Genomic DNA, 52,732 nt, shown 5'->3' with positions numbered 1-52,732 from the left:
CTCCCCCCCCCCGCCCCCACCCCTAGAAAAGTGAACAGAAAGGACCCTGTGAGGCAGCTTTGGATGCTTAAGAATTTTAGAAGCTGCAACTTGGAATTTGAGGCATTCACTTCCTTTTACTGCAAATTTGAGACCCTATAGGGTAATTTTATACTGCAGAGCTCCCACTGCTTAAAAACCTGATTGGAATTTGAGATAGTTGAAAGAGGACAAAATTCTTATTATCTGTGCTGAAAGACATTATAAAATAAAGGTAAGAGTGTGGACTTTGGAATTAGATTGGATTCAAACACCAATTTTTTAGCAACTTACTTTGAGTCCCTGGGTAAATTTTCCAGAATCCTGCCTCCTTGGCTTTCCAATCTTTAAAGTGGGATGGTGTAGCACTGAGTTCATCAAGAGATTGTGAGAACTGATGAGAGGACAGTGCAGAATCCCAGTGACTTTCACTATTATGCTCTTTGGCATCAATTGCATGCATTTTGTGATAATCTACCCTGCTTAAACCCAAATTGCTAACTGCAGTGCAACCTGGTAACCTTCAAACACTGACAAAGCTAGGTGGAAGAGCCCTTGTTTTTTAAATTTTCCAAGATGAAAGATGAACATATAAAGTACATGTAAGTTCATGATTTTCTTCCTGGAAATCATGTCTTGTAAAGGCCAATAAAAGGAAAAGAGGCCAAATAACTGTGAATATTCTCAGCCTAACGAAGCCCCACACACCTAAGCCCATTTTGGTCCTCACTCAGCGCAACACAGGAAGATGACGGACAAGGTTACCCTTTTTTCCCCACTCTGGGGACACTGCCTGGAACAAATACAAATTTGAGTTTTTACAGGAATAAAATCTCAAGACTTTGTCAGTATGATCACAGTACTGCAAGGTTATATCTTATCCAGAATTCAAACTGCATAATAATAATCCTGTCCACATAAAAACTGTTTTGTTGCTGTAACACATAACAACAATTGGGATTTTGTTGTGATGTTAAGTATTTCATGGTCTTAACATTCTTTTAGAAGTAAATATTCAGCCTATATATATACTTAATGGTTTGGGAGGCTGAGGTAGGAAATTCACAAGTTCAAAGTTAGCCTCAGCAATTTAGTGGAATTCTATCTCAAAATAATAATAATAAATAGTAATAAAAAAGGTTGGGCTGGAGATATGGAATGTGGTTCAGTGGTTAAGTGCCCCTGGGTTCAATCCCTGGTACCTACTCCCCCCCCAAAAAAAAAAGAAGAAGAAAAGAAACTATTCAAATTAATAATTTGAATGTTTATAGTTACCTGTATTTAACTTGTATTTTGTGTATTTAATTGGCATTTAAGTCCTGAAAAACTGGTTTGGTATAGCCATCTTAATTTATCTAGAATGGTTGACTAGTCAGACTATGTAATTATGTTTTGGGGTGTTCCTATCTATGCATTCAATTAATGTTCTTATTTTCCAGTAAGGTTATATGAAAATGGTTTGTTTCGGGGACAGACCCCAATGAATGTGCACATAAAGTTTTTGGTCACCTTGGACTGAAATTTCATAATGGAACAATTGAAAACCTGTTTGTTTTCCTGAATCCATGGCAACAAGAAACTTGTCCAAATCCCAGCAATGAATGCTGGTAACGGGGCACTCCACAGCCTGAAAGAATGCAGGCACGGTCTGAATTTTGAACACATATTTGTCAGTGGAGTACTTTTTTGGTAGAGAGGAACAGAAATTACTGGCTTCCTCACAGAACTGGGTGCAGGCAACCCCTCCTCCAAAGTAGTCAAAATACCACTCTGGAGAACCTTGACTTTATAAGGGAAGGCAGCTTCTGAATCACAGGCTTTTCCTGCTTCCTTCTCACTGGCTGCCTGGAATGAGGCTCTGCTAAAAATGGACCAGCAACTGTTGATTTAGGCATTTCTGATGTCTTTTCTAGTAACATAGTGTGGACATGTTGCAGGTTTCTTATACCTCACTCAACGCCTTTTACAGCCTTCTCGGAAAGCAGACGTGGAGGAGGATTTCTCAGAATTAGAAAAGTTTCTGTCCATCAGCATTCTGTGTGGGTTTAGTATTTTAGGTAACACATTATATTATTTAATTTTTTTTTCCCCAAGACTACATACAGATGGAAAGTGTGGCTGGGTAGAAGAGTCTTCTGAAAAAGGAGTATTTCAGAACTCATAGATGTTAAAGGTTTGGAAGGTTATTATCTACGTAGTATTAGAATTTTTTCTCCCATATTTAATAGAACTTTCATAAGTAGGAGTTAAAAAATAAAATCCTGAGTGGTGGGGATGAGGGACATTGGAACACATTGCTGTTTCCCTAGTTTTAACAGAGAGTTTTCTAATGCCTTCTTCACCTAGCTGCTTCTCTCATTAAAACAAACAAACAAACAACAACAAAAAAGACTTCAATATCAATATTCCAAAGAAAAACATTATTTGTAAGAAATGGATGAGTATGAATATTTCTACCTACTACTATGTCTTGGGGCTTCACTGGTCCTGAACTCCTGCTTGTAGGGCTGAGCAATCACTCTGCCTTTGGGGTCTATTTGAACAGCCTGTAAATCAGACGAAAAACATGACACATCCTGTATTGTGTAAAGGAGACTTTCTGAGCTTTAGTGTTCATTTTTGATTATCATTTAAAAGTATATTTTATTTTCTTAAAGCAGCTTTATGTTCCCAGTATCATGATGAGGTTTTGGCTGGTTTACTCCTGGTTTACTCCTTAAAATTTTCAGATCTCTGGGATGATGAGTTTATCAAGGCAAGAAGCCTTCCTTGACCACCTTACCACACTCTCAACTAGATCTATTTGCTTTATTTTTGCCTCAATTTTTTTGGTTGTTGTTGGTTTGTAAAAGTGTTTTTTTTTTTTTCTTGAGACAGGGTCTTGCCATGTTGCCCAGGCTGACCTTGAACTCCTAGGCTCAAAAGATTCTCCTGTTTCAGCCTTTGCTTTAGCCTTCTGAGTAACTGGGATCTCAGGCACACAACACCATGCCTGGCTTAGATAGTTTTATATAGTTGAATAGTACTCTATTTTTTCCTCATAGTACTTATCATAGCTTATAACAATATATTTATGTGTGATTATTTCTATTACATCTACCTTCCTCACTGGGCTAGGGCAGGGACTCTGATTATTCACCATTGTATGCCAGTGTCTATCACAGTGCCTCAGATAGAGTGCTGAAACCATCTAGACAGGTCTAATTCTAGCGTTTGGCTTAGTAAAGATTGTTTGCATGGATGTTGTAAATTATAAATTTTACGTTGGCTTTATGATGAATGAATAAACAAATGCCTCTAACTCTTCAAGGAAGGCACTTTTTTTGAAAAATATGCTGATGGTAGATCTCAGATATAACCGTAGTGATACCTGGAAAAAGAATGTGAATTTAGATGAGTTTTGAGAGACAGAACAATGTTCCCAAATGTTCAAGCATTCTACATATCCTTCTGTTCAATGTTAAAATTCAGGATATGGTGCTCTGGAAGAAGTTTTAGTTTATGTTCCTACTTCAAGGCACTTATCAATTGTTTCTTGGTTAAAAGGCAAAGTCATTGCCCAGTTCAAGGAGATTCATTTCTCTAATGTCTGCTTCCTATTCTACTCTCAGGATTGGAGATTAGGATTACTGGGATTTACAGTGTGTAAAAGATATACGCACATTCCTGGGGCTCATTGGAGCCAAACTCTCTGGCATGAGGCTGGTTGTCGTCCTCTTTGTAGGGTTCCCTTTGAATGCAGCAAATGTTAAGCCTCCTCCTGACCGCCATCTCTGCTTTCATCCAGTCTTGTTGGAACTCACATTCCTGCTCTTCAGGGAGGATACCCCATTAACTGTACCGGGACCATCCAAATAGGCCTAGTTCTAGCTGCACACAACTCAGCTTAGTTTTAAGGAATGAGAAGAAGAACATTATATCAGAATATTAAAATTACATTGAGATAGTACAGGAATTAGAGGGTTTGCATAGATGTAGAATTTCCCATTTGATATTTATATATCCCAAATCTGATAAAAAATGCTTGCATTCTGGCATTGGGATTCCACCACTCAAAGACAGACTTTGTCTTCTTTGGCCCAGCTCCATGAAAGGCATGTACTCTTAAGAGCTATCTTCCTGAAAAATGGAATTTGATTTCTAAGTACTGTTCAGTCACTTTGGGTTTGGGGAGGAAAGGGTTTTCCAGAGCACCTGAGCTGGAGAAGGCAGGCGTTTTGCTTTGTCTCACTTTTCCTAAAGTTGCAAATTCCAACTACTTAAATGGGTATCACACCTCCAAATGTGTACAGTAATAGATAGTACATTTATTTTCCATCCTCAAAGAGTTAATTTGATGAAATAAGTACAGCTAAACACACACATACACAAAAATAAATCCTATGCAGGATGTTTTGTAAAGAGTGTCAATGGCAAGGAGTCATCTGATGCCAGCTCAATCTTTGTCCATGTGGCTCTTTTAAATTGAAGTTAGGATTTGAGGGTTGAGAAGAGAAAACACTTTGTTATTAGAAATTGTCTCTTCTCCTTTGTAAAGAAAAATACATTACTCCATCTTAATAATCAGATTACCATGGATGAGAGGCAGTGAGCCCTAACACTAGGCCCTGTTTGCATGCAATGTAATGCCTGTTCCCTACTCCCCATATCCTTAAAGCCTTGTTAACGTGGGTCATTCTTTCTTAAGGATTGATGAACTTAGACTGAACTAACTTCAAGTGGTTTTCACTAATTTATAGACATTTGAATAACATCTATATTCATTTTTGCTACTAAACCAAATCCTTTTTCCAGAAAGTCACCTGGCAATCTACCTTTTGCCAGACCAAATATAAACAGGTACATATGCACACACATAATAAATATTTACCTATCTGTTTTGTATATTTACATAAATATATTCTTCTGGAGCTTTAAATTCTTAAAATTATAAAACTGGGATAAAATCAGACATTGAGATGACCTAGAGCCAAACTAAAGTGTTATTTCAGCTGGCTTGACTCTTTGTTAAAGAAATTAAGCTCTCAATTTAGGAAACCGATGTCAAATAGAAAAATGTTCGTGATATTTTTCTCAAAATAGATGTCCAAAGAGTTTGTACTTTAAACTGGATGTTATATGCATTAAAAGTGAGATTGAAGCTAAAACTCCACTCAATTAGTTTGAAAATTTATATAATGCAATTGCCATAGCATGTGATTTATAAAATTCTGGTGGTCCTCTGAAATAATGGATTCCTCTCTGGTAGTCAGAGAACTCAGTTAATATTTATCAAGTAATAAAAATATTTCTGTGAATTCCACCTGACTATTGACCTTGGCATAGCTCATTTAAGACGTTGGTAAAATAAATCTCTTTCCTCCTAATTAGGAAGCATTTTTGGGAACCTGACTAATGTTCTAACATGGGGTCAGAAAATATGTGGGCTGTGGCTCCTCTTTTAAATAATATTCTCTGCAATTGACAGGAGCAGGGAGAGGGGCAGCTTTCTGGGACAGACAGTTGAGGTTTTAGTAGTCAGTGGCCTAGAGCTCCATGTCTGGAGTTAGCTGTATTGAATTTGAATCCCAGATCAGCCACTTGCTAACTCTGTGACTTGGAGCAATTCGCTTCACTTTCCAAAATCACATCTTTAAAGTAGAAAAATAATATAGTTATCTTGAAAGTTTAATGAAATTGATACAGATTGTTTAGCGCAATGTCTAGCATGCTCCGTGCATTTAACTATGACTATAGGTTGCGCTTGTATCACATTAAACTACGAAGTCAAAGTAAAATTAGTGTGTTGTCACAGATTTTAAAAAAAAATTAAGCAAGAGCAAACAATGATACAGCCTCAATATTTTCTATCTCTTTGAATATTTGGGCATTTTAAGGTTTGTGAAGAAAAGATTGCTTAATTTAGATAAAGGCAGAAGATAAATCAGAGGTGGAGAGGACCCTTGTGACTCAGTCTCTGAATTTCAGTTGAAGTATTATTAGCCTCATGGAGAGAAGGAAAATAGCACTACTATTTTTAATTTTTTTTATATTTCTCCTTTTTAATTTTAATTTTCTTTCTTTTTTTTGCTTGTTTTAAATTAGATATGACAAAAATTTTCTCTTCCAGTGTTCTGAAAGATCAAGTATTTCAAGTAAAAAGAGAGAGAATACATGGTACGCGAAGAGCATAGAGAAAAAGAAAAACAGTCAGAAAACACATCTATGAAATTTGGACTCTACAAGATTGAGACCCTAACTCCTTTTTCTCTTAATTGTAAATCCCATGAGGGTAGGAATTTTTTTTTCAATTTTCTTCATTGTTGCAGCTCTAGGACATAAAACAGTACCTGCCACATAATGTGCTATCCATAGATATTCCTTTGTTTTGGTCCTGGGGATTGAACACAGGGGCCCTTAACCACTGGGGATGCATCCCCAACCCTTTTTATTTTTTCTTTTGAGAAAGGTTCTCACTAAGTTTCTTAGGACTTCTATAAGTTGCTGAGGCTGGCCTCAAACTTGTGATCTTCCTGACTCAGCTCCTGAGTCATTGGGATTACAGGTATGCACCTGCCATGCCTGGCTCAATAAACATTCTTGAATAAAAGCCAGTTGGAGGGCACTATACTATTAGGATAGGAAGAGCCTGGGTACTAGGGTAAGGCTTTGGCAGTTTGCAGCTTTGGAGGTGCATCCTTTAGATCTGCCTCCTCCCCTGAGGAGTGCTCCCTGTAGCATGGTATACCATTCTAATTCTATCGTGCTGTATTACAATACTATAATTTAATGATCTATAAGTCAATAAGCTTAATCTAGAATCAGTATTTGTGAATAAGTCTCATCTGGCTATTCTTCAGTTTGTTACCAAAATCTGAGTTCCTCCTCAGACTTGAGAACAGGGCCCGTGGCCCAGCCACTGAATCTTGTGTCCCTTCTAGATGAGGACTCTACCACAGATTATTACCCTTAATTTATATATAGAAATTATATAATGTATGTAATTATATATAAATAAATAATAGTATTATTATCACAAATTACGGAGTAAAAGTGGGAGGCAATATTTAATCTCAACAAGGGTGGATGGAGTCAAGATTGAAACAGTGGCTCATGTATAACAAGGGTCATGCAAAATGGAGGGAGAAAGTACATTGATCACATTTAATATACCTTAGAATGTACTGATCTAATTCAAGGTTTTTCAACCCTGAAATTCTATAATTCGATAATTAAAATTCACTCCCTCTTTAGTGATTTGAAAATGACTAACATATCTATAATGGATCCTGAACATAATAAGTAGCAATCTGTGCTATTACATTTTAAAAAGCATATCCTAAGTTTGAGACAGAATGCAATTTTAAATTAATTCTATTCCTCAATTAAACATTTCTATTCCTCATTAAAAAGCTATGGTAGAAGTGAAATGTTGAATAGAATTTCTCTTGAAAATGTTTGTATTAAAGAAAAAATGTAAATGTCCAGTGTTTGGGTTGAGACGAGGAATTGAATAATTCTTTCATTCATTAAAGATTATTTGCATTTCTTAGAGGCTAAAACCAAAACCAGTTTGTATGGGAGTTGCTTTGTATTTGAGATGCTTAATTCTAGTTAGGGGAATTTTTGCCTATGTCCGCCTACTTTGGACAATCAGAAAAGTAATACTCCTTAGGATCCCACTGGAGAAACTCGTTCTCTGCTCCTTTGCCATCTAATGAATTCATGCTTTTGTGGACTGAATTGTTTAAAAAAAAAAAAAAGCTAATCTCTTCACTCTTCATTTCAGATGAAGAATGAGAAACATAACTGCAAATACATTTGTTAGAACCTGAAAATTGGCTCATGCTTCTATCAAACTTGCCCTTACCTATAAGAAATTGCTAAAGAGAGAAAAGATTATGTTCTATTGAAACACAACCTCAAGAAGGAAGAAGTGTCACTCAGGCAGACCCATGCTGAGACTGGGGGTAGACGCTAGCAGGCTCAGTCATTTTGCACCAGAGCTCCTGCTCAACCTGCTATCAGGGGCCAGACGCAGGCTAGTGTGTCCAGCTACTGTGTTTGAGAGGGGACATTATTAAAACTGAGTCCCCTGTCCTACTAACTCATGCTAAATTATTCCAAATCTAGTGGTATTGTCTCCAAAATCTCTTTGCTACCTGAAGCTAGACACAACCTCTCCTTCTTTTTGCTTAGATTTTTACCTCTTCTGTGTTATCACTAGGAATTAGTTTTTAATCAAGAACTTGTTGTATATTTGGCACTATGTAGCATGTTTTCTATGAAGTACCTCCTTTAACTCTCATAATAAGCATATAAAGTTTATTCTGTCATCATTCATTTTAGAGATCAGGAAACTAAAAACTCAGAAAAGCAAAGTACAGATGATTCCTGACTTATATTGGTTTAACTTCAGGTTTTTCGACTTGACAGTGGTGTGAAAGCATACCCATGCAGCCAGTCTGTTTTTCCTTTTCAGCACCGAACTCAATGACTTACATGAGATATCAACACCTTATCATAAAACTGGCTTTGTTATAGATGACTTTTCTTAGCTGTAGGCTAATGTAAGTGCTCTGAGCCTGTTGAAGGTAGGCTAGACTAAGCAAGGATGTTTGGTAGGTTAGGTGTATTAAACAAACTTTTGATTTATGATATTTTCAACTTATGATAGGTTTACCAGGATATGACCCCATCATGAGTTGAGGGACATTTGATCCAAACCCTTATAACTGCCAGGCCTAGTGGTACATTCTTGTAACCCCAACAGTGTGGGAGGCTGAGGCAAGAGGATCATAAGTTCAAAGCCAGCCTCAGCACACACTAGGCACTAAGCAACTCAGTGAGACCCTTTCTCTAAATAAAATACATAATAGGGCTGGGGATGTGGCTCAGTGGCTAAGTGTCCCTGAGTTCAATCCTTGGTATCTTCCCCCCCAACCCCACAAATATCAAAAAACAACAACAAAAAAACCTCCTCATAACTAACATGGATAGAGCTAGATTTTATTTCAGAGCCCATGTTGTTAGCCTGTAGATTATGTTAGAGTCTGTAAACAAGTCAAAATAACACCTGGCATTTTGCCAGGGGAATGTTAAAGTTCGTAAACAAGTCTGGATGGTGCCTGGCAAAATGTCAGAGGGAGTGGTTTGAGAAGTAACAAAACCGAGCCATTAGGTGTAGAGATTCCTGATTGGTTGACTGATGTATCTAGTTTATGCTAATTAGATAAGCTGTGTGGAATGTATAAATACTGCTCCTGTCCTGCAATAAACGGCTCCCACTCCTGCTGTATCAACGTACACAAGTCGTTCGTCACCCCCCTGATTATTCTGCTGCAGCCGGACTGCGGCAGATTATACTCAACTGCCTTGTGTTCTAATGGATAGGACCCAAATCCTGTTCATTTCTGTATCCTAATATTCCTTTCCTCTTCTCACTGCAAAAATAACACTATCCTCAAAATGCAATAAACATTTTTGGAATTGGAGCCCAGAAATGGATTGGTTTTGAGTTTCACTTCTAGGCCAAGGCAGACCGGCAATAATTATGAAGTTGTTCCAGCCTTTTATTTCTTCTCTCCCACCCTCCTTTTATACCCTTCCCCCCCTCCCTCCTTTCCCCCCTGCCCCCCTCCTCCCTCCCTCCCTCCCTTCCTCCCTCCCTCCCTTCCTTCCTTCCTTCCTCCAGTGTTGGGGATAAAAACCAGGGCCTCATGCTTGCTAGGTAAATGCTCTACAATGGGCTACATCCCTAGTCCCAATTTTTATTTTTATTTTTTTAAGGTCTTTTCATATTGCCCAGGCTGACCTTGAATTTGTAATCCTTTTCAGACTACTATGTAGCTATCATTACAGAAATGCACCACCATGCCCGGCTCATTACTTTTTTTTTTTAATCATTTGTCTTTTTTTGGGCTGGGGTTGTGGCTCCGTGGCAGAGCACTTGCCTCGTACATGTGAGGCACTGGGTTCGATCCTCAGCACCACATAAAAATAAATAAATAAAATGAAGTTATCGAGCCTATCTACAACTAAAAGAATATTTTAAAAAGTTATTGGTCTTTTTAGATATACATGACAGCAGAGTGTATACTCCTTATACACACAAGGAGTACAACTTATTCTAACTAGGATCGCATTCTTGCGGTTGTACATGATGTGGAGTTTCACTGGTTGGGCAGCTCATTCTTTCTAACTGGAGGATACAGAAATGATATAACTCTGGGAATGATATAACAGGTCTGAAGATGGAAAACCTTGTTTCCATAGATGGTTTTCAGGCTATCCTAAAAATTCCTCTTGTTCTTCCTTGGTGTGTTTAAAATGCAAAGTCAATTTTCATTTGACCATGCCACTGCTTAAATCTAGAATGCATTCGTTACCATCCATAAAGTAACGAATGATCCTCAATGTAAGCGAGCTTTTGAATGTAGGAAGTATGGGTAAATGTGCCTCCTTCAGACAAAAGGTTAGTTCTAAGAGGATCCAGGCCCCTAATAATCTCCTGGAGCTGAGGTGTACATGCAATGTTTTCTGTCCTGCTCTACATGCACACGAGCAAGTCGTCCTTCTGTTCCTTCTGGAAAAAAATGGTAACCCAAAGGCAGAGATAAATGAAAAACAACAAATAAAAATCAGCATAAAATGGGCATTGATAAGGAAAAAGATTGTCATTTTATTTTATATTGGAAAACACTGTCCACTGGAAAATGAGAGAGAGAGAAAGAGAGAGAGAGAGAGAGAGAGAGTGAGAGAGAGAGAGAGAGAGAAAGCATAATTCAAATGATGGATTCCTTAGCCAGTTGTAATAGGTTACACTATGTGTGTGAGTGTTCAGAAGGCAGTGGCCCAGGGAGGGAGGTGAGAGCTTAGAGAAAACAAATTTTTTAAAAAGAGGGGGAGTAGTGAGTTTCCAAGCCCTGCAGCAGAGAGCTTTGCCAGCCTTGCCTCCTAGGAAGTGAGGCCTTGTGATTCATCACATACCAGATTCTTGCTGACTTTAAAGAGAGATGTTCACAAGGAAAAGATGCCAGCATTCAGGAGGGATGAGAGTCTGGCCAAATACCTGTCAGAAGCCCTTAAAATGTAGGATACTCATTGTGGCATAAGATTAGACTCTGGTGTAGGCCTCAAACCCTACTGAAGTATGGGGAAAAAGAAAACAAGACTTTCATACTGAGGCTAGTCTTCCCCCCACCACCCACCCACATACTTTAATTGTGATGATGATGATGTTTTTCTTGACATGTCTATACATCCTGAGAGAGGGGGAAATGACAGTATAAACTGTTTGGATACTTCTATAACAAATTAGGACAAAATTAAAACTCAATTCACCCAGAAAAGGTACACAGTACTTGGTCATATAATTTGATGATTGCCTAGTTGGTCCTGATTCTGCAGTCCAAAGCCTGATGGACCCACAGAGCCACTGTAAAGGTCATTTCAAAGTGACCATTTTCAAAGCAACCTTTCAAAGGCCACTTCAAAGTGTCTGTGACCCCCTACCACTCGTCCTATATGTATAAGGCATCTGTCATGGCTGTGGGTAGGCCCTGGCCATGTGCAACGAGGACATAGTACCCCGTCAAGGAGCTTCCACGCTGAGACTGACAGACACAGAAGAGACAAAGTTCAGTGTCAAAGGCTGTGGGTTCTGAAAGTGACCAGATCACCCCAAAGTCTGCAGTGGACTTGTTTCCTCTGGAAATTTAATTTTAGTTATTTACTTAGTATTTTGCTCAATGCTACTGATTTCCTGCTCTTTTGGACCAGATGGCCATGAAGGAGTTCAGTTTTAGACACAGTAAGAACTTTGAGGTGATGAGTGGAAAGTGAGCAGAGATTTAACAGAACACATTTGAAATATAAAACACAGAAGTCAGAGCACCAGGTTCCCAGTGGAAAGTCACCTGGGAAGAGGAACACTTCAGAGCACCTTTGAAGAAGAAGGGGATCTAGGGACTGAGGAGAGCGCTTCAATAAGCAGAAGGTCAGGGGCATCTCCAGTGAAAAACAGGGAAGCACAGGCCAGGGGAGGATAAGAACAGAGTGCAATGTCTGCTACACCAAAGAGAAGAGTTTTGAGAGGAAAGAGAGGACTGTGGTAATTACTTGAATGTGTCATCCCTACAAAGATGTAAGGACCTTGTAGCTGGGGACCATTCTTATCCTGCCTAATGCAGTTCCCCAGGGCCTCACACAGCCATCTATACACAATAGGTATTCAAAAATGGTTGTATACTTAGGTAAGGTGCAGGGATCCATACTTAAGCTCAAAGCATCTATTCAAAGAAAGGGGAAAATGTGTCTTTCTCTTGAGCAACTTGCATTTTGATGAAAAATGTCTTGCATGTCAGATGAAGTCAAGTAGTTATAAAGCATTGGTATGTGAGAGTGGAAGAGTCTAATGCCAAGTGAATCTGGATTTATCTGAAGTGTGTATTTAAAAACAGAGAATTAATTTGACAGATTCCATAAAAATCACTCTCCTTAAATTGCCAAGGAAGCTCTAAGTTTGGAAAGATCTCAAGCAGGTACAGTGAGTCAGGGGACGCTGCAAGTCTTCTGTTTTACCTTATAGGAAAAGTGGGATTTGGTTGGGGCTGTCAAAGTGGAGGAAGAGTGTCCTTCCAGAGAGGATGACAGGTTGGGGACAGGACTTCAGGATGCCAACTGCAAGGAAATCAACCTAAGCAGAAAATAGACCATTAAAGAGGAAGTAGGATTAGTTGACAGAGCCTCTAGACCTGTGTCCCAACCCTAGTTCTAGCACTTACTAGCTGTGTGTACATTACTTTAACTCACCAAACCTCAGTTTCTTAACCTGAAAAATGAGGATAATATTAGATTGTAAGAAAAGGTGAGATTATGCATGCACAAAGCACTTTTCTAGTGTAGTTAAACTCTTAATCATTATTATTCATGTTGTTGTGGGGAAGATGAGGCTGGATGTCAAGGAATTAGTAGGAAGCAGGTTTATTGTCTGCAGCCAGGTTCAGAAGGGGGACTTTCACCACAGTCCATCAATCCCTCTGAACCTGAGTTCAGAAAGTTTTAGAACTTTATACCTAGTGTGTAGGGGGAGGGGCTCAGAGGCTCACAATCTGCAGAAGTTCATATAACAGGTTTTTTTTTTTTTTCTCCTACTGTTCTGGGCAACCAATTCAGGTCAAGGACATCACATCATCTGTGAAAATCAGTGCCTGGGAAAGGGAGAGTTCTCCTCCCTCTTTCTTGCCAGCTAGCTTCCCTGCCAATGCAAATGCCTCCATGAAGGCCTTGGGTTAATCTTTCTTATGGACTCTGCTTCTGCAAGCATACCCCCGCATAAAATTCTTTTGCAGAAGTTTTACTGAGAGTATAAGAACAATTATGGTGAGGGTCTCTGAAAAAGCTTAATTAATATTTTCTGTAGAGGAGGGGGTGCCACTGCAATGTATTAACTACTGGATTGAGAGAGGGATGGTTAGTTGTGAAGGAATTAGGCATTGCTTTGTCCTTTACTGTTCAGGTTCATGGTCTTTAGCTGTATTTGCCACAAGAAAAGTTGATGGTAAAGTCTATTTTGAGTGAGGACTAGACTAAATTTCCAAGGAAAGAAAGGCAAAATGAAGACACCAGATCCTAGGACATGGAGAGTGGCCAAGGTTAAGATAGGACAGATGCTTTTTCCAGTTCAATTCAATAACCTCTTTGTTTGGCAGCAAAGAGCAGGAGGTGGGCATGATGTCCAAAGAAGAGAGAGCTTTGGGGAAGGTGGGAAAGATGAGATGGGGACAAGGGTGGAAAAAATGTTAGGTAAGGTATTGTGGCTCCTTCTAGAAAGTGTCCCAGTCTCTGATACTGTGATACTGTGTGTTTTGGTCTGGACTCAGTGAATGCAAAGGTTTCAGACTGCAACAAGAGTAAAATTTTCTAATGCACAAAAAATGGCAGGAAATATGCTATTGTGCAAAGAGCACAGGCCTTATTCATACAAAACTTGGTATTTCACTTGGAGCATAAACTTGATCAAACTTACTGTTTGTATGAATCAAAAAAGCTGTTCTTTCCTTATAAATGGGAGTATGAGAATTAAATGAGATGATGTAAGTTTGGCAAGCTGTAACTGCTCAAATAACTTGTATGTATTAGTTTAAGTTGAAGGAAATACATTATTAAATGCAAGAAACAACTGTCTTGATTCAAATTCCAGCCCTGTCAAATACTGGATGACTAGTGCAGGATCCTTAACCCTGGGGCCTTTGTTATTTCACCTACATAGTGGGCATCATAAGAAGCTACTCACAGGATTTTATAAGCATGAAATGCAATCATATTTACAAAATCCTTAGAATGGTACCTGGTTCCTGTTAGGTGTTCTTAGTGTGCTAGGTAATAAAAGATTTAAAGCAGCATGTGAATTACTTAATAGCTTTTAACATGCAACAAATTTTTAAATGAGAGAGCCCACTGAGCTTAATTTTTTTTTTTTTTAAGAAGAGGGAAAAGTAAGACATAAAAGGCAGAGCATGTGACACAGAACTGTATGATACATGTCTCCACGACAGAAATAAAAAAGGCAGAGATTCACTGACGGGGTAATTCATGGACTTTTATGGTCACATTATTCTGATTGGTTGATGGAAGCAGCAGGCTTCTAGCCAGTTTTCTTTCTGTTCACGGAAATAAATGCTCAGTATGTTTGAAAATCAACTAAGTTTTCTTTTTTATTTCTTTTTCTTTTTTGATAGAAAAAAATTATTTATGTAGCCAAGGCCAACTTATTTCTGCTAAGTGAAAATCTGACCCCAGAAGTATAATATTAAGCTAAAGAGAAACAGGATAAAAATGTGTGTTACAAGATTATTAAATTTGTTGATTTTCCTACATTTTTCATCTAATACTCTAAAGAGGTGCTTCAAATAATAATTCAACTGACAAAAAAATGTGCAAGGTAGAGGTATAATCAGTTTGTTTTTATCTGTGAGATATCAAAAACTGAGTTGATGAATAATGTCCCTGAGCAGAAAGCAGACCCTTGTCACCTCATGGGTCCTTGCAGATGGTGAACTCAACATCATGGGCGCATGAGGGAAGTACAGAGTCTCACTCTCCTTGTTTGACTTACTGACTCAATTTGAATTTTAATATTACTAGGTGATTTATATTTCTCTTGAATTTTGAAAGCCACCAAGTGTGGAGTTGTGGCCACACCATCTAAATAATCAACAACATTTCTTACCAAACAATTACTCCATGCAGTAGAGTTTCCTTAGCTCTCAGTATATTATGATCTTAGCCAATGAAATCTGGAATTTAAGAAAAGAGCATGATAAAAGTATGCTTTTGATGAGCAGAAAACCCTAATGTCCAACAGAACAACAAAACAACCAGGCTTTGTACTTCTGGGAGGTTTACATCTTGATCATGGGACCAATGACATAACACTATAGAAGAAGTGTGTTTAGCATGGACTGTACAAATTCACCTTTCCTAGGCTGGGGTTGTGGGCTCAGTGCAGAGCACTTATATGTGAGGCACTGAGTTCGATCCTCAGCACCACATATAAATAAATAAAAAATAAAAATCAACAACTAAAAAATATTAAAAAAAGAAATTCGCCTTGTCACTGTGTGACCTTGAATAAGTCATTACATGTTTCACTTCTGTAAAATAGGATGGTAACAGGACCTACTTCCTGGGGAGCTATGAAACTTAGATCTGAGTTAGCAGATTCACAGAGCCTACATGCAGGTCTGTGTCACTATATAAGCATTGCATGTTACACCTGTCATCTTATCTATAATTCCTAAGTTAAACCATCCTTCTCAACATATTTTCATTGTTTATAAGAAAGTAAATTCGAAGAATTGACTGACTCGCCATGTGGAGAGGTGTCTTCAGAGTATCTTGCCTCAGCCTAGAGGATGCTGTAAAAAAAACCAAAATCTCAATTTCCCTCAGTTTACTGTGATCAGTGAGTCAGGCTGGCTGCCTAGTAATTCTGGTTGCTGGAAGAAAAACTCTCAAAATGCAGGTTTGTGGGGAAGGTTTTCAATGGCAAAATGCCTCCTCCTAAGTTGCATAATGGGGGATTTGAAAGCACCCATTTTTAATGGAGCAATTCCAGTTCTGTTTATAAGTAGTTCTTTGCACAGTGGATGTTGATCAAATACTTGCCAAACTACAGAAAGTTATAGCACAGGGGAGAATCTGTAACCACTGGAAGGCTCACTGAAGTGGAATGAGCTGTCTTGGCAAGTGGTAGGAGCCAGTGCCTGGAGGTTCAAACCAAGGCTGGCACCAATTCCCAGGGCTGCTGTAGAGGAATCTGGTTTAAACTCTGTGTGTGTGCGTATGTGTGCATGTGTGTGTGTATGTGTGTGTGTGTGTGTATGTGTGTGTGTACGGGGAGGTGTTAATATCATGGTTCCAAAGGTTTCTGCTCCCTAACTTTCTGCCTACATAGGTCAGAGGCTATCAGGTATGCATGTGAATACCCCAGGCCCTACATCTATGAAAGGCCTCAAGTAAAACCAGGACACTAGATCCTGGGTCAAATGATAAATGACACTACAACTCTAGCTCCAAATATGATCTGTACTGAAGTTTTAAGTGTTAAAATCATCAATATGTTACATGGAAACACTCATGTTTTTGTCAATTCCTTCAGTATTTGTGAATTTTGTTTTGCTTTGATGCACTAAGAGAACTCCAGAAAGCATATGTGGTCCAAGCTCTCTGATCCAAGCCTCTCTTGACCTCTGATAAACCTTGTCCTTGCATTTAGTTATTCTAATTGAAGGCAACAATGGACGATCATGGGAACAATAATTCCTTTTCTGTTCTTCTTTTGGTTTGAATGTGTCCCACAAAAGTTTGTATGCTAGAAATTTAACTCTCAGCTTCAAATTTGATGTTATTTGAAAGTGAGGTCTTGGGAAATAATAAGGTTTGGATGAGGTCATGAGGGCACAGCCCCCATGATGATATTAGTGGATTAATAAAAAGAGGAGAGACCCAAGTTTGCAGGCTTCTGCACTCTGTGGAATAACCTCTGCCATGTTATGACAGTAAGAAGGTTCTTACCAGATGAGGACCATTGATGTTGGACTTCCCAGCTTTAAGAGGTGTAAGAAATAAATTTCTGCTGGTGATACCCACCTGTAATCCCAGCAATTCAGGAGGCTAGCCTCAGCAACTTAGCAAGGCCCTAAGCAACTTAGCAAAACCTTGTCTCAAAAAATAAAAAAGGTGGGGATGTAGCTCAGTGGTTAAGCACCCTTCAGTTCAATCCCGGTAACAATAAAAGAATGAATGAATGAATGAAATTTCTTTATAAATTACCCAGTCTTTGGGATTCTGTAGCACCATAAAATAGACTAAAATATTTCTTTTCTGGAAAATTTAGAAAATATGATTTTCTTTGTGGAGAAGCCCAGAGGATATTTTCCTAGCTAGCAAAGAGGTAAAGCAGTATAGGTAAGCCTGAGGGCACTCATGTTGGTAAAGATGGTCAGGGCCTGTATAAATTGTCACTATAAAAGGTGTTGGCGATCCACATGGTCTTAAGAGGGCAATTTGAAAATTAAAACACTAAAATAAAATTATAAAATGCAAAATCAAGTCCCATGCAAATCATTATTATTGGAAAGCCTGCTTATGTTTGCCAAGTGAGAAAACTGAGGCTTATATATCATGCACAGTCTCGCATAGATTATGGAGTAACAGAACTAGGATTTAAAACCCTGGTGTCTCTCTCTTGCAAGTTGATAATGTTAGGTGTTTTCAGGGAAAGGAAAAAGTCTCTCTGAGCAGGTGCACAAATACTCTATCCAAACCAAGCTCTCCATCTTCTCTCTCCCCTTTCCCAGTTGGACTGGGTAGCCATACCATGATGTCTATTAATTGGCTGATGCTGCCTTGGGTGAAAAATCATCAATCTCTCCCTTCCAAGAGCAACCAAGTACTCTGTGTACTCAATCAGTCCTCAACTCCTCTATTCTCTCTTCTCTGACCTCTCACTCTACTCTCTCCAGCTCTGCAGGATTTACTGTGGTTTTTCCCTCTTACCTAACCATTGTCTCCTATCAGCTGTCCCTTGGCCTTTTCTAATAGAGAAAAACTGTCCTGGTGGTGCCAGCAGCACTAAATGGGATTCAAGAGACAAGCCACTTACTGCTCTGAAATCTTTTTTGCTTTAACATCATCTACTGTGTAGTCTCCTAGGAATAATCTGTAGCCCAGATTTGCTAGTCTTTTCTCTGGTGTTCATATGGGGGTAGAGAGGAGAGCTGAAACAGAGAGAAGGCATTACCATCTCTTATGTCAGCTGTTCCAGAATGATAATACCCTCGCCAATGGTATTGGGAAACAATTTTTAGTGGCATGCAGGCAAATATTTTATTTCAGTAGATGTCTATTTATTTTTATGGGTACCTTCTATTTTTGGCAAGGAATGTTGATTTTTTCACTTATGGTGATAGTGTAATATTTTATTTTAAAAATAAAATGACTGAAGAAACAAAGTGATTTTAAAAATACATACTGCTTAAACATATATTTAATATATACAAGTGGACCACAAAAATGGCAAGAGGATGCCTGGGGTTAATGAAGATGTGGCCCAATCTTTGTCTGCCCCAGAGCAGCAGTTATTGAAAAATGTGCCAGTTTTGAACTCCTGGCGTGGGTACTCTTCTTATGTATGGAGTCATGGAGTATCTATGCTTTTTAGAGCACCCCTATATGCAGAAATGGTAGGGGAGGGGCACCCTGAGAATATGAAACCAGGGCCTGCAAAACAGCTATTTTCTCTACCCCCTTGCTGACCCAAATGCTATTTGCAGCCCAGTTGCTACAGTCTAAACATCCTTTAGTGCATTGTATTTTCCAGGTCATTGCCAAGTGGTTGGTTAGCACACCACCAATCTTTGTGGTGGGAGAAATTGGGAGATTTAACAGTGTCCTCCACATCTCAGTAGAGGACCCCCAGCCCTGGTCAGCTGGACACCAAGGCACTTGTCCAAGGGCTATGCAGTCCCTTCTGGCACAAGAACATGCTCATATAGGAGTCATTTCAGGAAAGGAGGTTATGAGCCATTTAATTTGTCTTTATTTCCTTCTGCACTGTGACCCAAATTAGCAGTTTGCCCTGTAAATATTTGCATCTTATTAGGCAAAGCAATGTGAAAGTAGCAACTAGTATTTATTATGATAGATGTTTTGCATATATTATACCTTTAACCCTATAAGAAATGATATATTCTCTGGGAGATAAAAATATCTGTATGACCGGGATCACAGATTACTTATTAAATAAGGCTCTCTCTCCTCTTTTTCCTTTTCAAGAAGCTAAATATATTTTTATTGTTTCTTTTTATTTATACATAACATTAGGTATATTTTGACATAATTTCAAAAGCATGTAGTATATGCTTTTTATTAGTTGATAGAAAATTCAGTTTATCACTTGGCAGATGTGGGCTCTGATGCCCTCTAGTGACAGAAAAATTCTTTGGTAAAAGTAATATCCCTATATCCTGCTGTCTCCATAGAGTTGTATAGGCAGTTATCTTTAACTGGTTTGAAGCCAGAATAATAATTTGGAGCAACTGATTTTGGAAATAAAGGATTTGTTATTACTGATAATAAACTCTGATGATACATCAGGATCCTTTTAAGTTGTAAGAATTTGGCTAAGGTAAAAACAGAATTTATTGAGTTAGTAACTGTGGGTAGTACAGGTTTCAATTTCAGGACAATATATACCCATCCAAGACTCTGATGACAGCACCAGCTTTCACCTCTTGATATGGATTCCTCTTCATCATGAAGTTAATTGACAGTTGTAGGGAGGATGGATACAAAGCTCTTTAGATCTGTGTATGGAAATGTCACAATGAAACCCATTGATTTGTAGAACTAATACACACAAATAGTTAAATTTAAGTTTAAAAAGTAATTAATTAAATAACCCAGAATTTTCTAAAATCATTTTCCATGAGATATATTCCTCTACCCATTTCTTTGAACTTGAGCGTAATTAGATGCAGAGGTGGGAGGTGATGAGTGGTGGCAGAAAAAACTAGGCCCTGGGAGCAAGAACATCTAAGATCAATTCCCTCATTCTGCTATTTATTAACTAACCAGCTTTGCCAGTGTTGCTTAAACTTTTTTGGCTATAATTTTTTCAAGGGCAAATCATTTGTGAAAGTTGCTGACTCAGCACTCACACTCAGGAGATGTTGATTTTGCCAGTTGTCCTCCCTTTCTCTTTTTCTCTTCCCTTTTCTTTCCTTCCCTCTTTTCTTGACATTTTACAATTCAAATGAAATTTTTAGAATAGTATAATATTTACAGAAAAGCTGCAAAGATGACCTAGAGGGTCCCCATAGTCCATCCTCCCTTCCTCCACTCACTTCTTTGCATCAGTTATAGGCCCAGACTGAACAAGACCTGCCAGCCAGAGTCCTCTTCAGATGGCATGAACAATCCACCCCAAGGTGAAGCAGAGACAAGTGAATCAATACCAGGATGAGAGACAAGTGCAGCAACAAATGCAAAACACAGGGTGAGTGCATTCAGGAGTGAGACCTAACCCAGATTTCCAGATTTGGGGGCATGAACAGGCTTCCAGAAGAAAATGTCCACTAAGAGGAAGCCTGAAGGATGAGGAGTGGGCCAGGCAAGGATGCTTCCAGATTAGAGTGCATAAAAAGATGAGTCCAGCTGAGGTGGAAGACAGGTAGTAGTAGCAAGGTGCTAAGCTTCATGGAGTATGCAAATACTAAAATCTGCACTGATGCAGTTGACTAACTGCTTCTGGACTCAGGCTTATTAATGATGTCACTGCACAGACTTACTTTCTGTAACAATCATGCAAAACCATCTACGGAGATATCTCCTTTTCCAAAATAATAGTCTTTTCCAAAATAATAGTGGCTTTAAGCTGTGTTAATGAGAGCACTAAAGAATTACAAGTTTTTTTTTTTTTTTTTTTAAGAACATTCCTCAGGAAATAATGAGTAACAAAGGAGAGGAAGTCGTTGAGAACCTTTAATACAGCTGGGTTTTTTTTTTTTGTTTTTTGTTTTTTTTTTTTTTTGATTTGTCCTAAGTAGTTAACTTTGTTCTTCTTTTGAGAAATACAACCTAATAGACCCTCCCTTTTCAGAATCCCATAGCACAATATCTACCTTTCCGTTTGATGACTGCCACTTGATACAATATTAAGAGGCTCCTATGAGCAACCCTAAGATCAAGAGCTGAGTGAACGCCAAGTCTTCTGCTGGTGGTTCCCCACAATTGGCCGAGGCTCCTGCACTCAGGCAGGAGCTACCAACTCTTAGTTCCAGGTTCGGTTCAAGTCTTCTCCAACCTTCCCAGGTTGAACTCCAGGAAAGCTGAGGAAGGAGCAATCGGGTTCTCAGGGTCCTCACCTGAACTGAGCTTGCCAGACAACCGCGGAAACACCCCGGGAGGGGAAATGCCCGTTTGTGCAACAAACCCTGACTCTCCCCTCTCAGGCCTACCCAACCCCCACCTCGCCCCGCCCCGCCCCGCGCAGGCCAAGTTGCTGAATCAATGGAGCCCTCCCTCGGGCGTTCCCCAGCAAAACTTCCCTTCTTCTTGACCCTAGGGGTTTTCTTTAGGTTGTATCTCCTGTCTCAAAAGAAACGGAGTACAGGTGTTCAAAGACGCTTCTGGGAAGAGAGGGAAACAGTTTGAGAACAACTTTGCCGGCGCACCGGGGCGGGCCCTGGCCGAGCACACACCTGGACGCCAGCCAGAGCTCGAGGTGCGGCTCTCCTGGCCGTCACGTCTCCCAGGGCGGGTGACTCGCTCTGCTCCGAGTTGGAGAGGCCCTTTCACTTCGGCGAATTGCTCGACAGCCATGCCCAGGATCTGGGTTCTCCTGCCTCTGGTGATCCCTCTCCCGCTGGGGTGGGGCTTCTCCCGGCTTAGCCCCGGAGCGCGCGCTGGGGGGCGGGGGCGGAACCTACCCGGGAGCTGCAGCGGCGGCAGGTCACCGGTGCTTGGGAATTGGGGCTCGGCGGCCAGCGCGTGCTGCGGGCAGTAGACTAACTAGCTCCTGGTGGTCAAGAAGCCCGGGGACTTGCTTTTCTTGGGGCTTGCTGGGTAGTGCTGAGCCGCAGAGCAGGCGGCGCACCGCCAACGCGCTTTGCGGGTTGCGGGTGGGGGGCTGCTGTGCTTGACGAAAACTTGGACGTGGGAGGCGGTCAGGGTTGGAGGCAGGGCCCGGGAGACTTTGATGTCGCTGGAGGAGTACCCCGGCCAGGGGTAAGAGGAGATCTTCTGGATTTGTCGTGCAGTGGCAAGCCAAAGGTCCGTTTCGTGACGGGTGGGATCGTGCGCGAGAGCGCTGGATGCCTGGGGCGACGGGGAGCGGTACTGCTAGTTTTCTGACAGTTCTCAAACTTAGGGAGCGAGTCAGTCTTAGGCAGTGGTTCTTGGTGAGTCTTCGGAAGGCACCGTTTGTTTCTTTTGAAAAAGTTATGTCGGACCGAATACGCTTCTGGAGGTTTGTTTTCCTCCTTTTTGCAACACAGGAAAAAGAAACTTATGTTGCTTCCCTTCCGGGAAACTCCTCTCCTTAAGACTGTTAGTCACTGTCTCAGCGGGTTCTGTTGTTGTTTTTCTACCTTCTTTTCCTCTTACCCTACCTCAGCTAGCACTGTCACCATAGTTTCTGAAAGCTCAAGGCTTCTTGCCAGGGTGACACAGCCCACTAAACAAGGTTAACTGGCCAGAAGCCTCTTTTAGAGAGTCTCTTGCTCAGAAAATGCCAGCTTGATGATTGCAAATCTAAGGGACTTGGTCCCAAGAGGTTCATTTGAGTTCTGAGAGTCAATGGATTACTGTATTGGGCCCAAACGAAGTCCTGGACACAGTGATAGGAATGTTTACAAATATGATCTCAAGTCGGTTTTATGGAAGCCTCATCTTCAGTTACAGAAGGTGAAATGGTGTCAGAGAGCTTAAATAATCCACCTCAGATCACACAGCAGAGCTGAGCTTGAATTTAGATCTAATTCCAATACATGGGCAATTTGCTGATTGCAACTGACTCCTAGAACACATTAAATATAGAAAGGAAAAGTTTGTGTGTCTGAGACCACTTTGTGATCAGAAGAAAAAAAAAATACCCCCTAGTTTTTTCAAAAATAATGTGCAATATTTAGGCTCCTTTAGAAATTTCCTTAGAGAAAATTTAAGATTAAAATTGAGAAATCAATTATACAGCCTCAGAGTATAATCCTCCTAAGTACTCCACAGTTACAGTGTTGGTTGCCTTGACAGTTTCCCAGTTTTTGGACAGGAGTATTAGCAAAGTGTAAGAAAATTGTCAAGGCCTGGAGGTACGTGTGTTTAACTTATCTACAGTTATATATTTACTAAGTGATGCATGTCTGAAGCACCAAGGAAACTGCTTTTCCAAAAGAGTGCACACATTCATGCATATGCATACATTTCTTTACATATGATACAATAATATATATAACATTAAAATTAAATAAAACATTTATTATGTATTTATTTAAGAAATTATGGTTTATTAAATAGTGTTATAAATGCAGATGAATAGAATTTAAAAGTCAGAAAACCCTATCATAACCTAGATAATCATTGTTTATATCTTGTTGTATACTTTCCATTTTCCCTTTTAATATGACTTTTTAAAATTTGCAGAACATGGCCTTGTGCCCACTGCCTGCCCAACATCACATCTGTGTTCTTTAAGAAGTTTCCACATTGCTGTGTCCCCTTGTGTTTTTCCAGAAAAAATGCTTTTTCTACCTCCCTACTTGGTAGTGCTTTATAAGTCGTAGCAATAAGTAAAATGGAGGCAGAATGTTCGTTACATGGAACACGGAAGCAAATTTTGTTTAATTGGGTTAACGAACTGGGAGAAGATGTGACAGCTTGGAGCTGTTTTTATTTTCTCCTTTCCTCTCTGCTTCCCTTCCCTCTCCCTATCCTTGTAGAATTAATTTTTTCTGTCATAGTTTCTGGGTGGATTTTTTTATGGCACTTACAGTAATTAAGTTTGAAATTCCAAAACATTTACAAATTTCTAAAGGAGAAAGAAAAAGTCGAAATAATTTTTTTTTTTTTTTGAAAAATACCTTTGGATACTGTGTTAGTTTTGTTTTTGTAAGGTGGTGGTTGTTGTTTTTAAAATAGTGCATGGTTCAAAGAGCTGTTTTGGGGGAAAAAAAGAACAGTTATTTAATTTATAATTTAATAATTTTCCTTAAAGCAGTCCAAAAAGCATGCGATGGGCTGCATGATGTCTCTACTTTTATTTTTTTTTTAATGGATTTTTACTTATCACAAAGGACTTAAAAAGTTTTATGAATACAGTAAAATGATGAAATGTAAATCAAAATGTTAACAGTTAGTATGGAAAATATGTTCATATATAATAACACGATTGAGAAGCAAAAAGTAAGTTGATACTTGAGAGACCATCAGGGGCCCCAGTGATAGCTAGTTCAACAGATGGAAAGTCCTTTACTGTCCATGACAGACACAGTTGTCACTCTTAGAGGTAAAGCATTTAATTTGAAAAAATGTTTTATTTTTTGCACTGAGTTTAGAGGGGAAAAAGGTGAGACAGAGGCAAAGAAAAACCATGATTTGGATATTGTCTCTGAGTAAGTCTCTTTGGGTCAGTGGACAAGTAATTTACTTGTTAACAATCTGAGAGTGGAAGTGTCAGTATTTCAAAAGAATCTGTGAAAGCTATGGAATCTTCATAGCTGATCACTACAGCACAACTGTCAGTTGGAGAGAATCACCATTTTCTGAGATAATCAGAAACCTGAATAAGGAAATCCCCCCCATTGAAAACCCCTACTAACTTAAGTGCTTTTGGTGAATCATCTTGGGTCCCAAAAGTCCCTTAATGAGCACATGTTTTCTAATAGGTTCTAAAGTCCACAGCAACTTGAAACAAAATTTAGGATAGGGAATCATCAATTCCTTCTTGTTAAGTAGGTAAATATAAAAACAAATAATCAGATGAAGTGAAACAAAAAGTAAATACTGAAATAATAAAGTCACTCGTTTTAGATTTATTCAAATCTATTTTTTGTTTTATTTATAACACCCCAGCCTTGTCTATACCTGCATATAATTACATGTATAATCAGTGCTATTTATATTCTGCTTATTATCATTTTGCATATATGCAAACCATTGTTTCTTTTAATTTTTATTTGATATGTTGTTGAGTTGTGATTACTGAATTTTACTTAAAATTATTATTTAATTTTATTTTACTTATTATTTTTATTAATAATTTCTTATAAAGAAAACATGTCTTACCATAATGGTATACATATCAGCAGATAGACTCAGCCCTTTGAGGTGACCAAGCTTACTGCAGGTTATGTTAAGCTGTAGACTGGGATAAACTTCTAAAATTGGAATAAACTTGTTATTAGATTTATGAATGACAGGCTGTTCTTTGGTCCAGTTATGTAGTGTTATAAATATATAAATAAGGTATATACTTATTCACCTGTATATTCTGTGAGACTATAAAAATTTAAGATGTGAGAAACACAGACACTTGATTTTTCAGGCAGAGATCTTGAAAAAAGAAACCAAAAAAACCCCAGGAAAGACAGAGGAAAGAAAGAGAGAAAGAACACACAAGCTCAGAGTTAAGGCCTTTAACTCCTTGCAGAAGAAATTTTGATGGTTAGTTGTTCTTACAGCAGGGTCTTTGGTCCCATTAAGCTGTTTTGTTTTTTTTTTTCCACATGCATGCTGAAAAATCTAGGCCTGATTTTAAAAATTGGGCCTATACATACAGGAGGACAAATATCATGTGATGTGAGTTACATGTAGAATCCAAAAAAGTTGAACTCTAGAAGTAGAGAGTAGTAAGATGATTATCAGGGGCTGTCAGAGGAAAGTGGCTGGAGAGATGTTGGTCAAAGAATACCAGTTTTTAGTTAGGATGAATGGATTTAGACAGGATGAATAAATTTGAGACATCTTATCACAAAGAAAAACCATTAGTATGTGAGCTAATACAGATTTTAAGCAGCTCGATTTAGTCATTCCATAATGTATATGTATTTTAGAACATGTTGGATATATAAATATGTATAATTTTTGTTCATTAAAAATTTTTTGAAAATTGGCTTTATACTACCCCCAGATTATGTTTTTGTTGAGCCCACATTGTGTTGACACATAAGTATGTACATATGCATTTACTTATTTATTTTTAATATTTGTTGCCACCATTTAAATGTTAGGGCTTTTGGTTTCTCTTGAAAACCTGAAGATCTGAGCGGATATAACACATTGCCTCTGTTTCCCTGAAGCTCAGTAATGGCTGCCCCTTGGATCCGGGTGGAGTGTTGCAGTTGGACAAGCCCGTTCCACTCCTTGTTGTCTATTATATCTGGCTACTTCTGTATTACCTGTGTGGCCCCTGAGACATTTAAGGCCTCTGAGACTCCTGTTTAGGACTTTGTAGCCTTCCCATTACCTGTTTTCTCTGCTCAAAATGACTTCTTTCTTGAGTTATTTTTGGAAAGATCATTAATTCTCCCTGAAAAGCCACATTCTGGTTTGTAGGTGCAAAACACAGATGCTGTTAAGTCTGTAAACTCTTTATCTTCCTCACAAATAAATGTAGTAGCCTACTAACCTCAGATTTTCCTTCCTTTACGTGAATATTGCCAGGGATACATGTTGAAGATGATCATTAGAAGGGCCTGTTCTCAGAGATCCTGATTCCTTGTTGGGTCTGTGGTGTGATATAAGGTTTTTTTTTTTGTTTTTTTTTTTAAGATGTTGATGGATCTTTATTTTATTCATTTATTTATATGTGGTGCTGAGAATCGAACATAGTGCTTCACACATGCTAGGCAAGTGTTTTTACCACTGAACCACAACTCCAGCCCCAGGTATTTTTTTTTTTTTTAAATGCATCAATCATTGTTTGATTCTAATGTCTGACAGATTTTTTTAAAAAATATTTTTAGTTGTAGATGGATAACAATGTCTTTATTTTTTTAATTTAGTTTTTTTATGTGGTGCTGGGGATCAAACCCAGTGCTTCATGCATGCTTGGCAAGCACTCTACCACTGAGACACAACACCAGCCCCTTTCTGATAGATTTTGAGAATGATTTTTTTAGCATCAAACTCGAAATCTAATCCCAGGTGAAATTCCTAGGTTCTTTAATTTAATTTAATTTAATTTTTTGCATGGTCAGTCATGGACCTAAACAGTTATTTCTGCTGCCTCAGGTACATCTGAATTCTCCAGGAACTGCTTTAAAAAGAAAGAAGATGTCCCTGGGATAGGATTAACTTGTGTTTTTATTTTAGACATTTTGAAAAAAGTAAAAACAAATGAAATGGAATTTTATTTATCTCTTTCATGTAAAAATTTATTTTATTTTTTTTTCAGTTTTCAATAATATAATAGTATATAAAACGGCATTATTCTTTATTTTTTACAAAAATATATTGGAGATCATTAAAACCTTGACATTGAATTGTGTAATGATGCCTTTTTAAAAAAAAAAAAAAAGAAATTGCTCATAGTCTTTTTTTAAAATATATATATTTTTTTAGTTGTAGGTGGACATAATACCTTTATTTGATTTTTATGTGGTGCTGAGAATCAAACCCAGTGCCTCGGGCGTGCTAGGCAAGCGCTCTTCCACTGAGCCACAACCCCAGCCCTCATAGTCTTTTTTTTTTTTTTTTTTTTTTTAAGAATTTCTTTTTCTTTAAGTATTGATAAGTAACTAAAGTCTAATTAGCAAGCAAGTAGAATTAGTTAGTGGAACTTTATATCTTGCTTCATTTTTGTCATTAGTAGTAGAGGTTTCAACCAGAAAGCAGGGCTAATAGGTCTGGTAAGAAGTAGTTCTGGTTCTTCTCAGTCCCTGACAATTTAGTTTCTGTATACCATAAGAAATTTGTTCTCTTACCTGGTTAACTCTGCTTCTCATCATTTCAGATGAGAAGTCCTTGGGCTCAGCTATGCATGATCCCAAGTTTGTAGGTACCATTGACACCCTTCACATCGAGAATCTGAGGATTGAAGAGGCTGTATTGGTTCTTATATTAGTGTACCAGGGCTACCATAACAAAGAACCTCACATGGGTGGCTTAAACAAAAGAAATTCATTATTTCAGTTCTGGATTCTGGAAAGTCTTGAGATCAAGGCTTTACCAAGGTTAGTTCCTTCTGAGGGCCACAAAGGAACCATCTGTCCCAGGCCTCTGTCCTTGGCTTATATATGACTTCTCTTAGTCCTTGAACATGACCCTGTGTTAGCCTGTGCTCAGATTTTCTCTTCAAAAAAGGGCACCAGTCACATTGGATTAGGGCTCACTGTGCTCGCCTCATTTTAACTTAATCATCTCTGTAAAGACCCCATCTCCAAAAGTAGTCATATTTTGAGGGAGTAGGCCAACATCCATGAATTTGGGGGTGGGGCACAATTCGGCTGACAAGTCTTGACTCTCTAGAGCTAGCTGTGTAACCACAGGCCAGTCACTGCGCTGGCATGAAGCATCCTTCTGTCAGAGAGGGGGGCTTAAAGACATCACTTTCAGAACCCTTCTTCCCTAAAACTAAAATGAGATACCACATTTTGGTTCACATTTTGAAGATCTTAGGAATTAGCTAACGGCTTTGCTGGTGTCAACAAAACTTTTAAATTTTTAGAAATTTCTCACTTTCTGTTTCTACCACTCACCCAAGTGCCTCTCTGCATTCTGTTACCTCTTAGTTGAATTCTGAAAGGCAATTTAAATGGTGAGTTCTTTTCCCTAGAACCCATCTGTTCTCATCAGTCTATTTGAAGTTCAGATCCAGGGGTTAAAATGGATTCTACTTAGAATTCGAGATGTCTAATGTTCAAATAATTCTACCTACAAGCATTTTAAAATAAGTTTTAAGCCAAGTATTTCATTATACTTGTCTATTAGGGTAAGTTATGCTTATTGAATAAGGTTCACTTTTCAAAACACTGGATTCAAATATGAGATAATATTTCTGGCATTTTAAAACAAACCTTCCAGAACGTACACATATAAATGAATGTTTTCCACCCCTCTCCCCCTCTGTGGGTAACTAACAACACCGTAATTCTTATATGTTTTTTTTTTCCAAGCAGTTTATAAACCACACAAGAAAGTTAGTCCATGTGCTCTCTAAGGTGTAAAATTGGTTTTTAAGAAATGTGTCTATTTACTTATAGTGACATGATAGTACAAGATGCTAAGTTATAAACTACTTTTTACACATCTTGTTATTTCATTGGCAGCCCAGCAACTCAAGGGTTGTGTTTTTGACATGGGAATCTATGAGGATATGACTAATAAGGATTCTTTTCTGGTAAATATTCTTTAAGAAAAATAAAACAGTTTCAGCAGAGACAGAACTTACTGCCAGCTATAGTTACCAGTTTGTGATGATTTGTATAACTGAGCTTTCAATTTCGTAAATTAAACCATTCCCTTTAGTGTGAGACATCTTTTTGTCAAATAATTTTTCTTCCGAAATGAAACGGTTTCCTTCACTGTCAAGCAGGGTCTTATATTGAGTGATGGATGACATAATCTTAGTGGACTAAGGGGAAATAAAATAGCCCTGATCACGCTTATTTAAGGAAAAGTTATATTCACCTAAACAAAAGTTGATATTTAAGATGTCTGATTTAGTGAAATCATCGAATTTCTAAAGATACTTGAGGAAAATTAAATTTGTGTGAATGAATAAATGCTACTAGTTCAAATTTTAGAATTTTTTCCCACCTTCCAAATGCTGGGTAAGCTTTTATTTTAGGTTCACTACCATTATCATCCATTATTATTTCTTACTGAAAAAGAAAAACAGATGATAATTCAATACAGATCTTTAGGCTTAACACAATCTGGTTACCACTGAAGTTATACCTTTTGATTTTCGTTATTGTACGATGAACACATGTCCACTGTAATAAGAAACAGATGAGTTAAGCAAAACAAAGGAACAAAGTTATCCTTAGTCTTAATTATTAAGGAATTAAAAACTACTCAAATTCAGTGTGTTAAAAGCTGGTTTCCTGATGAGACTTTTTTTTTTTTTAATATCCTTTTTGTTAACCTTGCACTTTTTTCAGTTCCTAACCTTCTAGTGTTGAATTGACTAGACCACTGTTATTACCCTCTTCAAGACAGGAAAACTTCCTACAGTTGGCTGAGCACTGTGTTCTTGTGGAAGAAACTGCCTCCTGGCTTTTGGTTAGAAATAAAACCCTGTTCCCCACGATTACTATGGAACTTGCTGCTGCCTGGCTATGTCAGGACAAACCGTTCGATGACTGAGCTCAGTAGTGAAAAATTTCACTGACCATGCCAGGCGTGTGTTTGCTCATTCTTGCCATTCAGAGGGCTGCCATTTCCCACCACTGCTTTACATTAAGGTTTTTTACCACTACTTTACATTAAGTTTTTTCATGTTTGTTTTGAACTTCAGTAAGAGCAAGGTGTGTGTATGTGGTGTATGTGTTTTAGCTTCTTTTTTTTTTCTTTCTCAAATCCTAGCTCATCCTTCTACAAATTGTCACCACTGACTCTTTGGAGTCATCCTTAATGAGAGTCTGTTTTTCCCAGTGACTGTAAGGAAGGAAGATAGATCTCCCATAGGCAGATAGGATTAAGGCCTCAGAGAAGGAAAGGATGGGGCAGGGGGACATCATGCCAACCTGGAAGGAGACATTGGGTCTGGAGAATGTCCTTTGACTAGCTACTCCTTGTCAGCTCTAACCACAATGACTTCCTAGTTAGAAAAACTGTTTCTGTTCCTCACAGCTTTGACCGCCCTTCCTTAGTTACCTCACCTTTACCCCTAGCAATGGCAACCACAAAGCAGACCCCTACCCAAAGCACTTTCTCTCCCCAACAGACAAGTCAACCAAAAGGTTGGATCCATCCTCTTAATTATGCAAATAAAGGATTGAAATCATGCACCTCTGATTGGCTTATTAAACTTGGAGCTGGAAGAGCTTGTTTGATCCATGCTGGCATCCCTCACCACACCAACCACTGGTGCTGGACCATCAGATAAGTCTTGAAAAGCCCCTAGACCACAGAGACCCAGGAGCATCCCCCTTGTGGGGTCCCTTCCCTTTGGGAGTTCTGCTTTTATTACTCTACTAACTCTTGTCACTTTACTCTCATCCTTGTGTCCATGGGTTTCATGCCTCAAATTCCCAAGACGAGGAACACAACTATCCATATTCCATGTTACAATAACAGGAACAAATTCTCATGTGTCCTTATTTCTAGGAGGGCTCAAAGGCAGCAGGTGCAAAGATTCTGGTATGGGATGGTTTCCAGTTTCGACATCCTGTTTGTTCATTCCAGAGCCCCACCCTTGCTACCAGTGCTCTGATGGTCTTAGCTATTCCCAGAAATAGCACTCAATTGGAGGGATGAAGACAAACTCAGTTTCTTCCCAAGATGTGATCGGGGCTGGCCAGATTTCCATTTCCTGCCAGTCAGAGCCCTGGCTTTGGGGGGATCCTGCTACGATTTTCCCAGACTAAATAACTTGGAGTTGACTTCTGATCCTCAAGAGAAATGCTTCCAAACATCTCCATTTTCCCCAACATCCCTTTGTTTGGAAGGTTCATTATACAATTAACAGGCAGGCTTTTTGCCAATGATTATCTAAAAACAATTGAGTTGTTTATGTGCCTAGATGAAGTAAAAGTCATTGGGAAACTAGCTCACAAACTTGAAACGGAGCCCAGACTTGGGCCAAATATATGGTGCTGGAGTCTTTCCTCAGGCTTTCATACTTTTGGGTTTTTGAATAAGTCATTGTTGTACTCTGTGCTCAGCTTCAACTATAAAAAGGACAGTAGTAACTCCTCCTACGCAGATTTACTGTAGCTATGAAGAGGTGATATATGTGAGTGAACTTTGTAAAAGGCCAGACAAATGCCACGAAGGAATGTGAATGGGGGTTGGTCCTCTCACTTAGCATTTTCATGAATGACTCAGAAAGAGAAAAATAAATTTTCTCATTTGCACAAGATATTAAAATACTGTAGGTAACAGAAGACTCAAGTTACAATGAACTTACGTTTAGAGCCATTTAAAAAATCTGCCTTGAAGCTGAATAGAGGCCATGGTCTCCTTCTGCTCTGTCATTCCAGGATTCTATGTGATGGCAGTATCTATGGATACAGAAGGCTGTATGGTCCTACTGTGGCCTTGAATATCAAATGTTAATTATCTGAGTGGATCAGGAAACCTTTATATTTATTTCCTTTAGTATCTCCTAGTGAAGCTTTTGCTGAGAAGTTTGGGTTTTTCCTTACTTGGGCCATGCCCTGGAAAGCCTTTCCAACCACCTCGCTCCCCCTTGTACATTTGTAAAGTCACTGCCAAAGTGTCTTCTTGCTCATTGGCATTCCCAGACTACTCTTTCTGAAACAGCATCGTCCCATTCAAAATTCTTCATGCCCCTAATCCTCCTTTACTCACTTAAATAGCATTTCTCTTTCCCTGACCTGTTGTGTATCTCTTTTTTTCCCACCATATGTCTTTACATAATGGTTATTTTGTGTGTCAACTTGGCTGGGCCACCCCACTCAGATATATGGGTAAACATTATTCTGGATGTATTGTGGAGATGTTTTTTTGGACGAGATTAACATAAATTGGAGTAAAGCTGATAGCCCTGCATAATATAGGTGGACCTTAACCAACTAGTTGAAGGCCTAAGTAGAACAAAGACTGGCTGCCTCACTAACATGAGCCAGAAATATTTCTGCTAGCAGTCTGTCTCTGGACTTGATTTCTTGGCTGTAGTTCTTTCCTGACTACTGGCCTATACTATCAGATTTCTGGCTCACTGAGCTTTCACAATCATGTGATCCAGTTCCTTAAGATAAATCTCNATATGTAAATCAATGGATGTGTAACTGATGTGATTCTGCAGTCTGTATTTGGGGTAAAAATGGGAGCTCATAACCCACTTGAATCAAAGTGTGAAATATGATATATCAAGAATTATGTAATGTTTTGAACAGCCAACAATAAAAAATTAAAAAAAAAACCCACAAAAAAAAAAAAAAGATAAATCTCATCTCTCCCTGACCCTGTCAACACACACACACACACACACACACACACAACCTGAACAAAACACCCTGGTTTCATATAAACTCGGAAAGGCTTAAAATGAATTTGCTTAACTAATTTGCTAATGGCTTAGCTAATATTCTGGATGATGTGATCAAGATTTCTCTGACTTAAAGAAATGTTATGATGGATATTTAAAATAATTTTTATTCTTCATTATTTTTCCATGTGGTTACCATTTTCCTTAGTTTATGTACCTTTCAGACCTTAGATTTAACCCATTTTCCTGCCTTTTCTGGAGTAAAGCTGATAACCTTCCATAATGTAGGTGAGTCTCATCCAAACAATTGATTTTTAGTTAATACACTGTTAAAGCATTACTCAGTCTCCTGGATATTGGATAAAATTTGCATACCAAAGAGCATAGGGCTCTATTACACACACACACACACACAATTAATTGGGCATTAACGTTGAGTGCTTTTGACTTGTCAATCTGGGAATCTGGGCTGGCCCAGTTCCTATAAATCCCATCCCTTTGAGTTTAAATTTGTGTCATCTTGTTTCTAATTAGAAACCAGAATTGAAAGAGAAGGAAAGCAAGTAATAGCTCACCAGTAACTTTATTCTTCACAATAACAAAGGTGGCTGGCAATAGAAAAGAATTGCTCCTGTTCAGTTTGCAAGAAGACTCACTGATCTCTTTTATCTCCTAATGAATTTTTATATTATTTGAAAATTTTCATGAGCTCCAATGTCTGGAATGCTGATTAGTTAATATAATTAATTCTTAGCCATTAATTAGAACCTGGGGGTAGTTATAGAATAAGGAGTCTTAAAAATGTAGACAAATTTCATTTGAAAGCCTCTCCCATCTCAGTGATTAACACTTTGGTACACCTCCAATCACATTACTGTTTCCTAGAGTGCCCAATTCTGTTACCTAGCTATGATTCTGTGATATAAAAGAGGGATTAATATTAGCAGGATAACAGCATGACCTTTTGTGGCAGAGAAAGAAAGGAGAATTGTTATCCTAAAAAGAGAGACTGAGGTCAATAATGCTATTTTGTTCAAAACTGCATGTTTGTTGTGTTTTAGAAAAAAGATCATAGATTTATGTTTTAAAACATAAAAGCCACGGACTTGAGGTTGTGTACTACAGTGTTTACTTGGGTTCAAGGCCTTGGGTTTAATTCCTACAATAAATAAATAAATATAAATATAAATATAAATATAAATAAAATGCAGGTATTGGCCTGGAGATGTAGATTCAGTGGTAGAGTGTTTGGCATGTGTGAGGCCTGAGGTTCTTCTGCTTTTGGAAACTTGATATTAATTTTCCATTGTAATCAAAGTTAGTTACCTTTGTATTTTCCAAGCTTGGCTCAACAAAAGTGTTAGATAGATTTGGCAATGGTTTGGTGGGAAAGCCAGCATATTTAGTACCATTCTTTTCATCTGTGTGCCAATTCCAACTGTTCCTTACATTGAATTGTTCATAACTGGAAAGTCAGCTATATTCTATGTTAAGTCCAGAGTACAGGGGGAAGAAAGATATGGTAGAAGTTAATTGACAAATCTGAGCTCTCCTTTTGCTAGTAAGTGATATGACCCTGGACATGTCAACCATTTCCTTGATATTTTGGTGTCATTTTCCCTCTTGGAAAGTCTGGATGTTAGAAATGCATCTTAAGACACATCCATCCCAGGAGGAAATGTGGGCCACCGCATCTCTTCACCCCTCCTTATCTTCTCAGTCATAAGTCCTGTGGTATCCTGTGGTCTGAATGGGATGATGCCAGTTTAAGTGATGAAGGAAAAAGGGCTGAGAGGGAAGTTGTGACTTTTTGGTAGCCAGTATTATGGCTCTGCCATATAATAGGGGGAAAAAAGACACACAGGAAAGCTATGAAAATGATCTTGAGAAAACAAAGTTCAAAACTAACAGCAAAATGACTGGTAATAGAACTTACTTACTATATGTAAGATGAATGATTTTTTAAAATTATGTTTAGAGAAAAAATAGGAAACCCAAAGAAGGATCAGAGCAGGGGGTGTTTTTATTATTTTATAAACTATATAATATTTATATATAATATATATATATATTATATATATATATACACATATACACACACACACATTTTTTCCTCTTCATGTTCCTAAGGAACTCCACTCTATAGCTAGCTAAGTTTGACACAATGTCACTTAGAGTTATGAGTGTTTGTTTGAAGGAGAAAGGAATCAAAGGAGATCAAATGTTGGTTCTGTATAAAGAAAAGACTGTTTTCCAGAACAAAGATAAAGAATATACTTTTGATTTTAATGAAATATTTATTGTATGCTTGGATGGATAAAAAATGAAGATTTAATCATAAACCATTGATTCTGCATTAGTATATAAGAAGGGAAGAAATTGCCATTCTGTAAGCTAAGTAGTAGGTTTGATAGAAATTATCACTTCTTATTGTCATAACAACCCTTTTAAGATAGAAAATACTATTCTCACTTAGCAGATGAAGAAATCAAGTATCAGAGCAGTTATGTGACTTGCCTAAAGTCACAGTTCTGGTGGCAGAACTAGGATTCAAACCACTGACATTTTGAAATTTCTTTTTTCCCATTGCATTATGCTATCCGTCACTGCAACTTTATGATAGTCACAATAATATCAGTGTTTAGTATGCACCTATTTATGATGCACCCCATTCTGTGGTAAGAGCTTTAAATGCATGATTCTGTTTAATTATTTCAGCAGATGTATGAGAATAGATTATTTCCACTGTGTGGATAAGGAAACAATTTAAGTTCTTTATCCATGGCACAGGGCAGTGTAAGTAGGAGCTAGTGCTTACTTTTGAGCACAGCTCTGGTTCCTCCCATGCATGACACTGTTTTTTGTGTGGCTTAGAAACCTTGGCTTGAGCTGTATGCAGGTGGTGTGCTCCTTTTCCAGTGATTATTGAGCAGGAGGGTGGGGCCCCAACATTGAGTCTGCCTCTGCACAGCAGACCCAATCATTTGGCTCAGTGACACTCATTTCCCAAGTTATTTGTTTCAGAAATCAATAAATTCTCTTCATGTTTTTCTTTTACAGATACTTCCCTTTATTGTTGGATCATTGCCCAAAAATATCAGTGCCCGAGCGACTGAGGTGTGGGACTTGAGGGAGAATGTTACAAAAGCTGAGACTCAGTGCTCAGAAGGCCTGCATCATGGAGGCCAGTTCTGCTGTCAGCTGTGTCCTCCTGGTAGGTCACACAAAATATTCAGAGATCGGAATGAAAATCAGGGAGGGGTAGCATTGGTAATAATGAATCCGTTATCTTTACAAGTTTTGATTACCCTTTAGCGTTATAATATTACTGGAGGAATATACCAATTATGAAATTATTTTCAAAAGATCAGCTTTATTTGCCTTTATCAAACTTGTTTGATATGATTATGATTAAGTGAAAATTTTACAAATTTACAAATTACGTGTACCCCCAAAATGGGAGATTTGTCTATTTAGCTCCATTTCTCATGAGCAAAAGAGGATTTATTTGTGGGTATTAAAGCTTATCATTTAAAACTGACTAGGATATATTATAACAATAGTGAAGCTCTGAAAGCAAGGGACTCTCACCCTTATAGGCTATGTCTCACACTTCCCCTCAGTCAGGTCTCTAAGAAGACTGTTAGTCCTGGCACTGAAGCCTGCAAAATATATTTGCATTTGCAGCTGAATAACTAGATGAACTAGAAATGTAACGGACACAAATCAATAAGTTTTAAAAGTCACTATTTTGAAATGCAAATCAATTTCATATCGGAAATCCTTCAAACACTAGCAAATTAGAAGCTAAGCCAGATGTAATTGCACAAACTTTTTTTTTTCCAACTTAGAGTTGATTACTAGTACATTACAGGTGTGGATCTTTCTCAACTGTGGATCTTTCTCATCTTTCTGTATTGTGAAGACAGGAAGGTATAGGAAAGCAATACATGGGTTTGTGTGATTTATGCAACAGATTAATAGGGCCAGAAAAAATTGTAGTAGATCTGTAGTAGGACTTGTTGGTCTCCCAGGATTCCCACACTACCAGTGCAAAGCAGGCATCAGTCAGGTATGTGAAAAGATTCTCTAAGAGTCCCCCTTAGCTTCCAGTTCAGATTTGGAAAAACATCCCTTATAATACAACTGACTTACACTTAACGCCCTTTTATATTTACCCTTTTCCAACAGGAATGAAAAATGGCCTCTTAACTTTCTTATAACTTGCTGAACAGGATCAGTTTTCCCTATGAATTGGAATATGTTCACAGTTTTAAAATCTAAAACAAAAGTTAAAATTAAAAATAGTATGCTTTGTATATATATCAGTCTGTCAAGAATTTTTGCCTTTTTGCTTTGTTTTATTTTCCTTTAAGAAGGGATCTCAGCCCTTGTGAGTTAGCTTATGGGATGAGAACTCATTCTACCACTATAGGAATGTTAATGATACAAACTTATATAAGAAATAAAGTTGACTGTACAGGTCAAAAATTTAAAAATGTTTAGAACCACTGACACACTAATTTATAGAAAATGCCTTAAGAAAATAGTAAAAAATAAAGAAAAGTATTGAATGCATGGCATTTCACTGTGATACCCAATGATGTGGGATTGCTTAAGTGACTTCTGGATATTTAAAGAAGTAGTTTTCTGCCAATCAAAGTCAAAGTACAGCAGAATTTCTGATATATTTCTAATATAGTCCTTAATTGTATAAATCCCCTTTCATGATTGCCAACTAGCTTGCTGACTGGATAAACTGCTTCTCTCTGCTCTTTCCTCTAATGATCCTAGGTGGCATCAAATACAGGATAAACACTCTTTTCACTTTTATTCACTGTTATTGAATTTTTGGCTTATCAGTATTCAAGTTGCTTCCAAATCTGTTTGTATTCATTGTTACTATGATTTTAATGTAATTTAATTAACTTATATAAATCAATGTATTATTAATACTGAGAAAATATAAGTTTATCTCTAGGAAAACTTGGTTGAATTTTTTGGAGAATTTCAGGCATTCAGACAGACTATTGGTGTATTTAAGCTTTCATTTTAGCACTAAAGAAGGGAGGAAGGAGAGAAAGGAAGGAAGAAAAAGAAGGAAATAACCAACAGGTGATACATTATGGGTATGACAAGCGATAAAGCATCTGGAATTCTAATATGTTTGTACAGTGTCACACAATTAGAAAATGATTACATAGTGATTCTCTATAAATTACAATAAAATGCAGTATTTTTTAATGATTCCATATGTGAATTAACACTTTTGATCAAAAAGTCCCAGTCATATTGTCATATCCAGTAAGGATTCTGTAGTTTGTTACTTTCACACTACACACACACACACACACACACACACACACACACCTGTTACACATACATATGCTCACATATGAATATATGTGTGTGTGTTTATATGCATAGCAGAACAACAAAATAATATCTCAAGGTAGTTGATATATAAGTGCTTTCATATGTCCTTTTCCCAAACTTTTTATAATAATTATGTATCATTATACTCAGAAAATAATGTGTTATACATTTTTTGGGAGGGACAGTCACTAATTTTTCATCTAAAAAAATTTGTGTCCTGGCTCGGTGGCGCATGCCTGTAATCCCAGCAGCTGGGGAGGCTGAGACAGGAAGATCATGAGTTCATAGCCAGCATCAGCAACTTAGCGAGGCACTAAGCAAGTCAGTGAGACCCTGTCTCTAAATAAAATACAAAATGGGGCTGGGGATGTGGCTCAGTGGTCAAGTGCCCCTGAGTTCAATCCCCAGTACCAAAAGAAAAAAAAATTAATTTGTATACTTTGGAGCAAAGAATATGTGAGTTCTTATATCTCCTATTACACTGTGCTAGGCACATTCCATGACAGTTCATGGAAGAGAGCAATTCATTTGGAAATCAGTATAATACGACTCACAGGAAACACAGTTGTTATTTCACTGTGTTCCTTAGGATGCTGCCTCGATGTTACCTAGCCCCGATGCCCTGTGTTTGAATTCTATTCTGGGTTTCCATGATTTGCTTTTTTTTTTATATTGACAGACTGTTGTTTTTGTTTACTAAAATATCATATATATATTTACATTTCATAATTTGCTTATAGTAAATATATTTTTTAATCAATAAGAATGTTATAAAGTTATTAATAAAGTCACGTACTTAGGAAACAGTGTAAATTATTTTTGCTGTATATGTGAGTGGAGTGGATTAGACTGTGTATCTTTTAAAATTAGTTCTACCATTAATAATTAGTCACTAGTGATGCTTTTCTGTTTATATTTTCTGTCTCTTTCTTCTTCATTCTCTGTCCCCTTATGTTAATCTAGTTTTACCCATAGCACTTGTCATCCCTGGACTTCACATATTCATTTACACATTGTCTGCCTGGGAAGGTGAAAGTCTTGCAATGAAGGCTTTGACTTATTTCTTACAGCATTTCCAGCTCCTAGAAACTGCCTCTTACACAACAGGCATTTAATAAGCTCTTGTTAAATGTGTGAATTTCCCAGAAAATATTGTTGCGTAATGCTTAGTATTATCAATGCCATGCTTTATTTTTAATGTAAATTAAAGGAAACCGGAATATTATTTAAAACTGTTTGCATTAAGATAACAACCCTGATAATAAATTTTGTTATCAATATGCTTATGCTTGTCCAGCAAATTGGACTTTATTCCTGGATGGAAACAGAGTAGAAAGAAAAGGGAGAGAGGAGGAAACTGAGCATTAACTATACAGAACAGATGCATTCTAATAACAATGTAAGAGAAGGATTATTATCTCCATCCTATGCATGACACAATTTTGGCTTAGAGAGACTAAACACTTTGTTATAGATTTTATAGGTACTAAAGATTTGACCAAGGTCTTTGGAACGTCTAATGTCCTTTCCCTAAAACTACATTATCTCTTATTAGGATTTGTGGACTTTTCAAAGTAAAATAAGAAATTAGAACAAAATTAATTCAGTAATCTCTGTAGCCAGTGACAGCCATTTTGCTCTGAGTATCTCCCAGGCTTCTCCCCTTTCCAAGAAATTAGTTGGCAAAAGAATTTCTTTAAGTGCATTTGATCATTCTCACCTCTCTTCTACTTTTTTAAAAAAATATTGTTTTTAGTTGTTGATAGATCTTTATTTATTTATTTATGTATGGTGCTGAGAACCCAGTGCCTCACACATGCTAGGCATGTGCTCTACTGCTGAGCCACAATCCCAGACCATCTCCCACTTTTTATATGCTCTTATTCTTAATTATCTTGTTTCTCTAGGCATATTCCTTTACTCATTCTTTTAGCTTTTGTCTTAGAAGACTTTCTCACTCACAACTGACTTTTTAATAATAATCTTCTCCCCATTGTATTTATATATCATTAGCTTAAATGCCCCTACAACATTTTAGGAGTGTTTTATTGTCAGCTTTTTTTTTTTTTTTTTTGCTACTGTGACTAAAAGAACCAGACTGGAACAATTGTTGAGGAGAAGGAGAAGTTTATTTGAGGGCCTATAGTTTTAGAGGTCTCAGTCCACAGCCAGCCAGCCAGCTCCATTCCTTTGCTGAACATCATGGTGGAAGAGTGTGGCAGAGGAAAGTGGCTCATGTAATGAGCAGAAAGCAGAGACTCTGCCAGCTAGATACAAAACAAATACTCCAAAGGCATGCATCCAATGACCTACCTCCTCCAGCCACACCCTACCCACATTCAGTTAACACTCAATTAATCCGTATTAGGGGATGAATTCACTGATTGGTTTAAGGATCTCATAAGCCAATCATTTCTCCTCTAAACCTTCTTGCATTGTCTCACACATGAGGTGACACCTCACATCCAAGCCATAATAATTCCTGTGCACTCCCCATGCTGTTACATAGCCACCTTACCTTCAAATACTTGATTTTTTTCCCCCTGCTCAGGTACAAGAAAAGATGCTGACTGCACAGCCAATGGGGGAAAGCCAATATGTGTGCCCTGCCAAGAAGGGAAGGAGTATACAGATAATGAACATTATTCTCCTAAATGCAGAAGATGTAAGTTTTGTGATGGAGGACATGGTAAGTGTCTTAGGAAGCAATAAAAAGAGTCCAAACCTGGTACTTCATGTAGAACCATTTATAGCACAGTTTGAGATTGGCCCTTCTTCTGATATGATGTTGACACACAGGAAGGTGCAGAATGAGGCTGGCTGGAGCAATGCAGGACCAAGTACTGAGCTAAAATTCACTGGTCTGGACATTTGTGGGTCAACTCTCAGCAGTTCTCTCAGATGAAGGCAAATGACTAAATATCAAATCAAAGGATTCATCATCTCCAGTCAAAACCACAGAAACTATTTTTATCCTGCCTTGATTTTTGCTTGTATAATGGTCTTTATTCATGGCCAGAAAGAGCTTAGAAGTCTATAGACTCAAGGGCAGAGAAACCCAAAATGTGGGTAACATATTCCCCTATCTTTGGAGATCTGATTTGTCTTGATAATTCCACTTGGGGGACCTGAATTTTTATGGATATCTCAATCTCTTCTGAGGGAGCAGAGTAAAATGTAACAGAAGGACTCCTAGTTTTATTTGATATCAAAAACCCGCTGGACAAAAAGCTTTTCTTTTCCCTATTTAGGCTGTAAAGCAAGGTTTCTCAACCCTGGCTGTGTGTGTGAGAATTGCCCAAGGAGCTATTAAAAATGCCAGTGCTTAGGTCTCACTTACAGCAATTAAATCAGAATCTCTTAAGTGATGGCCTTGGCTTTGGTCTATTTAGACATTCTCAATTCCAACAAGCTCTGAGTATTGATTATACTGCTAGTCCATGGGCTTTTTTCTTAGTAGCAAGGGTCTAGGCTAGAGGAAGAGAGGAACCATCTAACCAATGGCAGGATGATCTTGGTTGCTGGATTGTTTGTTCACTTAAAACTTTGCTGGCTATTTTAACCTGTGGATATTTGTGTTGCTATTTAACATTACCTATGTTACTAAAGGCTTGATGATATAACTGTTGATCTTAGCAGTGGATCTCAAAAATCCATGCCACCCTTGATCATTATTTTCATAGTTCATTTATAACTAGCTGCTATAATTAATATTTTCCAAACTGAATTTCTAGGCTTAGAAGTGGAAACAAATTGTACCCAGACCCAGAATACCAAGTGCAGATGTAAACTGAACTTTTATTGTGAAACTGCTCTCTGTGAACACTGTGACCCGTGCACCACGTAAGTTTTAGTCTTTCAGTGATGAAAATATTAGACGTACCCTAATAAAGAATGTCTTCCTAGAGAAAAGCCCACACTGACCAAGACTCAAGGTTCTGGTTTTGTTTCTCCTTCCAAGCAACTAGATGACCACTGACTAATTCAAACATGATTGAATACTTCCTGTGCCCTTAATTGCTAAAGATGATGATGTAAACTGGGTCTCTGTCAGTGTTTGACTTATGAAGAAAATTCCACTTGAGCCTCTTGACTCTCCTTATCACCCCTTGATTCCAAGAATGGCAACCCAAAGAAGCTAGTTGAATAGCTTCCCTAAGCAATATCCTGAGCATTGTCTGCTCTCTGGGCATTTTAATGTTTTATGATACTTTTTTGAAATTTATCTTGGTAGTTCATTTTTTAAAAGATAGTTTATTTTAAGGTCTGGTATTTTAAGAGTTTGGTTTATTGTCAGTTTGAAGTTTGTTTGTCTATTTCATCTTCCCTTGTATGCCAATATTTTATCTTCCTTTAACTTTGGTATCTTAAAACAAAGTAACTCTTGGTGTTTTTTTCATCCAAACACCCAAAATCATGTTATTAACTTGCACTTAGTTTTTAGATGATAATTTAGATATATTTGGGAAAAAATATTTCTCAGAGACATAAAGATGAATAAAATGGCCCCAAATATACACGTTCCATTGAAAATGATGAAGGAATCAACCCAGGCTTTCTGAATTTCTCGTGTATTTTTTTCTAGGTGTGAACATGGAATCATTGAGAGATGTACACCCACTAGCAATACCAAATGCAAAAAAGAAAGTAATGATTCTTTTTGTTTTTATATTCTCCTCTCTCCCATCCTCACCATTAAATATGAAGAAAAACTAATTGATTTTAATTATTTAAGAGTACAATATTTTGTTTAACCTTAAAAATTGCTTGTTTTCATATAAAATGTTCAATGTTTCCAGCTACAGGTTTCAATTATAACTGGCTGTGGTTCCTCCTGCTACTGCTACTCCCGATTATAGCTTTTGGTAAGTTCTTAGTTTGTTCAAACTGTAAATTTGAATTTTTGCCCACAAGAATTTTTCTCTGTCTTCTAACTGTAAGAAAGCTACCAAGTGTAGCTCTGTTGTATCGGTGATCTCCTGCTACTGAACATACTCCTGAAAGCTAATAAGAACAGATGATACCTTCTGCTGCTATTTCTGATGAACAGTTTTAGGGAATTGAGTGGTATTCCCATCCTCCTTCTAAGCAAGGGTTCTCTGCAGTAATAGCTAAAAATCAGAAGTAATCCTTCACTATTCATTAAGTTTTTCCTATGAGTTAAGAAAACACAAAAGCAAGGGCCATCCTTGGAACAAAATTGAAAGGACACTTGATAAACTGATCCCTTTTTGTACCTCCTGAACCTTGACCAAGCTGTTTTTTTTTTTTTAATTAACATTTCTTCTACTTCACTTAAAATATGATGGCAACACGTTTTATGCAAGGATCATTTATTAAAGTTAGCAGATAAGCCCCAGATTGGATATAATCATAATTAGTTTGGAAGATAGCTTTAACCATTTAAAATACAGGGTCACACCATCTTCCAGTAACTCAGAATTATCACACTTTTCCTTCTTTTTTGGAACAAGTCACTGCTTCTTCAACTAAAATATGATTTTTGTCTTAGCTTTAGAGGTTGTTTAGCTAAACATACGTAATTGGTGTTTAAACAGTTATACTTAGGGACATACAGATTCCTTTCTTCCATCTCATAATAACTTCAAGGAAAAACTTATTGAATGTGTATACCTGAGTTACTTATAAGTGTTATGTACCTGAACTTCTAGGCATTAAATGCCCTGCAACAGCAGGGTGATTTCAATTCCACATCCTATGGCTTCCGAGCCCTTCTGCTGTCATGCCACCCACCATACTGGAGAGGAAGGAAGTGGTGTGGCCGTAGAGTCAGTCAAAAGCCAACTTCATGTAAGGCCAGGGTGTGATAATTGGATGATTCAGTTAAGATGTGGCCTGTCTCTAGAACACTTGACTCAGTGGGGGTAAGTTTAGCACAGTGTCATTTCCTGTTGTGTTTGGCCACTTAAAGTTTCCGTGAATTTCTCTTTCTTCTTTTTTATATATTTTAGTGTGAAAGTATCTTGTCATGCTTTCTACCAGGCTAAGGTCTGAGTCTGATAGAAATTGCTTTGGTCTTTCAGGGATATACAGAATTTTTAAGTACCGCAGTACAAAACATGGTCACCATGAACTTCTACCCAACAATCGGGTAGGTGAATCAGATTTCTTTAAAAAATAGAGAAAGTAGTAATTCAGCTTTTTGATAGTTACTTTCTTTTAAACAAACATGTATTGTTTTAATGTGTATATGGGTTAGAACAGCATCAAATATTAGTTAAGATATGGTACCTAGTTTATAGATAAGCTTCTAGCGTCTTAAGAAGCAACAAAAGGGAGAGTGGAAGTGTGCTGTATGTGAATTGGAGGAAGGATGTGGTCAAGGTTCCTATTTCACGTTGGTGTCACCTCTGCAGGGAGACATCCTTTACCAAAGCCTGGATTTAGCCTGGGCAAAGAGATTGCTCTTAAAATCTATCACAAAAGCACATCCCGACTCTTTCCAGACAACTATTAAGCCAATCTCTAGTTGTTTCTTTTTCTAACATGGGGTCAAGACATTTCAAATAGCAAAACTATACATTGGGAAGAGAAAACAGTTCCTGTTAATTGAATAATGATGTTTTCATTTGAGGCAAGGGCTCAAAGGGAGTTAAGTTCTTTAAATCAATATGGTACATAAGAATTTCATTTTGAGCCATTTTTCTGCTGTTAAAAAAATAGCTATAGTAAAGAAAATTTGAGAATGTTTATGTTTGTTGTTTACTTTAATGCATTTATATGGAAAATAATCTCATTTTATTTCATGGATTCCTTAGATTCCTTGTCTTTGTGAAAAATGAGCCAGTATTGCTTAGTTTCTAGTGAGGCCAAAAGCTTTAAAAATTTGAATGATGAAAGAACCCTTCTTAATCACTTAGTCTAGTTTCCTAATTTTATATATCAGGCAAACGAATGTACTTTCTTCAGAATTAAGGAATTTGAAAGTGACATTTAGAATATTCTAAATATGTTTTTATTTGTCTCTTCCCCGCCTCCATTTTTTTTTTCTCCCCAGGAAATAGAGCCAATGAATTTCTCAGGTAAGGCTTTGTCATTGTATTTCTAAAAGATAGCTTCCTTTGCAGGAGTAGGCCAATTTTAGAATAAAGTCTTGCTAATTTCAGTAACATATTGTGGACTTTGCTACCCCTTGGGCTTACAGTTCTTGCTCACCATCAAGGGTTTATTCAGTAGTTCATTTAAATCTATAGCGCTCATTGTTAAAAATAAATCAGGTAGCAACAGAACATCACATTCTGAGAAATTGTTCCTTCAGAACCAGTTAGGTGTATTATAGCACCTCTGTTCAGAGTGACAATTAAATAGAATTGTAGACTCAGTTGTCTTTGTTGTACTCAATTCTGTAACAACATACCTGATGCTGTTTGGTTCTGTCATTTGACCTGGGTTTCACAGATAAAATGATCATAAACTTTTGGCCTATTCATTTAGGCTTGTGGCTCATTGATCTTCAATTTTGTGAGGGATATTAGAGTTGATGTCTTTTAAACCTCTTATTTCATACAGGAGGTAGGAAGAAACAGAGATGTTATGTGTCATGCCCTGATCAGAGAGCAAACTACTGGGGCCATAGCAGGAGCTGGAATTACAATTCAGAATTATTTTTATTTTTGTTTTTCCATAATCAGCCATTTGGGTCTCTAGGATGTTCCTGTATTGTTAATTATGGTAAGGGAAGGAATAAACATGATTTTCTGTAATGGGAATTTCATTTAAAAAAAAACAAATTTTCAGAGACTAGATTCTATTTTTCAGATGTTGACCTGAGTAAATACATCATTAGTATTGCTGAAGAGATGACGATCAATCAAGTTAGAGAATTTGTTCGTAAGAATGGTATCAATGAAGCCAAGATAGATGAGATCAAGAATGACAATCCGCAAGATACAGCTGAGCAGAAAGTCCAACTGCTTCGTAACTGGTATCAATTTCATGGCAAGAAGAATGCATATAACACTTTAATTAAAAGTCTCCGAAAAGCCAATCTCTGTGCTCTGGCTGACAAAATTCAGGATTTTGTCCAGACAGACGTTGTTAGTGACCGTGAAAATTCAAGCTGCAGAAATGAAAATGAAAGACAAAGCTTGGCCCAGGGTGAAAAAGAGCTAACTCAGTTTTGAGTATGTACAGTCAACAAAGTAAAATCAGTGTGAAAAAGGTCTTGTGTAGCTAAAGGTTGTAAATATCAATTGACTTTTTATTGGGTGCATTATGTTTTTTCATTTGTGAGATCTGTAGAGCTATTCCTTTATGGAGTTCAAAGACCTTAGGATTCTTCCTTCAAGATGTTTAAGACAGGTGGGAAGACAGACATGCATGGTCAAGAGTAAATGCAGTGGCATGATAAACACCCAAAGAGAAGCCTGTACAAAGGGGAAAAGCTTAGGATTGTGCTGTAGCATCTCACATGCAGTTCTGTCAGTGTGAATGTAGTTAGTGAATATTAGTATAAATGACTGCCCACTGCTGACCTCTTTCCACACATCAACAGAAACTGTGAACTTTTGCTGCCACATCAGTCACTGGAAAGACTGCTTTGCTTCTATATTACTTCTGTGTGATTCTGTGATGACTCTAGAGATCTTGCCATGTTTGTAAATTTTATTTACCACTCTGAGAGGAACATATTCAGGCAGAGCTTGCATATATATTTGAATGTACAATTTAATAAACTTATGCCTCAAAGATATTTGTGCAGATCACTGATACTCTGTGGTCCAATTTTCAGTTTTGAATTTGAATGGAAAATGCAGATTGGATTAAAGTTATTGAATATTTTCTATTTGTGTACCATTTTACTAGACAAAAATACTTGATTTCTTTTTCAGGTATCAAAAGCATTTTTAACAGATATATGTCACTAGACCCTTGCTACCTCCATTGCTGTCATCTTGGCAGCCCAGTACACTCTCAAATATGAAAGGACTGCCAAAGAAATATTTAATGACCCCATAAATCAAGACTGCCCTTAGCCTATCTAGCCTGGTCTGAAACAGACTCACTGTTCTTACAGGTGACAGCTTCATGGCATATCATGAGCCCATGTCTACTATCAAGGGTGGTAAGGTTTTTATTTTGTCCCTACTCTGCAGAATGTCCCCAAATTCCCCCTGTATTATTTTTGGCTACCAATACCTAGCAAAGATAAAAATGTTGTCAGGTTTTAGGAATTGCTCTTGTTATTGTCTGCAGATTCTCAAACAAGCTCCTTTGCCTACTGATAGTTGTTTATTTTTACATTAAAACATCTGTGAAAGTTTGTATTAAATATGAATTTTAATAAAGGGTATTTATATTTCTACTTTAATGAAGGTTATTTTGTGATTATATAGATGTACAATGACCTGAAGATGGTTATAAACTGAAGCAGGTACTTAGAATTACCTAAAGAGCTTCCATTGAGAGAGGATTCTTCCCCATTTAATGTTTGGAAATATAGGTTAAAATATTTAATTAAAGCAATGTTCTTGGATTTCTAGTTCTCTCTTTTTTGGTGGGGATTTACTTTTTGTTTTCCTTTTCTATAAATACTGTTTAGAGAAAGCTTCAAAGCTTTCTTTGATCACTTAGAAGGTACTTCCTTTTAATAAAGCCCCTTTAATAGCTAAATAATCCCTTCTGTATATTGCTATTGCCAAGAATACCTCTTTCAAACAGCACACAATAATTTGTTGGACAAGGTTACATTCAGACACCAAAATGAGGATAGGAAAGTACAAATTTGAAAGTGTAGGTTTTACTGGTAAGAAAGCTAATATTCCATTCTAGCTATTTGGTGACCACTGATTCTGTCTTAATCCTTAAATGAATTCCTTTTGTTTTTCATGTTGGCAGGAACACAATTTAAACATAGATGTCTCACACCACAGTAGCTGTTATATTAACCCTAAAGTTAGCTTAAACTTCATCACAAACTCAAATATAATAAGTATAATAGTAGCAATATTAAGGGAATGTGACTAATTCACTAGTAGCCATATCAGATAATTGAAGCTGACTTCCAGGATCTTATGAGTGGGGAATTTCTTTCCCTTCCTCAAAGTCTATATAATAAGAAATAATTTTCTTCTCCTAACATTGTCTTCTCTTTCCATCTCTCTTTTTAAGTTTGATTTTACTAGTATATTTAATTTAACCCAATATTCCCAAAGTATTAATATTTTAATGTGTAATCAGTAAATGAGATAGTTTACATTCTTTTTCTATACTAAGTCTTCAGAATCTTGTTTATGTTTTATTTATACCTTCAGGCACATTTTGGCTTGGACTACCCACATTTTACAGGGCCAATAGCCACATGTGGCTAGTGACTACCATATTCAATAGTTCTGGTTATATATTTGTTAGGTGGTCTAGAATAGCCTTAATTATGTCCAGTCCAGACCTAAAAGTTTGGCACTGCCCAGATCTGTTCAATATAATATTTTCACTTTGGTTGGCTGAACTTAATACCTCCCATTCCTGTGACAGCTTTGGGAGTTGTTCTGTTTATAGCTCCCAGTAGTACTTCTCTTGTAATTATTCTTTGCCTGACTCTTAAGAGTCTTACTGCCTCATGACCATATAGTATTTAGCGAGAGACTCCAGAGAACATCTGGATAGATCTGGAACAATTTTTCTTTTTTTTTTTTCTTATTAGTGCACCTTTTTTAAAAAACGTATATTTGTTTAAATAAAACAAATAAAAATTATAATTATACATAATAGTGAAAATCATTATATCACATTCGTATGTTAGTACATTTTAATTCAGAAAAATGGTTTCATTGTGGCATATTCATACATGCAAATAACATACTTTGATCACACCTACCCTCAACTTCCCTTTCTTACCCTCCCCTCTCTCCTGCCTTCCCCTGCCCTTCCTTACTTCTAAGAGTCTCCCCTACTTCTATATCATCTTTCCCCCCCTAGATTCCACATGTAAGGGAAAGCATGAGATACTTGTTTATCTGAGTGTGGCTTATTTGGTTTTTCATTAAATCTTTAGTTCTATTTTCCTGCAGATAACACAATTTATTCTTTATGGCAAAATAATACTTGAAACTATTTTACCTAGATATCTCCCTTCCCTCCAGTATATCTGTACTGCAAAGTCCAGCAGCTTTCGCCTCCTCCACTCCAATCTCTGCTCTTCATCTTAGCAAGAATGACTGTGCTTTGCTTAGGGGCCCCGCCTGTGTGGGGAAAATCTGAGTGATCATAGGACTCTCCTCATTCGTTTCTCTTTTCTGAGCGTTCACAGGCTGTGTTACCTTGTCTAGTTTTCTAGCTGTAGATAGCAGAAGGGCAAGTCTGGCGCTAGTTATTCTTCATAGCCAGAAGTGGAATTCCTACTTTGCAAGGAAAAAAATGACTTAGAGAATATCCTGTACCCACTCTTGTGAGTTCCAACCAAGAACTCTGGGCTCATTCGGGGGGAGGAGGAAGTTGAGGAGACCTTTGTACTTGGTGGTATGGCTCTTCTACTTCTGGTTTCACCCAGGGGCCCCAAGCAGGATTCTTTCTATGTCAGCAATCACATTTATGTTCCTGAGTTAAGGGAGCTCCTTGATTCAAAGTCACCCTCATGCTGGTGAACCTGGCCTAATCTATGGTGGGCATTGTGGGTATGAGTATCAACCAAATGTCATGTATAAGCTGTAGAAAAAAAGGCTATTTGTAGAATGAGGTCACAGGTCACATGGTGGCCTTACGTACTGGAGTATCTTGGTCTTTCTCATTAGCATGTCCATGGAGTCCATCCATCTCTGATTTGATCAGATATTTTGTAGGTATTGAAGCTGTCTGGATAATGCTTATAAAATTAATATTAATAATGCATGTGATTTAGAATTTTTTCCCCCCAGCACTGCAACAATAACAACAAAAAGAATTTTTTTCCATGCCAATTTCTGGATGGTAATTTATTTGGATTTAGAATTTTATACCAAGGGGCTGAGGAGATAGCTTATTGAGCATGACCAAGGCCTTGGGTTCAATTCCCAGCACAGAAAGAAAGAAAGAAAACTAAAGAAAAAGAAAGTTTGTATTGTCAATGTTATTGAGATGAGATCTTGCTAAATTTCCAAAGCTGGCCTTGAGCTCAGAACCCTCCTGCCCCAGCTTCTGAGTAGCTGGGATTACAGGTATGTGCCACCAGATCACCAGATCTGGCTTGAAGCCCTGTTTAGAATTGCTTTGTTTTCTTAATTTCAACGACAGTGATTTTATGCCAGTTTTGTAGGTTGGCTTTCCTTTTGTGACTTTTCTATACTTTTTTTTTTTTTGGTATTAGGGGATTTAACTCCGGGAATTTTTAGCACTGAGATGCATCCCCAGGCCTTTTTTTTTTTTTTTTTTTTGAGACAGGGTTTCACTATTGCTGATGGCCTCACTCATTTTCTGAGACTGGCCTTGTTTACAATCCTCCTGTCTCAGCCTCCTGGGTCACTGGGATTACAAACCACTATGCCTGGCTTCTCAACTACTTTTGAACTTGGTTTATAGATCTATCTTGAGTGACAGATGATTTCCAATTTCTCTGCAATAGTAGTTTTGTGGGTCCTTGAACTAGATTTTCCAGAGTCCCCAGCTGTGAGCCAGGATTCATCGATATTTGAGGCTCATGTCCCTTTGTGACATCAGGGCTAGAGCAATTTCAGTCCTGTGTCTGAGGACAGCTTCCTAGCTCCTTAGGCCTCAGCTTCATATAAGTCGTATTTCCAGGCAGTGTTTAATAGTAGCTTGGTCTTGGCTGACTTTTTGTTTGTTTTTGTTTGTGGTTCTGGGATGGACCCAAGGCTTCACCTCTGTTAGGCAAGCACTTCCACTGAGCTACACCCAACACAGACCCTGATTTTGAGAAGTGAGCCTGATTCTGTTTTCTGTCTCTAGAAGGCACATTTTTTTTTTCCCTCTACTAAACCTGAGATCAGGCTTTGGTTTTCTCTCAGGTATTGACCCAATGAGACTTTGGCCTGTGCCCTCATCAGCATCTTGTAGTTATTTTCCATTCTTATAGCAAGGAAGGATTTTTCTCATATTTTGTAAAAAGCTCTGAATTTTTAGTTTCATTTAAAGGTGTTTCATTTATCATTGCTATTTGCTGAGATTCAGAGGGGGTGGCCCTTAGGAAATAAATTTATAATTCTCAATTAACCTGAAGGCCTGCCTCATTTTAGGCATTAGGTGACTAGAAACAATGTTTTCTTTTGGTTTGGTTTACATTTTTGGTAAAACTAATGCTCAAGTTAAAGCCCTTTGACAGGACCCAAGAGAGAAGTACAGAGATTATGAGGGTTTCCTATGTGGATCTGCATTTTATTATAGTGATGAACTGAGAATCATGCAGTTCTTGGAAGAAATATTTATTTGCCCCATAATGGAAGAAACAAATGATGTAATTCTTGGATCCCTAGTGTCTCCATATATAAAATGTGAAAATCGTTTCAACATTTTTTGGTTTTCATGAAGATTAAAGCATGTATGAATTATATATCACTACCTGGCTCTACCTCAAGATAGTAATAAAACCCCTCAATTCATATGCTTATGAAAAACAGAAATTCACTGAAATATCTTATTGGAAGTTCAGAGATAGGACTGATTTGATTAGCCTAATCTGGTTCCTCCTGTGATTCCCTGGATGGACTCCTTTTATATATCTGCTTGTTAGACTAATAGTGACAGGGGCCTGTGATCACATCACTGTATGTCACAACATCCAGAAGAGGGAGCACTTCCTATCTAGCACTCTGAAAGCATACTAAGAAACATTCTTTTGTTTTAATAGAGCATTATAATTATGTACAGCGCTTGAGTTCATTTTGACAAAATTATACATGCAAGGAATTTGATTTCAATCCCATCCCCCCTTTTTTCTTCCCCTTCTCTCTCCCCCTTTTCTTCCTTCTCTACTCAAATGTGTTGAATAACACCTGGCATTTTGCCAGGGGAATGTTAGAGTTCGTAAACAAGTCTGGATGGTGCCTGGCAAAATGCCAGAGGGAGTGGTTTGAGAAGTAACAAAAGCGAGCCATTAAGTGGGGAGATTCCTTATTGGTTGACTGATGTATCTAGTTTATGCTAATTAGATAAGCTGTGTGGAATGTATAAATACTGCTCCTGTCCTGCAATAAACGGCTCCCACTCCTGCTGTATCAACATACACAAGTT

At 37.7% G+C, this 52,732-nt stretch overlaps 1 protein-coding gene and 1 long non-coding RNA gene across 3 annotated transcripts; one reads left to right on the top strand and one right to left on the bottom strand.

Annotated features, from left to right (window-relative positions):
* Positions 1-19,686: 19,686 nt before the first annotated feature.
* Positions 19,687-21,905, bottom strand: LOC107153330. Its single transcript, XR_001504898.2, has 3 exons — positions 21,765-21,905; positions 21,186-21,392; positions 19,687-19,868 (listed from the first exon to the last, which is right to left on the bottom strand). It is a non-coding gene; the product is annotated as an uncharacterized LOC107153330 (long non-coding RNA).
* Positions 21,639-48,047, top strand: Fas (Fas cell surface death receptor). 2 transcript variants are annotated; one of them, XR_007349227.1, is made up of 10 exons: positions 21,639-21,913; positions 36,236-36,389; positions 41,103-41,240; positions 42,286-42,394; positions 43,137-43,198; positions 43,351-43,416; positions 44,596-44,663; positions 45,570-45,594; positions 46,331-46,805; positions 46,839-48,047. XR_007349227.1 is itself a non-coding variant. In XM_015498860.2 (9 exons), exons 1-9 carry the CDS (start codon positions 21,884-21,886, stop codon positions 46,693-46,695), a joined length of 1,017 nt encoding a protein of 338 aa, XP_015354346.1. In that variant the 5' UTR covers positions 21,639-21,883; the 3' UTR covers positions 46,696-48,047. The 2 variants fall into 2 exon arrangements, 1 of the variants encoding a protein (XP_015354346.1); XM_015498860.2 differs by having other exon boundaries at positions 46,331-48,047.
* The last annotated feature ends 4,685 nt before the right edge of the window (positions 48,048-52,732 follow it).

Source organism: Marmota marmota, unplaced genomic scaffold (assembly GCF_001458135.2).
Source record: "Marmota marmota marmota unplaced genomic scaffold, marMar, whole genome shotgun sequence".
Taxonomy (NCBI): domain Eukaryota; kingdom Metazoa; phylum Chordata; class Mammalia; order Rodentia; family Sciuridae; genus Marmota; species Marmota marmota.
The sequence above is the reverse complement of the archived record's forward strand: the minus strand, read 5'-3'. Positions and strand labels throughout refer to the sequence as shown.

Bases quoted from the DNA above. Each gene is read 5' to 3' on its own strand.
- Fas (XM_015498860.2), top strand. From the start codon at position 21,884: ATGCCCAGGATCTGGGTTCTCCTGCCTCTG. The intron at 43,199-43,350 runs GTAATGATTCTT...CAATGTTTCCAG, and splicing joins TACCAAATGCAAAAAAGAAA to CTACAGGTTTCAATTATAAC. The intron at 45,595-46,330 runs GTAAGGCTTTGT...TCTATTTTTCAG, and splicing joins AGAGCCAATGAATTTCTCAG to ATGTTGACCTGAGTAAATAC.